At 39.6% G+C, this 72089-nt stretch overlaps 1 protein-coding gene and 2 non-coding genes across 3 annotated transcripts; 2 read left to right on the top strand and 1 right to left on the bottom strand.

Moving 5' to 3' along the window:
- Positions 1-29968: 29968 nt before the first annotated feature.
- Positions 29969-31123, top strand: LOC111025302 (uncharacterized). Its single transcript, XM_022303144.1, has 2 exons — positions 29969-30929; positions 30987-31123. Exons 1-2 carry the CDS (start codon positions 29969-29971, stop codon positions 31121-31123), a joined length of 1098 nt encoding a protein of 365 aa, XP_022158836.1.
- LOC148212275 (small nucleolar RNA R71) lies at positions 30464-30570 on the bottom strand. The gene has a single exon (XR_015790038.1). It is a non-coding gene; the product is annotated as a small nucleolar RNA R71 (small nucleolar RNA).
- Positions 31124-59451: 28328 nt separating the features above from the next.
- Positions 59452-59558, top strand: LOC148212274 (small nucleolar RNA R71). Its single transcript, XR_015790047.1, has one exon. It is a non-coding gene; the product is annotated as a small nucleolar RNA R71 (small nucleolar RNA).
- Positions 59559-72089: the final 12531 nt, after the last annotated feature.

Below are 72089 nucleotides of genomic sequence, written 5' to 3'. Positions count from 1 at the left end.
ACTCCTTTGACTGACCAAATCGTGCTCAAACTGATAGTGGAACACTTCTTCTACACGTATGCATCGGTTGGAACCACCAAAACGCATTGGAAGACGCGTTTCATTAAGGGCAAAGTTGGAAGAAAAACTGTTTTCTGCAGGCTTCCCAGGCGCCTGGCGCCTCCTGAGGTGTTTTTTCGTCTTTTCGCTTCTTTTGATTAATTTGCACTCCCAAATGGTCCTAAAATGTCATAAATACAACATAAGCCATCCACAAACCATAGTATATGAATTTTGCATGAATTGGAACTCAAACGATCGAGAAAAAGTTCGAAACAAAGCTGAAACATAGTAAAAACAGCATCTAAAACCTTCTTTTTACGCATGTAAACAAGCGTAATCACATGTCCGTCGGTGATAATAGTGGAAATTTTGTATTGTTGAGTTGCTGAGATCTGATGTGGAATGATGTATGTTGCATGGAATGCTCGTTAAAGTGGACTTATTGTGGAGATGTTGTTGTCTGAATTTTGCATAAGATGTTTGGCGTGTCTGATGTGTTTATTTATGTCTAGCAATGCTTATTGAATACTGATGTTGGATGATTTCTTCGAATGTTGGATATTAAATGTTTGGATGAATTGTGTTGGGCGTGTTCTTAAAAGTTTTCTGAACCGCTATGTGAAATGTATGTTATGTGAAGCATGCCATAGGGTTATTTGTTGAAGCTTTTGTGTGCTCTATGTTGTGATCAGGTTGGTTGCTGTCAAACTTTGTGTTTTTGAGATCTGTGATGCATTGAAATCATACTAGTGGTTGTGTCGTGATGGGCGTTGTGGTGGTTGCTGACTGGGCGTTTATGCTGAACGCACGCGCTAAGCGTGGTAACAATTATATAGATGCAAGCGCACACCTGTCAGAGTAATATAAAATGGATGGAGTATCCAAGTATCGATCCTCAAGGACTTCTAAACAATTTCCAAACTCTAAAGCTTTAAAGAATAGTGAATGTTGGAATGAGTGATTCTTGTAAAATGGGAAGTGGTCACAAATAATGGTTTGGATTTGGGATTTGGACTTAGAATGATAAAACCTAGCCCGATTTACTTCAAGTTAGCCAACAAAGAATCAAGGACATGCTAAGGATAATATGCATTTTACTTTAGAAACTAACGACTACGCTTCTCACTTTACTTATGTCTAAGCAAGTTCAAAGTCCTAAGACATTCCCTAATATGTCTATTATGAGATATATCTTAGTTTTAGGATGGAAATAGTCGCAACCTCGGGTTAAGGTCCTATGTCTAGGCTACTTAAGCGGAACCCTTATGTCTAAGGCGCTCCTCTTCTCGGTTTAACCACTCAACAATGCAAATAAGCAACCTTTTCAGTATTGACTTGTTAAGACTTACAGTGGCCTTCTCTAAATCCTAACTTTTTGGGAAAACATGTTGAGCAATGAATGGAAAGTAAAAACACTACTTCTTAGCAACCCTTTTTAGACATAAAAGGCTAACTATCCATAACCGGGCTAGAGACGGGAATTTAGAAAGACATATTGAAGAAAATACAGCAAGTAAAACGGTTGAATGTGGAATGCATGTGTGAAAAACAAAAGTTAACTAATGGAGAGTTTTTATCGGGATTGAGAGCTTCGCCCTTCTCTTTCAAGCAAGGGAGAGTGTCACGTGCTCTTTCCTCCAAAAATACAACTCTCTTAACTAAAAATAAAGTAAGGCAAAGAGAAGATAAGCAAAGTGCTAGATTTTTATATATTTGAATAAGTAGAAAATAACTAAGTACAAATGGAAACAAAACAAAGCCCAATAAAAGAATGTAAAGTACTCGGGATTTAAAAACCAAAAGCAACTAATGAAAGCAACTCAAAAGTACTTAGAAAGCAACAAAGAAACACTAAAAATGATCAAGAGAAGGAAGCAAGGCTTGATGATTTTGGTGGAGAAGTTGCTGGAATTTATAGCTGTGCATAATTGGTTAGGTAGGTCCTAAAACGATGGTGAATCACCCATTTCCAACTCTTTTGACTGACCAAATCGTGCTCAAACTGATAGTGGAACACTTCTTCTACACGTATGCATCGGTTGGAACCACCAAAACGCATTGGAAGACGCGTTTCATTAAGGGCAAAGTTGGAAGAAAAACTGTTTTTCTGCAGGCACCCCAGGCGCCTGGCGCCTCCCATGTAAGTTTTTCCGTCTTTTTGCTTCTTTTGAATAATTTGCACTCCCAAATGGTCCTAAAATGTCATAAATACAATATAAGCCAACCACAAACCATAATATATGAATTTTGCATGAATTGGAACTCAAACGACCGAGAAAAATCCGAAACAAAGCTGAAACATTGTAAAAACAGCATCTAATACCTTCTTTTTACGCATGTAAACAAGCGTAATCAGTTGCTGTTATTAGGGAAGTAGTACTGAAATCTTGGTTGGAGGCTAGAAATGTTATGTGGAGTTATGAAAGTTATGAAGTGAATGGGTGAGTGTCAGGGCCTCGGGTATAAATGGTCGAGGGCTGATACGTCACTAATTGGGTATCGAGGCCTCGGGTATAAATGGTCGGGGGTCGATACGCCAATATTGGATAGAGATGAGCGTCGAGGCCTCGGGTATAAATGGTCGGGGGTCGATGCGAGGAGTCTTTTGAAAGGAGAACTATTGGGCTTGGGTATAAATGGTCAAGGGCCAATAGATTGTAAGACGTCGAGGCCTCGGGTATAAATGGTCGAGGGTCGATGCAGAGTTCAAGGCCTTGAGTATAAATGATCAAGGGCCAATCAAGGTGAAGTCATCGGGGCCTCGGGTATAAATGGTCGAGGGCCGATGGAGCAGTGTCGGGGCTCTGGGTATAAATGGTCAGGGGCCGACTCTGCTCGAAGGAGTTAACTGTGAAAGGCTAGAGTAGCTGTGATAAGCGTAGAGGTACTTGAACGTTAGGGAGACTAGAGGTTAGTATTGGAAGTTAATGTGTTCCTGGTTGTGGTTGTCACTGAATTTTATAGAATGTGTCTGTGTTTGAATGCATGATGTGATGAAAAGCATGACTGTGAATGTTTCATGATTTGGTTGAGCATAATGTGTGTGTGTTGATCCTGTAATAAGCATGACACGTTGTTCCTTGATAAGCATGCTGTTTGTGTGTGACCCTGCAGATAAGGGCTGCTTACTGAGTACTGTGGTTGTACTCATCCCTCTTTTCCCCTCCAGTTTGCAGGTATCGAGCTAGCTCTTGGGACGGTGATGGTGAGGAGGAGGCTTGATCGGAAGGACCATTAGCTATGCTGTGTACAATTAATTTTTTTTAGTTAGGATAGTTGTGGCCATTTAATGTTGTAGTTGAGTTGGTAGTGGATGGTTTATAGTTAGTAAGGTTTCCTTGAAGGGTTTGGTTAATGCGATGTCGGTATTAAATGGTTTATCTGTATAGCATTGAGTTTCTCTTAAAACTTTAGTGTTGTTATTCTAATTGTTCAAGCTCTCGTGAGTGTGGGAAATCAGAGTAGCGCAGCAGAAGCGTGGTAGTTTTATTGCTTAGTGTTGTTGTGAGGAAAATTCTCTTGTTTATGCGAAAATTTTAGGTAGGCTTAGTAACGGTCCCTGTTTGGAAATGGTGAAATTCCTGGGGCGTTACATAGCTCCTATTGCATAATCACTAGCATCATACATGAGCTCGAAAGGTAAATCCCAATTAGGTTCGATAATTATAAGGGCTGAACTTAAAGCAACTTTCAACATTTCAAATGATTTTAAACAGTCATCATAAAAAACAAATGGTCTATCATGTTCTAACAATTGACACAAGGGTTTAGAAATTTTAGCAAAGTCTTTTATAAAGCGGCGGTAAAATCCCCCATGCCCTAAAAAACTTCTAATCCCTTTAACATTCGTGGGAGGAGGTAGCTTTGAAATGATGTCTATCTTAGCGTGGTCTACCTCTATTCCTTGCTTGGAAATTTTGTGACCCAAAACAATACCCTCTTGTACCATGAAATGACACTTCTCCCAATTTAGGACTAGGTTTGTTTGTTCACATCTCTCCAATACTCTCTCCAAATTAACTAAACACGCGTCAAAAGAATTTCCAAAAACAGAAAAGTCATCCATAAAAACTTCTAGAATATTTTCTACCATGTCAGAGAAGATGGCAATCATACACCTCTGAAAAGTCGCGGGTCCATTGCATAATCCAAAGGGCATTCGCCTGAAAGCGAACATACCATACGGACACGTAAATGTTGTCTTCTCCTGGTCTTCTGGAGCAATAGTAATTTGATTATAACCCGAATATCCATCTAAAAAACAATAGAAATCCTTACCTGCCAGACGGTCGAGCATCTGGTCAATAAACGGTAGAGGAAAATGGTATTTCTTCGTTACCTTGTTGAGTTTGCGATAGTCAATGCAAAATCTCCACCCACTCACAGTTCGGGTTGAGATGAGCTCATTCTCCTTGTTGGCCACCACGATTATACCCCTTCCTTTGGTACACACTGTATTGGACTTACCCAGCTACTGTCGGATATCGGGTATATAACACCGGCGTCAAGCCATTTAAGAATTTCTTTCCTTACAACCTCTTTCATCTTCGGGTTCAACCGCCTTTGACTCTCAATAGAGTTGTTAGCATCTTCTTCCAATAAGATTTTGTGCATGCAAAAGGCCGGGCTTATCCCTCGGATATCTGCTATCGTCCATCCAATGGCCTTTTTGTGCTTCTCCAAAATCTGCAATAAAGAATATTCATTAGTAGGTGAAAAATTGGAAGCTATAATAACCGGTAAAGTGTCGTTATCCTTTAGATACGCATATTTCAAATGCGACGACAATGGCTTCTACTCCAAAGTGGGTGGTTCCACTATGGACGGAAGTAACGACTTGCATTCTTCTTTTTGTATTTTTTCAACAGGATTAGTCATATCTTCCGGTCCTTCTGCTATCTTATCAAGCTCTTATTCAATCTCTGTAACTAACAAGTCATAAAACTCATCAAACATAACAGGATTCAAGCTAGTTATAGCAGAGCACTCTTCAAAGTCTCCTGGTAATTTCATGGCGTCTAGAACGTTAAATTTAACTTCTTCATTATTTACCCTCATTGTAATTTCTCCCTTCCTCACATTAAAAACACTATCCCGAGTTGGTAGAAATGGTCTTCCTAAAATAATGGGAACGTCTAAGTCTACCTCGCAATCTAGAATGATAAAGTCTGCAGGGAAAATGAATTTGTCCACCTGGACTAAAACATCTTCTATCTTTCCGTCAGGTCTTATGATAGATCTATCTGCTAGTTGGAGGGTAACCGTAGTAGGTCTAGCTTCTCCTATGCCTAAAGATTTGAAAACTGATAATGGCATAAGATTAATGCTAGCGCCTAGATCACATAATGCCCTACCTAAGTTTTTCCCTCCTATGGAACATGGAATGGTAAAACTGCCAGGATCGTTACATTTCATGGGTAGCGGGCTGCCTACAGCTTCACTACTACATTTTGCCATGGCTACCAGTTCATGGTCTCCTATCTTTTTCTTCCTAGAAACTATATCATTCTAAAACTTAGCATAATTTGGCATCTGTTCTAGAGCATCTACTAATGGTATATTTGTATGCAATTGTTTTAAAATATCTAAAAATTTTCTAAACTGGGAATCATTATTTTTCTTAACTAATCTTTGTGGAAACGAGTGAGTATGGGTAAAAGAAGGTTGTACCTGTGGAGGAACACTCGGGGTGTCCTCATTACCTTTTCTAATATTTACTTTTTATGGTGTTGTTGGATTCTCTGGTATCTTTACAGTTGGTTCAGTGGACGGAATCTGTACATCTGTTGTTGGCATTGTTGGTTCATCATATGCCAGTCCACTCCTAAGGGTGACAGCTTTGCACTATTCTTTCCCTTCTCGTTTTGGTAATTCAGTATGGCCTGGAAAAGAACCTTGTAGTCTATTCTTCAATTCATTGGCGAGCTGTCCCAATTGGGTCTCGAAATTCCTCATTGATGCCGCTTGGGATTGTATCACTGCGTCGGTTCGGGCCATGTACTCTTTCATCCTATTCTCAAGATTTGAGTTGTTATTTTGAACTGGTGGAGTCTGTGTTCTCTGATTGTACTGTTGTTGCAGTGGCAGGATGTATTGTTGTGTAGGTGGAACATAGGGTTGCTTGTTCTGCTGGCTCTGCCCTTGATTATAACCGCTCGAACCTCCTTGACCTTTCCATGAGAAATTAGGGTGGTGCCTCCAACCTGGGTTGTAGGTGTTCGAATATGGGTTAAAGTTCCTATTGTTCCCATGTCCTACATAAAAAGCGAAAGCAGGGTTATGTGGACAATTATCATAAATATGGTTTTCACTGTAAAATGAACAAATGAGATCGTTGACTTGGCAAACAGGGGCGGGAGTGCAATAATCCGACTGCAGAGGTTGTATCGGCGTGACTAATGGATTTTTTATTCCCAACGCCATCTCTTTCAGCCTCTGGTTCATTGTAACCATCTCTTTTTGCATCGAGGTCGCAATGTCCATAGCCAAAACTCCAGCTGGATCTTGCTTCTTTGGTGCTGCCCTAGATCTTTGCGAACACCATAGTTCGTTGTGTGAAGCTAACTCATTTAGGATGTCGACTATCTCGTTGAATGTCTTATTTGTATAGGCTCCGTTGGCAGCATTGTTTAGCATCATCTTAGTAGGATGATCTAAACCTCTAAAGAAATGTTCTATCTGGATGCATGCCAGCAAGCCATGGTTCGGACATTTCCTAATTAGTTCTTTAAATCTTTCCCACGCCTCGTGAACAGGTTCACGATCATACTGTCTAAAAGAGATGATCTCCTCTCAGATATCAGCGTGGCGAGTAGGTGGGAAGAATTTTGTTAAGAACTTCTCCACTAACGACCCCCATGTGGTGATGGATCCCGGTAATCGAAAATGGAAAAAGTGTTAGTCTAAGAGCATCGTCTGTTATACCAGGTAATCGAAATGCATTTGCAATTTGAATGAATGATTTCAGATGATCATGTGGATCCTCATGTTCCTGCCCTCCAAAATGTCCAATTGTCTGCAACATTTGGAACATCATTGGTTTAAGCTCAAAGTTTGAGTGGGCTGGAATAGGGTTGACTATCCCTGAATCAAAGTTCTGAAAAGCCGTGGCGGCATATTCTCGCATTGCCACGTCGCTGTTGTCCGCCATCTGAATATCGTTGAATTCATTATTTTTTGCGTGATCCCTCGTATTACCGTTAACAGCAGGTGGATCAATCGGATCACGAGGTAGAATATCTGCCATTGATGTGCTCGTACACTTTACCTCACTTTCAGGACTGATTTCACCTTCTCTTTCTTTTTGCTTTTCTAGTTGTTTTCGAAGTCTTTGCTCCTTTCGAGTTTTTCGAAGGGTCCGCTCAATCTCAGGGTCAAGAGGTAGAAGAAAAGATCTTGTGCTCATGCACTTTAACTTAGCCTTGTGAGATAAACGACCAAAAATATAGAACAAAAACGATGGATGGAAATTACACGCAACAACAATTCACAAAAATAAAAACTAAAGTCCCCGGCGACGGCGCCAAAAACATGACTGAGGTTATGCTGAATGCACGCACTAAGCGTGGTAACAATTCTATAGATGCAAGCGCACACCTGTCAGAGTAATATAAAATGGATGGAGTATCCAAGTATCGATCCTCAAGGACTTCTAAATAATTTCCAAACTCTAAAGTTTTAATGAATAGTGAACGTTGAAATGAGTGATTCTTGTAAAATGGGAAGTGGTCACAAATAATGGTTTTGGATTTGGGATTTGGTCTTATAATGGTAAAACCTAGCCCGAATTACTTCAAGTTAGCCAACAAAGAATCAAGGATACGCTAAGGACGATGTGCATTTTACTTTAGGAACCAACGACTACGCTTTTCACTTGACTTATGTCTAAGCAAGTTCAAAGTCCTAAGACATTCCCTAATATGTTTATTATGAGAGATATCTTAGTTTTAGGATGGAAATAGTCGCAACCTCGGGTTAAGGTCCTATGTCTAGGCTACTTAACCGGAACCCTTATGTCTAAGGCGCTCCTCTCCTCGGTTTAACCACTCAACAATGTAAATAAGCAACCTTTTCAGTATTGACTTGTTAAGACTTACAGTGGCCTTCTCTAAATCCTAACTTTTTGGGAAAACATGTTGAGCAATGAGTGGAAAGGAAAAACACTACTTCTTAGCAACCCTTTTTAGAAATAAAAAGCTAACTATCCATAACCGGGCTAGAGACAGGAATTTAGAAAGACATATTGAAGAAAATACAGCATGTAAAATGGTTGAAATTGAAATGCATGTGTGAAAAACAAAAGTTAACTAACGGAGAGTTTTGCTCGGGATTGAGAGCTTCGCCCTTCTCTTTCAAGCAAGGGAGAGTGTCACGTGCTCTTTCCTCCAAAAACACAATTCTCTTAACTAAAAGTAAAGTAAAGGCAAAGTAAAGATAAGCTAAGTGCTGGATTTTTATAAATTTGAATAGGTAGAAAATAACTAAGTAACAACGGAAACAAAACAAAGCTCAATAAAGGAATGTAAAGTGCTCGGGATTTAAAAACTAAAAGCAACTAAAGAAAGCAACTCAAAAGTACTTAGAAAGCAACAAAGAAACACTAAGAATGATCAAGAGAAGGAAGCAAGTCTTGATGAATTTGGTGGAGAAGCTGCTAGAATTTATAGTTGTGCAAAATTGGTTAGGTAGGTCCTAAAATGCTGGTGGATCACCCATTTCCAACTCCTTTGACTGACCAAATCATGCTCAAACTGATAGTGGAACACTTCTTCTACACGTATGCATCGGTTGGAACCACCAAAACGCATTGGAAGACGCGTTTCATTAAGGCAAAAGTTGGAAGAAAAACTGTTTTCTGCAGCCTTCCAGGGCGCCTGGCGCCTCCTACGTAGGTATTTTCGATTTTTTGCTTCTTTTGATTAATTTGCACTCCCAAATGGTCCTAAAATGTCATAAATACAATATAAGCCAACCACAAACCATAATATATGAATTTTGCATGAATTGGAACTCAAACGACCGAGAAAAAGTCCGAAACAAAGTTAAAACATAGTAAAAACAGCATCTAAAACCTTCTTTTTACGTATGTAAACAAGCGTAACCACCTGCTCTACCACATTTAGACGGTTCACAGAAAGAGAACAATTACATGTTTTCCCACTTCAGACAATTCACAACCAACCTCTTCAACTCATCGAATGAGCGGTTCACTTTCGTTCACAACCCAAATTGTCTTCCAACATATTTTTCAGTATACAAAAGGAAAGTAACTCACAATTCTAAACTAATTCGTACACGTCTCCTAACTCAATAATTATCAGAGCAGGCGAGTACATGCATCGAAGGTTCCAAATAAACTATATTTCACTCAACTTAAATACTTCCAACCATAATCAGCAATTTCCCATGGTTACAAACAACAGTCATGGATACAAGTCATGTACATATCTCAAATAAACACAAAAAATAAGAACGGCAATATCTCGTGGCGGCATCGTCCTTACAACTGTGTCCAACAATTAAAATAGTAAGATAATACATTTATAAGAAAGAAGGTAGAGGGAATAATATCTATCAGCACACATCAACACACACACACGCGCTTGGTACTACTTACACACTGCTACGCTCCTAACCTCGCGTCGACTCAACATCAATGTAACAAAAGACTAAAAACCAGCCATCAAAGCAAATCTCCAGCAATCGAAAATGGTTAAAAAGGGAAATAGGAAATATATTACCGCGAAATCGACCTTGTTTAGATGTGGGTTACTTGGGTTAAGTTCGAGTGGTCTGGATTTGCCTCAATTGGATTTCAAACGGTTAAGGGTAGGTGTTAATGCTGCAAGGCAAGTTGCTGCAAGCGTTTCCGTAAGGAAGAGAACACACGTATTGATCTTGATGCGGCTGTGAGGCGTTTAGAAGCTGCACCCTAGGTCGCCGACCTCCACGAACGCCGAACAAGGATGCTGCGCCGCCGGAAAGCACCCCGCGTCGCCGCTACCGCCACGAACCATGTCGCACATGTCTGCTGTTGTCGCCGGACAAGGGGTCGCACCAGTCGTCGGGTAAGAGAAGTCGTGGCTGGGCGGCGGGAGGAAGGAGGAGCGTGGGCGGTGGCTCACGATTGGAGAGGAAATGGGTTGCTAGGGTTCCCTTGTCTTATTTTCTTGTTGTTCTTTTTTTTTTCTTTTTGTTTTACCTCTAAAAAGAAAAAACCCATTTACCCAACCCTTGACAAATAGAGCTCATGGGTAAAAGAATTGAAATTTCTATTTTTTTTTTCCGTAGCGACACCCGTTAACTAAAGAATAAAACTCACCACCATAACGAAATTAAAAACTCACCAATAAAACTCCCTAGAGCCCATGGTTGTCTTTCCATAACGAAATTAAACGTACAAGCCCAACGACCTAGAAGAAAAAAAACAAAAAAACCAAAAACAATTACTTCGTTAACTAAGGAATAAAACTCACCACCACCACCATACCAATTATAATAAAGTAATACACTTTGAATACTTCAAAATAATTTTTCGACTAAAAAACTCGTGGCTAGAGGTTAATCTTACCTCAGTAATGTGCGGCATTACAGACTTCCCTCCTTAAAAAACTTTCGTCCTCGAAAGTTCACTGAGCAAACAACTCTGGATATTTGGCTGAGACCTCAGCTTCCCTCTCCCAGGTAGTCTCCTACACTTGGTGATTTCTCCACAAGACTTTTACTTCCTCATAGCACAAGGTCTCATCTAACTGTAATGGTTCGGGGTCTAGTACGTGAGAAGGGTCATGTACATACTTTCTTAACATGGACACATGGAACACGTATGCACTGCAACCAGAGATGGAGGCAAAGCCAACCGGTAAGCAACTGGGCCAATGCGTTCCAAGATATCAAAAGGGCCAATGTACCTCGGACGGAGCACCCCTTCTTACCCAAACGTAAGACTTCTTACACTGGTGCCACGCGAAAAAAAACGTGGTCGCCGACACTAAACTCCAGCTCTTTTCGTCTATTATCGGCGTAACTTTTCTGCCTGCTTTGGGCCGTCTGCATCCTCGCTCTAATCCTTCGGATAGCCCCATTAGTCTCTTGCACCCGCTTTGGTCCCAACAGGACTCTCTCTCCAACCTCATCTCAGTGAACTGGAGATCTGCACTTTCTCCCATACAGGGCTTCGTATGGGGCCATCCCAATTGTTGCCTGATAACTGTTGTTATAAGCAAACTCTATTAAAAACAAATGCTTGTCCCAAGAACCCCCGAAGTCTATTATACATGCTCTCAACATGTCTTCCATAATCTGATTCAAACGCTCCGTCTGACCGTTTGTGTGGGGATGGAATGCTGTACTAAAGTCAAGTTGGGTTCCAAGTGCTTTATGTAAACTTCGCCAAAACATTGACGTGAAACGAGGATCTCGATCTGACACTATGGATACTAGTAGGCCATGTAGTCTCACTATCTCCTGCAAATAAAGCTCTGCCCACCTCTCCACAGAATAAGTGGCCTTGCCTGGTAAGAAATGGGCAGACTTTTTCAACCAATCCACAATCACCCAAATCACTGTGTACCCTTTGACTGTTCTCGGTAACCCTGTAATGAAGTCCATGGCCACGCTGTCCCATTGAAGGGATGTGATTCCCGGAGCGGAAGCGGATCTTCGTTGCTGATTTTCGGGATACAAAATTGAATTTCAAAGTAGGAAAATGCAGGGGAAACCAAATACCTTTGAAGAAATTTTCTTCTACGGTTTCCCACGAACACCACCACTACGTCTTCATCGCTATCCTCTTGGGTCCTGGGATCGTGCTTGTGGTAGCACCTTGATCGAAGAGAGGGAGAGATTGAGAGAATTTTGAGAGAAAATGATGGGAGTTTTTTTTTTCTGTTCTGTAACCCCTTCACTTCCCACTCTCCAACACTTGAAGAAGAAGAAGAAGGGTGAACGTCACAAAACCTCCCACTCCCCTGCAATATTGCAGGGGAGTTAATATTCTTAATAATAATAATAATAAATAATGTATATATAAATATATATATATAATTAATTTATTAATCAAATTAATTAGTAAATATAATTAATTAGTAATCCAATTAATAATTAATAAATATATATATACATAAATAATTAACACTTAATTATTTATTATAAAATTTGAATCATATTCTAAAACATTTCTCTCGTATAACATATAGTTTTAATGTACATCTTATGCACATTATTTTTAACTTATAGTTTTAATATGAATCTTATTCATATTAATTTTATTTGAATCTTATTCAAATAATATCTCTCATAATATATAGTTATAATTTACAATTAACTATATATATATTATAATGTATCAATATACATATAATCCCTTAAGTAATTTGAAAAATTCAAATTCTTCCAAAAAATTGATCATCGTTTTACCCATTATGAGCTAGCAAGGGGACCTTATGGACCTACCGATTCGAAGCTCCAACGATGCAAGTTTAATCGGTCAAACTCATTGACCGAGTTAATCTAGATTCATTAACTACGGGTCATTCCACTAAAGACCCGCAGTTGCACTCTTCTCAAGTTGGGTCAAGTTGGGTCAAATTACCGTTTTACCCCTGAGTTACATCTTACTCCTTATACACTACTACTCCTCTAATGAACAACCCGGTTTTGGTCCAACCAATAACCGAAAGTCCCTCTCCGCCAATGACAGGGTGGGGCCCCTTGTTCAAGTCCCGGAGTCAGCATTTAAGGGAAAACTCATCACTCCCCTAAAGTCGGGGAGGAGTTAATTCCATCTTGTGAAGTTATGTTCACAGCTCCCCACTCGATCTCGTCCCCAAAATGGTAGGAATGTTTAGTTGGCGACTCGGGCCACTCTCACCCATACAGATCAAAGGACGAGCCCTCACGGGCAGGAGTCCATAACTCACTCAGGATTGAGAATGAGTTGCCTAGTCATCCTAAGAAATAGCAATCTATTAGTTAACGGTGTTACATCTAAAGATTGCCTATTTCGTGGTCCGATCTTATACAAACTCATTGTATAGGATACCCCCACTCGCATGTCTCCACACGAACGACCTGGATCGAGTCGTCTGTAACCTTTACAGAGTGGGCCGTATCCATAGTGTTGCCAGGATAAGGTACCCAGCTCTATCCATATACTATAGACCCTTTAGGTTATTCACGGGACATTATCCATTCGTATATCAGGGGTATATCAAATATGTACCTCGTATATTAACTATATACCCAGTATATATACTATCCCGATTACATCACAAATAACCTTGGATGTTTAGTTTATTGGATTTTGGATAATGCAAAGCTATGATGTAACAACAAATTTATTGAATAAGACTTTATTAAATAGACATTTGTTTTAACAAAATACAACCTACGAGTTTAGGGCAACACACCCAACAAACTCCCACTTGAACTAAACTCGAGTGGGGTGTACATTATCATAAAGTAAAGGGAAAAACAATAAACTAGGGCATACACTATACCCAATTACATTTCTTCCACTTGCCCTAGACTAACTGTACAACGCTCGTAAACCTAGACTTTCAAGATGGCCCTCAAACACTTTAGCCGTGAGTGCCTTTGTAAAAGGATCAGCAATATTGTGCTTTGTAGCGATCTTCGTGACAATCACAACTCCTCGCTGCACTATCTCCCGTATAAGGTGGTACTTCATTTCGATGTGTTTGCCTCTCTTATGGCTTCGAGGTTCTTTAGAATTTGCCACAACACCACTGTTATCACAATAAAGTGTGATGGGCAAGTTCATGTTTGGAACGACGTCCAAATCTGTCAAGAACTTTCTAAGCCAAACCGCCTCTTTTGCTGCTTCACAAACTGCAACATACTCAGCCTCCATCGTGGAGTCTGCGATGCATCCTTGTTTGATGCTTCGCCAAACTACCGTTCCTCCGTTAAGAGTGAATACTGACCCCGACGTGGATTTCCTTGAATCCTTGTCTGTTTGGAAGTCAGAGTCAGTGTATCCTGTAAGGATCAAATCCTTAGCACCATACACGAGCTTGTAATCCCTTGTTCTCCGTAGATACTTGAGGATTCCTTTAACAGCAATCCAGTGATCATATCCTGGGTTGGATTGGTACATACTGACTATGCCTACTGCATAGAAAATGTCAGGCCTAGTGCACAGCATAGCGTACATCAGGCTGCCCATTGCTGAAGCATAGGGTATACGTCTCATATTCTCAACTTCTTGAGGTGTCTTAGGACACTGTTCCTTAGACAGATGAATTCCATGCCTGAAGGGTAATAAACCTTTCTTGGAATTCTGCATCGAATATCGAGCAAGCATCTTGTCGATATAAGTTGCTTGAGACAGGGCTAACGTTCTGTTCTTCCGATCCCTTAGAATTTGGATGCCAAGAACATACTGAGCTTCTCCCAAATGCTTCATTTCGAACTCAGTCGCTAGCCACTTTTTTATGTTAGTAAGGTATTCTACATCATTCCGAATGAGTAGAATATCATCCACATACAACACTAAGAAGGCTACGGTGTTGTTGATGATCTTCTTGTATACACAAGGCTCATCAACGTTTTGGTCAAAACCATAAGATTTGATCGCAATATCGAACCTTATGTTTCAAGATCGAGATGCTTGTTTTAGTCCGTATATGGACCGTTTAAGCTTGCAAACCTTTTGCTCTTGACTTTGTTCTATGAAACCTTCGGGTTGAGACATATAAATACTTTCTTGAAGATTACCTTCTTCTAAGAAAGTAGCATTTGTCGATACAAACACTCTGTTTTCTTTATGATCGAAGAAGAGACCACCTCTCGTCTCTTTAGAGTAACCTACGAATAGGCATACTTTTGAACGAGGTTCTAGTTTCTTCGGGTTAGTCATGAGCACGTGTGCTGGGCATCCCCAAATGTGAAAGTGATGTAAACTAGGTTTACGACCCTTCCATAACTCAAAGGGTGTTTTAGAAACACTCTTTGATGGAACTACGTTCAAAATATAAACTGAAGTCTCCACTGCATAACCCCAAAACGAGTTAGGCAACTAGGCATAGCTCATCATTGATCGAACCATGTCCAACAGGGTTCTGTTTCTTCTTTCTGATACACCATTTTGTTGAGGTGTACCAGGGGCTGAGAGTTGGGACGTGATTCCATGTTCTATCATCTAGTGCTGGAATCTCAAGTCCATATACTCTTCACCCCGATCTGATCGAAGTGTTTTAATGGTTTTACCTAATTGATTTTCAACTTCAGTCTTGTATTCTTTGAACTTTTCAAGGGCTTCAGAATTATGTTGCACTAGGTATAAATAACCATACCTTGAATAACCATCGATAAAAGAGATGAAGTATTCATACCCTCCTCGAGCTCTAACATTCATCGGACCACAAAGGTCTGAATGTATAAGTTCTAAGGGCTCTTTGGCTCTATAACCCTTTCCAGTAAAAGGTCTTTTAGTCATCTTGTCTTCAAGACAAAACTCACATGGTGGTAAAGAATCGTCTTCTAACTCACTTAGAATGCCATTCTTAACCAACCTCTCAATCCTATTGAGATTAATGTGACCTAATCTTAAGTGCCAAAGATAGGTATCATCTTTTTGAGAAACTTTTTGCCTTTTATTTTGAGTTCTAGCATTTTTAATCAACTCGGTATTTAAAACTGCTTTAGTTATGGTTGGTCTTAGCACATACAAGTTGTTTTCAAGCAAAGCATAACAAATATTAACACCTTTTCTCGAAATGAACGCTTCATTCATATGAAAAGAAATTGAATACATATGTTCTAACAAACAAGAAATTGAAATTAAGTTCCTTTTAATTTTAGGAACAACGTACACATTATCTAATAATATATACATATTCTTGTTTGTAAACAACTTGAGCTCCCCTACCGCCACAGCTGAGACGACCTCTCCCGTTCCGACCTTGAGAGTCATCTCTCCGGTGTCAAGCTGCCTCCAGGAACTAATTTCCTGAAATTAAGAACAAACGTGATTAGTGGCTCCTGAATCCAGTATCCAGGCGGAGTCATCATTCTCCACTAAACATGTTTCCAATACAAGTAAATCATATTTACCTTTGTTGGCTTTCTTCTTTTCAGCCAACTACTTTGGGCAGTTGCGCTTCCAATGCCCGTCCATATTGTAATGGAAACACTTTCCTTTCTCTGCAACCTTAACCTTGCCTTTCTGGGCAGCAGCAGCTGAGTTAGGTTTAGACCCCTTACCAGCAGCCGTCTTCTTCTTAAAAGTCTTACTTCCAGAAGAAGAGGGTGCAGACCTGGATCCAGAGGACGATCCTCTGTTGAACCTCTTTGAGGTGGTAACATTTGCCTCCCCTTCTTGTCCCTTACATTTCATAAGAGACTGGTAGGTCTGCTGACTGGGCGTTTATGCTGAACGCACGCACTAAGCGTGGTAACAATTATATAGATGCAAGCGCACACCTGTCAGAGTAATATAAGATGGATGGAGTATCCAAGTATCGATCCTCAAGGACTTCTAAACAATTTCCAAACTCTAAAGTTTTAAAGAATAGTGAATGTTGGAATGAGTGATTCTTGTAAAATGGGAAGTGGTCACAAATAATGGTTTGGATTTGGGATTTGGACTTATAATAATAAAACCTAGCCCGAATTACTTCAAGTTAGCCAACAAAGACTCAAGGACATGCTAAGGACAATATGCTTTTTACTTTAGAAACCAACGACTACGCTTCTCACTTGACTTATGTCTAAGCAAGTTCAAAGTCCTAAGACATTCCCTAATATGTCTATTATGAGATATATCTTAGTTTTAGGATGGAAATAGTCGCAACCTCGGGTTAAGGTCCTATATCTAGGCTACTTAAGCGGAACCCTTATGTCTAAGGCGCTCCTCTCCTCGGTTTAACCACTCAACAATGCAAATAAGCAACCTTTTCAGTATTGACTTGTTAAGACTTACAGTGGCCTTCTCTAAATCCTAACCTTTTTGGGAAAACATGTTGAGCAATGAATGGAAAGCAAAAACACTACTTCTTAGCAACCCTTTTTTAGATATAAAAGGCTAACTATCCATAACCGGGCTAGAGACGGGAATTTAGAAAGTGATATTGAAGAAAATACAGCAAGTAAAATGGTTGAATGTGGAATGCATGTGTGAAAAACAAAAGTTAACTAACGGAGAGTTTTTATCGGGATTGAGAGCTTCGCCCTTCTCTTTCAAGCAAGGGAGAGTGTCACGTGCTCTTTTCCTCCAAAAACACAACTCTCTTAACTAAAAATAAAGTAAAGGCAAAGGGAAGATAAGCAAAGTGCTAGATTTTTATATATTTGAATAAGTAGAAAATAACTAAGTACAAATGGAAACAAAACAAAGCTCAATAAAAGAATGTAAAGTGCTCGGGATTTAAAAACCAAAAGTAACTAATGAAAGCAACTCAAAAGTACTTAGAAAGCAACAAAGAAACACTAAAAATGATCAAGAGAAGGAAGCAAGGCTTGATGATTTTGGTGGAGAAGTTGCTGGAATTTATAGCTGTGCAGAATTGGTTAGGTAGGTCCTAAAACGATGGTGAATCACCCATTTCCAACTCTTTTGACTGACCAAATCGTGCTCAAACTGATAGTGGAACACTTCTTCTACACGTATGCATCGGTTGGAACCACCAAAACGCATTGGAAGACGCGTTTCATTAAGGGCAAAGTTGGAAGAAAAACTGTTTTTCTGCAGGCACCCCAGGCGCCTGGCGCCTCCCATGATACTTTTTCGTCTTTTTGCTTCTTTTGATTAATTTGCACTCCCAAATGGTCCTAAAATGTCATAAATACAATATAAGCCAACCACAAACCATAATATATGAATTTTGCATGAATTGGAACTCAAACGATCGAGAAAAATCCGAAACAAAGCTGAAACATAGTAAAAACAGCATCTAAAACCTTCTTTTTACGCATGTAAACAAGCGTAATCATCTGCAGCTCGTTTAGGAGCGTGGTAAGAGTGTACTCCAGCTTATTCATAACCGCATTGCTGCGGAATGGAAGGAAACTCTTCGGAAGAGATTCCACAATAAAGCTGACCTGACTCTGCTCGTCCATGACGGCCCCGTTCGACTCAGCCATGTTGAAATGGACCATCAGGTTGAGAACGTGTTCGCACTGAGGAACCCTCCTTCATACAGGAGTTGTAAAGGAACTTAAGGGCTTCATGTCGAGCCTGTGAGGACAGTTGTCCAAACATGCTCTGCAGCGAGTCCATGATCTCCTTAGTGTGGTGACCGTTTCCTCGTGCTTCTTGGCAAGCACATCAGATATGCTCGCCAAGATGTAGACGTTGGCCTTGTCATTGGCCTTGATCCACTTGTCATAGGCGTTGCGCACCGCTACAGTGGCGTTAGGCGCAAGAGCTTGAGGACAATCCTCTTGTAAGACGAACCTAAGATCATCTATCACGAGAATAGTGTTTAGGTTTGGCTTCCATTGTTTGTAATTTTCGCCATTAAGTCTTTGCGCGTCCAAGAGTGCAATAATAGAAGTAGACATGCTGAAAGTAAAAACAAATCTATATTAGTTTCATGCATTAGCCTTTTAAACTCAATCAAAAATTTAGCAAAAGTAATTAAACACCCTAACAAAATTGTTTTGCAACGACGCTTCAGTGATTTAGAGCAATAGCCACCGTAGCGCGGACAAATACTCCTTCACTGAATTGAGACATTCTCAACTAAATTTTACACCAGAATAACTCTTATTCCTATAAATTTTAGTCATCGTTTATTTGGTCAGGACCCAACATTTTCTGACCTCAGAGGTCCACCCCAATAATCTTGCCGTAGGGAAGGAAAATATTGGAGCAAAACCTAAGAGACTCCTATCCATTTCTGGAGTTTGCCTTCGTTTTGATTTCCATACAATGAACCCTCCGTAGGGATGGTCGGTCCAGGACGACAGGCAGGTCATGTATGAAACCTCACGGTGCAAACCAATGGCGGAGACCGCAGGATGTGTTGTCACACGTCCTTCTCCCACTTACTATGAACACTATCTCCATTCACCTTGATATTCAACCATGTAAAAACCTTCCGTAGGGAGGCCGCGCCCAGGGCGACACAAGGCCGAGCATGGAACTCACAGCTTGAATTTAAAGGAGAACGCGAGAGAGAGAGTAAAGTATGTTATATATACTTTGTATATCAAATATATACGATGTATATTACATATTCTCTTTTGCTCCCATTTAGTATTCTAAGACTAGGGTAAATTACTTAGATAAATCCCGGCTAAGTGAAATTAACTAAGTGAATTTTTAGTCGGCCCAATATAACTATTATATCCGAAGTTGTACAATAATGTTTTAGTTCGTTAAACACTTTAATAAACCAATGACATTATTGCTTGTATATAAAATATTGACTAATTCAACCCCCAGGTCGGTTCCCAGGTAGAGGTGTTTCCTTACGGTCAGCTTAAATACCTCAACCTAGACAGAACCTTCCTTAGACAGGGTTCCCTTATAGACAACATTTTATATTTAGTCTTTTATTATTTCATTTTAAACCTAGTTAAAATAAAATAAAAGACTACCCCCTAATCACATTAGAAGATATAACCTAAGGTCTAATTAATTTTAAACCCCTTCAAAATTAATTAACTTAAACCTTATGTTTGCATGCAACTCTTTATTATAGATTTTAATTTCTATCTACCACATTTTATAACTCTTATAAAATTTAACAAAATAGAACTATAAACATGCATTGAAAGCATACATTAATATAACAATTATATTATCCAAAATAATGTCATGTTCAATGCAACTTTATTTTCATCTAATTAATACAACACTTATATTAATTATGAAATTAAAACATGCATACATACATTATAATATTTACAACTATATGATGCATGACCATTGACTGAGGTTATGTTGAACGCACGCACTAAGCGTGGTAACAATTCTATAGATGCAAGCGCACACCTGTCAGAGTAATATAAAATGGATGGAGTATCCAAGTATCGATCCTCAAGGACTTCTATATAAACAAGCGTAATCAACCATACATACATACTATATATCAAACATACATATTATGCATGTAACCTATGGTGGGATTTTAAAACTATATGCATAAAATAATTAAATAATTAAATAGCAAAGTTGGAACGGTTTTTGGCAACCTAAGAAAATGAAATAATACAAAATAAGAAAACCGACTGCATCCGCCCTCGAACCACGAACCGGAGCCTCGGAACCGCGTCGAAAGACAACCGGCAAAGCGCCGCAGCGCCCTGGCATGGCGTCATTGCGCTGCACAGCGCCGTGGCGCTGTATGCTGTCCCCGCAGCGCCATGGCGCTGTCTGCACAGTCTACTTCGTCTTCTTCGCTGTTTTCTGCAACTTTTTGCCCAATCCGATGCCATAAACGACTTTCAAGCGACCCGGACTTACAGAAACAAAGCAGAAACATATTGCCCAAAACACCGGGCCCTTACATGATCGATTCACGAAGAAAAACGCTATCTAACTGCCAAAAACCGGAAATTTTCCAACCCGCAAACCCATATTTCGAAAATATGAAATCACCCACCAAACACAGCGATTTTGATCCCAAAAAATCAGAACTGCAACCTGGCTCTGATACCAATTGAAGGGATGTGATTCCCGGAGCGGAAGCGGATCTTCGTTGCTTATTTTCGGGATACAAAATTGAATTTCAAAGTAGGAAAATGCAGGGGAAACCAAATACCTTTGAATAACTTTTCTTTTACGATTTCCCACGAACACTACCACTAAGACTTCCTCGCTATCCTCTTGGGTCTCGAGATCGTGCTTGTGGTAGTACCTTGATCGAAGAGAGGGAGACATTGAGAGAATTTTGAGAGAAAATGATGGGAGTTTTTTTTTCTGTTCTGTAACCTCTCTATAAGCGCCAAGGTTGCTCGGGTTTACAAAGCTAGAGGTCCTTCTAGGATCCTTTCAAACATTCACAAAAACGACTAACTTACCGAATGATTCCAACCAAGAGTAAGGTTAGAAGATGAATCACTCTTAGATCGGACTTAGAATCTACGATGGTCACTCCTACATCCTCAGACGACTCACTCCAGAATTAGCTTGATCGAGACTAATCCAATGAATCGGTTTAACATCAAACCTAAAGCAATATTTGAAAAAAGCAACACCAAATGTGTTAAGGAACAAAAGTTCTTGAATTCCAATATGTTTAATCTGCCAAAACAAGGTGATTACAAGCCTTTAAATAGGCCAAAGGGTCGTTCAACACGAGGAACACCAAAAGTCTTTCAAATCCTATTTAATGCAAATTGTAGAAAATAAGACATGCAAATTAAAACATGATTGCACATCAAACTAGACAACTAAATGTGAATCCAAAAACGTAGAATTGCTTTAAATTGTCTTGGGAATCACATGTAGGAGGCACTTTACGTTTGGATGAGATTTGACAAGCTTTGACATCACAAACTCCCAAGAGGTGCAATCTGCAAAGGCACCTGTTCACCAATCTGCACACTTTTATTGTCCTCCGTGCCATCTCTCAAAATAGACAACTTTTCCCGTGCCATCTTTGCTCCATTCTCTTCTTGACTCATTAAATTAACATTGTAAAGAAATTTGGCCTCATAAATCTTTGTCTCCTCGTGTGCATTAGCTAGCCTTTGAAGATGTATTATGAAAACCTCTTGAATTTTCTTTGCTTTGCTTCTTGTAAATGGTCCCTCGGGTACATTCAATGGATCCATGGTTGGATTTGCATCATCTCCCCTTTCTTTAAAAGGATTTGTCCCCAAATCAAGGTCTTCATTTCATACATCAAAAGGAGTCAAATCAGCCACATTAAAAGTAGAACTTACATTATACTCACCTCGAAGATCCAGTTTGTACGCATTGTCATTGATCAGTTCAAGCACTTGAAAAGGACCATCTCCTCATGGTTTAAGTTTTGACTTCCTCTTATTTGGAAACTGTTCCTTTCGTAGATGAACCCAAACCCAATCACCTGGGTTAAAAATAACTTTCTTTCTCCCTTGGTTCTTGCGACTTACTAGCTTTTGATTCTTATTCTCAATCCGTTCCTTGATCTCTTTGTGTAATGTTTTGATGTATTCGGCTTTAGACAAAGCTGCATCACTTGTAAACATATTAGGTGGCAAAAGTGTTAAATATAAAGGAGTTAGAGGACTAAAGCCATAAACAACCTCAAATGGTGAACAATGGGTGGTGCTATGTACAACTCTATTATATGCAAACTCCACAAAAGGTAGAGTCTCTTCCCAAGACTTAAGATTTTTAGAAATGAGTGACCTAAGCAAGGCCCCTAATGTTCTATTAACCACCTCAGTTTGACCATCGGTTTGTGGGTGACAAGTTGTTGAAAACAAAAGCTTGGTACCCAATTTGCCCCATAAAACTTTCCAAAAATGACTTAAAAACTTAGCATCTCGATCACTAACAATGGTTTTAGGAATGTCATGTAGTCTAACCACTTCCCTAAAGAAAAGATTAGCTATATTAGTAGCATCATCTGTTTTGTTGCATGGAATGAAATGTGCCATTTTACTAAACCTATCAACCACCACAAATGCTATCATGATGTCTTCTAGTTTTTGGTAACCCTAAAACAAAATCCATGCTAATGTCAACCCACGGTTCACTAGAAACTTCTAAAGGTGTGTAAAGACCATGTGGTTGAGTCTTAGACTTAGCCACCTTACATTTCAAACATTGCTTGCTCACTTTGTTCACATCTTTCCTCATTTTTAACCAATAAAAGTGTTCACACAACATGCTATATGTTTTAAATTCTCCAAAATGTCCCATAAGTCCTCCCCCATGAGCCTCCTTTACAAGCAACTCCCGAATGGAACACTTAGGAATACAAAGCTTACCTTTCCTAAAAAGCATACCATCAAACACAAGATAATCATGTATATTTTTCCCTTTCAAACATTGCACATACACATCATAAAATTCCGATTTCTCAACTTTGTACAACTCAATCATATGCTTAAAACCAAGAATTTTTGCACTAAGTGAATAAAATAGAGCATACCTCCTTGACAATGCATCGGCCACTACATTGTCCTTACCTTTTTTGTATTGAATGACATAAGGAAATGTCTCGATGAACTCCACTCATTTAGCATGCCTCCGATTTAACTTTGTTTGCTTTTGAGGTGCTTCAAACTTTCATGATCGGTATGGATAACAAACTCTTTTGGCCATAAGTAATGTTGCCAAACTTGTAAAGCCCTCACAAGTGCATGGAGTTCCTTGTCATAAGTTGGGTAGTTAAGCTGTGCTCCATTCAGCTTCTCACTAAAGAACATGATCGGCCTTTTTTCTTGCATCAAAACAGCTCCTATACCTATCCCACTTGCATCACATTCAATCTCAAAAGATTTGTCAATGTTAGGAAAAACAAGACAAGGTGCATTGGTCAATTTATCTTTCAATTCATTGAATGCATTTTCTTGCTTTTCTTTCCACTCAAATTTAGCATGCTTCTTAACAAGTTCATTTAATGGTGAGGCTATGCTACTGAAATCTTTAATAAACCTCCTATAAAAACTAGCCAACCCATGAAAAGACCTTACCTCGGTTGCATTGGTGGGTGTTGGCCACTCTCGAATAGCCTTTACCTTTTCCTGGTCAACTTTCACCCCATCCTTTCCAACAATGAACCCTAAGAAGTTGACTTGGTCTTGACAAAAACTACACTTTTTGAAGTTAGCATAAAGCTTTTCTTCTCTAAGTTTTAGTAAAATTGTCTTGACATGCAAAATATGATCATTCAAGCTTTTTGAGTAAACAAGAATATCATCAAAGTATACAACAACAAATTTTCCAATGTATTCTCTCAAAACATGATTCATTAGCCTCATAAAAGTACTTGGTGCATTAGTAAGGCCAAATGGCATAACAAGCCATTCATACTACCCAAACTTTGTTTTGAAAGCTGTTTTCCACTCATCTCTCACATGCATTCGAATTTGATGGTAACCACTTTTAAGATATATTTTTGAAAATAGATTAGCACCATGTAATTCATCTAACATGTCATCCAATCTAGGAATAGGATGTCGATAATTTACCGTGATTTTGTTGATGTCTCGACAATCAACACACATCCTCCATGTGCCATCTTTCTTGGGTACTAAAATTACCGGAACCGAGCAAGGACTCATACTTTCTCTAACATAACCTTTCTCCATGAGTTCTTCCACTTGCCTTTGAAACTCCTTGGTTTCGGTGGGATTGGTCCTATAGGCAGCTATGTTTGGGAGAGTTACACTGGGTATAAAGTAAATTTGATGTTCAATCCCTCTAACAGGAGGTAAACCCGTAGGTGCATCTTCATGGGGAAACATGTCATTAAATTCCTGCAAAAGAGACTTAAATGCACTTGGCAAAACATCATGAGATTTTGGTTCAATTGCTAAACACATAGCTTTGCACATAAGCACAAAATGTGGCTCTTGGGTTAACAACACATTTCTCAATTCACTCTTTCTTACAAAAAACTCACATTCTTTCTTTTCAACTCATATTTTTTTTTTCTTCTTGGTTTTTACTCTCATTTTGCCTTTCAATCTTCTCTTTTTTTTTCACTAGTCTCACTTTTGCTCTCTTCTCTCCTCTTTTTTTTCTTCAAATTATTTTCTTTTCTTCTCTAATTTAATGTGGTCACATTGTACTTCAAATGGAGACAACGGAAGTAAAGTAAATTTCTTTCCGTTCAAAGTAAAACTATACTTGTTCAACAGCCCATCATATGTGACCTCTCTATCATATTGCCATGGTCGGCCCAACAGTATATCCCCCGCATGCATAGGGACAACATCGGACAACATCACAAAGGACTTCATCTTTGTATCTTCCCAATGTAAAAGGAATAAGAGCTTGGGAGTTTACCTTTAGTTCTCCTTTGTTTGTCAACCATTGAAGTTTGTATTGTTTTGGATGTGGACGTGTAGCAAGTTGAAGTCTCTTAACAAGAAAACTACTTACCACATTTGTGCAACTTCCACTATCAATCACCAAGCTACACGGATTTCCTTCAATTAAGCATCTTGTGTGAAACAAGTTTTCCCTTTGATCTTCAACTTTCTCTTCCTTGATTTGTACACTAAGTACCCTTCTTGTTATCAAGGATATGAAGTTACCTTCTTCAATATACTCTTCATCACGTTCTTCAAATTATTCATCATGTTCCTCACAATCATCATCCGAGTCAACTACGCCATTTCTTATCACCATAACTCTTTTATTGACACAATCTTTACTCATGTGTCCAAACCCTTTGCACTTCCAACATTGAATAGAACTAGTGTTTTCCCTTACCTCCTTTGGAGCTTCATTCTTTTTAGTATTGGAACTTTCTCCCTCCATTCTTTTGGCAGCTACGAACTTTCCTTTTGGTTGCATTGATTCATTCCTATTCACAAAACCAGCCTTCTTCCAAGCATTAGAATTGGAATATGTATTAGCTTTATATGTGTACCTTTTTGAATACTCCTTTTCTTCCTTCGATTGATCTTCAATTTTGACAGCATAATGGTACATATCTTCTAGGTAAGAAGGTGGATTTCTATCAACAGCATGAGCAATTTCTCGATTCAAACCTCCAAGGAATCTAGACATGGTGTCTTCCTCTTCTTCTCGGATTTGGGTTTTTTAGCATTAAGGTCTCCATCTCTTGATAATACTCAGCAACATTTTTCGTTCGCTGCCTCAAAGCTTGCAGTTTAGTTTTCAAACCTCTTTCATAGTGTTTTGGAACGTACCTCCTTCTCATGGCTTCTTTGAGTTCTTCCCAAGTGTCTAATGGATCCTCCTCCTTCCTTCTTCTTTCTAATTTGAGATTTTGATACCATTCACCGGCACGATTGGTGAATTCAGCAATGGCGAGTCTCATCTTCGTATTCTCACTATATGTATAGCAATCAAACACATGTTATATCTTCCTTTCCCATTGGAAGTAAGCATCAGGGTCCGCCGTTCCACTAAAGGGTGGAATTTTGAGTTTAACTCCGCCATCCCTATTTTCATTTAATCCTTCCAATCTTCTAGGTTGCATAATGTTGGCAAAGTTATTTCGTCCTCTTCCTCTCCCATTTCTTCTTCCTCCAACTTGTCTTTCTTGTTCAGCAAGGTCAAACGCATCATCTTCTTGTAAGGCTCGTTCTTCTCTTTGTTGTTGCGCTCTCCTTTCTTGTCTATCTTCCATCATCATTTCCATCATTCCTTGAATTGCTTGAAGAATCACCGTGTTAGGATCTTGCGGTACTTGTGGTACTCCATCCTGTGCCATTTTGTTAGAAACGATAATAATGATAATAAGGACCTTACCACTCTTCTCACCAAGATTTCACTCAAGGACACTCGTGTTTGTCACTCAAGGGTAGGCTTTTGGTACTAGGTCAAAGATGTAACGGTTGGCTTAAATTTTGGTGCAATCTTGCTTAAAGCTTGATATAACTAATTCAATGATCAACTCTTACAAACTAAGGCTACGACAACTCAATCTTAGGATAAACAACTTGATAATTTAAATAAAACACAACATAATGAAAAGAACTTTTCGTGCACCTCGGATCTTCGAATGCTTTTTTTTTCTACGGTTTTCTTTCTTTTTGCTATTGTTTTTCTTTCTTTTTGCTACTGTTTTTTTTCTTTCTTTTGCTTCTGTTTTTTTTTTCCTTTTTTTTTTCTTTTGCTTCTAATTTTTTTTTCTTTGCTAATGATCCGAGAGCAAAATAAAGGAATTTCAATACAAGTTATGTCTTGTTACACTTTGTAAGAAACTACTTTCGAAGAAGGAAAATAACAGAAAAATAAAATTACATAAAGTAAAGATATTTCACCTCTACAGCCGGCCAAAGGATGTCGACCAATGCTTTGATACCAAATGATAAACGCCAAGGTTGCTCGGGTTTACAAAGCTAGAGGTCGTTCTAGGATCCTTGCAAACATTTACAAAAACGACTAACTTACCGAATGATTTCAACCAAAAGTAAGGTTAGAAGATGAATCACTCTTAGATCGGACTTAGAATCAATGATGGTCACTCCTAGATCCTAAGACGACTCACTCCAGAATTAGCTTGATCGAGACTAATCCAATGAATCGGTTTAACATCAAACCTAAAGCAAGATTTGGAAAAAGCAACACCAAATGTGTTAAGGAACAAAAGTTCTTGAATTCCAATATGTTTAATCTGCCAAAACAAGGTGATTACAAGCCTTTAAATAGGCCAAAGGGTCGTTCAACACGAGGAACACCAAAAGTCTTTCAAATCCTATTTAATGCAAATTGTAGAAAATAAGACATGCAAATTAAAACATGATTGCACATCAAACTAGACAACTAAATGTGAATCCAAAAACGTAGAATTGCTTTAAATTGTCTTGGGAATCACATGTAGGAGGCACTTTACGTTTGGATGAGATTTGACAAGCTTTGACATCACAAACTCCCAAGAGGTGCAATCTGCAAAGGCACCTGTTCACCAATCTGCACACTTTTATTGTCCTCCGTGCCATCTCTCAAAATAGACAACTTTTCCCGTGCCATCTTTGCTCCATTCTCTTCTTGACTCATTAAATTAACATTGTAAAGAAATTTGGCCTCATAAATCTTTGTCTCCTCGTGTGCATTAGCTAGCCTTTGAAGATGTATTATGAAAACCTCTTGAATTTTCTTTGCTTTGCTTCTTGTAAATGGTCCCTCGGGTACATTCAATGGATCCATGGTTGGATTTGCATCACCCCTTCACTTCTCATTCTTCAACACTTGAAGAATAAGAAGGGTGACGTGGGGTAACTACCCACGTCACAAAACCTCCCACTCCCCTACAATATTGGAGGGAGTTAATATTATTATTATTATTATTATTATTATTATTATTATTATTATTATTATTAATAAATATATATATAATCATTAATATATATATAATTAATTAATTAATCAAATTAATTAATAAATATAATTAATTATTAATCCAATTAATAATTAATAAATATATATATACATAAATAATTAACGCTTAATTATTTATTATAAAATTAGAATCATATTCGCATTTCGTGAACTTTGCATACAAACTGTTTCTCCTCAAAGCGGTCAAAACATGTCTCAGGCGCTCTTCGTGCTGCGCTGTTTGTTAGGGTTGACTTTTTACTGTAGAAACATGTGTCGGTAGCCCTGTTTGACCACGTTTTTTACCCTTTTCCCATTATTATTTGCCAAAAAGGACCACATATTCTTAAAGTAGAACATACATAGATTATTTATGCATAAATGTCAAACTATGGTACTTTAGGAAAAATATGAGATAAATGCGGTCAAAGTTGGAAGAAAATAACAGAATTCTGTCTTTTGCAGAATTGGGCCTGGCGCATTTTTGGAGGGAAATTTGTCAAAACGCACGTTTTGATTGATGAAGGGCAAAGAGAACATTTCCCACATGTTCAAAACCGTGAGTCCAAGTCCAAGTGAGGTGGTTAGGTGAATCTCAACCTCTTTCCACCTAAAATGGAGGGGAGTTTCAACCAACCTATGGTGCTATAAAAGGAAGCCATAGTTGTTCATTCCCTCAGCAAATCATCCCTTCTAAGCTTCATTTCATCTTCTTTTAGATGCTCTCTAGTTGTAGAACACGTTTTTTGGGTTTATGTTAATGTTCTAGTTGTTCATTTCTTTGTTTTTCACGCTTTTACCTTTCGTAGTGCTTCTAATTCGAGTTCTTATTTTCGTTCTTTGTTCATTATGCTCTTTTAAAGTTCTTTAGCAAGTTTCAACTCCCCTCACGCTCGAGAGAGAAGAGGGTTAAGATAGAACTCCTTGTACGGCTCGTTTATTCATTTAAATTCAATAAAAAATACTTTCTTTATGTTTTCGTGCATTTACTTTCATTTAATTATGTTCTAAATTAGTTATCAACCTCCTTGTGGAATGCCTTAGTGAAATGATTTAATTTTCAACACGCTCGAGATTTTGGCCAGATTGCGCCTGACACTTTTTTGGGTTGGTTTCTAAAAACTTCTCTTTACGTCTTTTTTCCATTCGGCCGGTGGGAACTTGATTTATACACCAAAGCCCAACCTTGGGAAAGGTGAGATAGGTAAAATGATAGGAAACCAATATGGGATGTGACTTAGGAATAAGCGCATAAAATATGGTCCTAGGCATAAGCCCTCTGACCCATGATGCAAATGAGTTGGTAGATATTCTCTAGGATTGTAATCACACATAGGAATATGATTGTAGGTTACCCTAGCCTCTACAACAACCAAAAGCAGTAGTGAAAGAGTAGAACTCAAATCCCAAGAAAAGTCAGGAATTGCGCCTGGTGCATTTTCTCAACATAGTGTGTTTTCCATGTTTTGCATCAAAACTAAGGTAGGAGACAAGGATGTTGAGTTTCATTAAATTGCTTGATAGTTAAAGCCCCAAACAACAACATTTCACCATTATTTTCTTCCTAAATCACAATTGCATATTTGAACTATTTCTCTGCATTACTTGATTTTGAAAAGCAACAAGTCCCTAAGGATTCGACCTTGGATTACTTCTAAGTATTACTTCTGACCGTGTGCGCTTGCATGAGTCTCTAATCTTTTTAAAGGTAGAGAAAATCCCAACAAGTTTTTGGCGCCGTTGCCGGGCACTTAAGTTTTCAAATCATATTCTTTTCAAGTGAATTGTTTCATTGTGTGATTGTTGCATACCTCTGTCATTGGAATTAATTGTTATATCTAACCTTTAAGGGAGTTGTGTATGAGCACAGGGTCTGGTTGGTTGACCTTTGATCCAGAGATTGAAAGAACCCTTAAGAGGAGAAGGCGTGAGGAGAGGTTGAGAAAAGAGAAAGAAAGTAAAAAAAAGAAAGAAGGTGAAAAAGAAGAGACCATCGAGATGAATAGAAATGCACAAGATCCTCCACCGCCACAAAATCCACCTGTGAATGGAGATATGGCAGGTGAAGAAGCAGCAAACCGAGTAGGAGAAATTCCTAATCTGATCCTTCTAGCAGATAATCGAGATGTAGCCATGCGGAATTATGTCACTCATGCGTTCCACAACCTAAATTCAGGGATAAATAATCCTTTACCCCAAGCCGCACAGTTCGAGCTCAAGCCAGTCATGTTCCAGATCTTACAGACGATGGGCCAGTTCGGAGGATTGACTAATGAAGATCCTTACTCCCATCTCAAATCCTTTATTGAAATAGCTAATGCATTTCAACTTCCGGGTAATTCTGAGGATGCACTAAGATTAAAAATGTTTCCTTTTTCTCTCAGGGATGGTGCAAGGACTTGGATTAACGCATTAGAACCAAATTCTATCAACACATGGGCAGAACTGACGGATAAATTTTTGGCAAAGTACCACACTTTGACCAAGAACGCAGACCTCCGAGAGGACATTGTGTCTTTTAGACAGAAGGAGAACGAAGCAGTTCAAGAAGCTTGGGAGCGTTTTAAGGAGTTACTTAGAAGATGCCCGAGCCATGGATTGCCCTCATGTGTGCAGATTGAACAATTCTATAGAGGATTGGATCGTTCATCAAAGATGATGTTGAATACCCTAGCCAATGGCTCGTTGTTAGAGAAGTCGGTAAATGAGATTGTTGATGTCTTGAATAAGATGACAGACATTAATGACCAAGGCGAAATGGGAAGGTCATTACCAAAGAAGCAAGTATCAACTGGAATCTTTGAGTTAGACACAGTAGCTTCAATGCAAGCCCAAATGGCAGCTATGAACCAAATGTTAAAGCAGTTGACAATGGAGAAGGAAACCAAAACCGTCACTTCGGCGATACCTGAACACTCTCCTATTTTGCAAATTTCAGATATATCTTGTGTCTATTGTGGTGATAACCACTTGTATGAGAACTGTCCAGCTAATCCATCGTCTATTTTTTATGTAGGTCAAGGTGCCCAGCGGAATTTCAACCCGTATTCAAACACTTACAACCCTGGATGGAGGCACCATCCAAACTTTTCCTGGAGTAACCAAGGAGTAGCTAGTAGCAGTGCACAAGCACCCGCTCAACAATACAAGTAAAAGATAAGAAGGCGGATAAAGGTAAGCAAGTAGTGCCCAACACTACTGATTACGCTTGTTTACATGCGTAAAAAGAAGGTTTTAGATGCTGTTTTTACTATGTTTCAGCTTTGTTCCGGATTTTTCTCGGTCGTTTGAGTTCCAATTCATGCAAAATTCATATATTATGGTTTGTGGTTGGCTTACATTGTATTTATGACATTTTAGGACCATTTGGGAGTGCAAATTAATCAAAAGAAGCAAAAATCGAAAATACCTACGTAGGAGGCGCCAAGCGCCTGGGAAGGCTGCAGAAAACAGTTTTTCTTCCAACTTTGGCCTTAATGAAACGCGTCTTCCAATGCGTTTTGGTGGTTCCAACCGATGCATACGTGTAGAAGAAGTGTTCCACTATCAGTTTGAGCACGATTTGGTCAGTCAAAAGAGTTGGAAATGGGTGATTCACCATCGTTTTAGGACCTACCTAACCAAGTCTGCACAGCTATAAATTCCAGCAACTTCTCCACCAAATTCATCAAGCCTTGCTTCCTTCTCTTGATCACTTTTAGTGTTTCTTTGTTACTTTCTAAGTACTTTTTAGTTGCTTTCATTAGTTGCTTTTGGTTTTTAAATCCCGAGCACTTTACATTCCTTTATTGAACTTTGTTTTGTTTCCATTTGTACTTAGTTATTTTCTACTTATTCAAATATATAAAAATCCAGCACTTTGCTTATCTTCCCTTTGCATTTACTTTATTTTTAGTTAAGAGAGTTGTGTTTTTGGAGGAAAGAGCACGTGACACTCCCCCTTGCTTGAAAGAGAAGGGCGAAGCTCTCAATCCAGAGAAAAACTCTCCGTTAGTTAACTTTTGTTTTTCACACATGCATTCCACATTCAACCATTTTACTTGTTGTATTTTCTTCAATATGTCTTTCTAAATTCCCGTCTCTAGCCCGGTTATGGATAGTTAGCCTTTTATTTCTAAAAAGGGTTGCTAAGAAGTAGTGTTTCTGCTTTCCATTCATTGCTCAACATGTTTTCTCAACAAGTTAGGATTTAGAGAAGGCCACTGTAAGTCTTAACAAGTCAATACTGAAAAGGTTGCTTATTTGCATTGTTGAGTGGTTAAAGCGAGGAGATGAGCGCCTTAGACATAAGAGTTCCGCTTAAGTAGCCTAGACATAGGACCTTAACCCGAGGTTGCGACTATTACCATCCTAAAACTAAGATATCTCTCATAATAGACATATTAGGGAATGTCTTAGGACTTTGAACTTGCTTAGACATAAGTCAAGTGAGAAGCGTAGTCGTTGGTTTCTAAAGTAAAATGCATATTGTCCTTAGCATGTCCTTGATTCTTTGTTGGCTAACTTGAAGTAATTCGGGCTAGGTTTTACCATTATAAGTCCAAATCCCAAATCCAAAACCATTATTTGTGACCACTTCCCATTTTACAAGAATCACTCATTTCAACATTCACTATTCTTTAAAACTTTAGAGTTTGGAAATTATTTAGAAGTCCTTGAGGATCGATACTTGGATACTCCATCCATTTTATATTACTCTGACAGGTGTGCGCTTGCATCTATATAATTGTTACCACGCTTAGTGCGTGCGTTCAGCATAACTACCAGTCACCAGAAAAACTTTAGAATTTTTAAAGATGATCAGAAAAAGGTATATGGCAGAGTCAAATGCAATTGTAGACGATGCTCTCGTCTGTGTTGAAAGCAACACATAAACAGGAAACCAATCATCGGAGTGGGTAATAGACAGCACAGCTTCAGTACACATATCTTCAAATAGAAGATTATTCACATCATTCAGAAGAGGCAATCGCGGCCACGTGAAGATGGGGAATGGAAGAATTTCCAAAACTAAAGGGATCGGAAATTTACGATTGAAGACCAATAGTGGGACTGAGTTATTACTACGAGATGTCGGGTATGTACCTAGTATCAGAATAAACCTTATCTCTACAGGTATGGTGGACGATGATGGTTATCAGAGTGAGTTTGGTGGGAACCAGTGGAAGCTCACCAAAGGATCTAAGTTGGTGGCAATTGGCCATGGAAGATCTACATTTTACACGTCGCAGTTGAGTGTTGCCAGAAGATCATTGAAACAATGGATGCAAGTTGCAGATGGTGTCCAAAGAGGTAGGATTGGACCAGCAACAAAGACAACCAAAACAGATCAAGAAGATCTGCCATAAATTCAGGAACAACAATTGGGAAGTCAAAAAACGAGAACAGGTTTTTTAGGTTGTCAAGGATTATCCCCAATTTTCAGCCGGATGTGTGAATTGATGAAGTCGTGTCAGTGAACAGTTGCATCAGAGAAGATTAACCCAGTAGGTGTTAAGGTAAATAATGAAGTTTCAATTCTAGCAGCAGGCTTGAATACAGTTGTCAAGTCATCAGTGGGAAGTTCTTTCTTCAAGAATCAGTGTTTGAGAACGAAAAAGGAAGCTTCAGACCACGTAGATTGGTAGCACGTGGCTGTGTCTCTTGTGTCTGGGAGACAAGATCACATAGTTTGCCCGACCTCAAGGCAAAGACAAATGAGACCAATGATTTCTGATATTTTGTTTTACAAGTTTTTAAACTTGGAGGAGAAGCCTTGAATATTTTTTGAAGAAAATCAGAAGTTGTTGTAGAAGAAGCCCTAGAGTTTTCCAAGATTATTAGATACTGTTGTTGCAGTGGGAGGCAAGATCAATGTTTTGTCTCCAAGTGGGAGATTGTTAGGATAATGGAGCCAAAATAGATGACTCGTTTCATACGAGGAAATGATTTTTCAACACTACTACCAATCACTACAAGAAGTAGGACATTATTGTCTTATAAGGATTACAATATTGTTTTCCTATAAATATTAAGATATTTGACCTCTTATAAATAGAACTCTTTTGTTAAGGTTTCATTTGTACATAATCCAAATAAGAGAGACTTGAGTGGTTGTGAGCAGTGTGTGAAAAAGGAGTTTGTATCTCGTGGGTTTAGTGAGGGTATTTCCAATTGTGTAATTCTAAGTAGTCATTGTTAGGGTACTTAGAAGCAAGATAGTAATAACTTGAGTGAGATCTCCATTGTAATATTCCCAACTATAGTTGAACCTGTTTTTTCGCAGAAGACTGGATATAGTCCCAAGATAGGGGCGAACCAGTATAATCTCGGTGGTGTTAAGCTTTTCTATCCCTATCTTTTATTCATTTGGTATTGTTACTTACTTATCTGCTTTTAGCCTATGGAAGGGGAAAATCAAATAATTCATGTTTTAAGAACTTACAGGAGGATCGATTTATCTATTTTTTTTCCCAACAATTGGTATCAGGGCATTTGGTTAAGAGATCATGGGATTAGTAGAGAAGTCAGGTTTTGAAGGAATCATGAAGTTTGATGGGGCTAATTTCGGATATTGGAAGATGCAGATTAAGGATTACTTGAAATGCAAGAAGTTGAATAAAGCTTTAAAGGAAGGACAAGGAAGGATGAAAGATGAAGATTGGGTATAAACGAATGTACAGGCAGTTGCCTTTATCATATTGTGTTTGTCGATGAATGTGGCAAGTCTCGTAGCAAATGAAACGACAGCAATAGATCTGATGAACGCACTGGGTAATTGGTACGAGAAATCTTCAGCTAATAATAAGGTATATCTCGTGATGAGATTCTTTAACATTCAAATGGAAGAGAAAATTTCTTTCAATTCACACATAAATGAAGTCACAAAAGTAATCAATGAATTGGAATTAGTTAAGATTACTTGTAGTGACGAAGTGAATGCTATTCAGTTGCTAACACCTTTACATGAATGTTGGGAAATGATGAAGACAACAGTGTCCAATTCGTTAGGAGACAAATCTTCGAAATTTCAGAAATTTGTGATGCGGCAATTACTGAGGAAATTCGCAGAAAAGGGAGTGGAAAAGAATCTACTTCCAAACAAGACTCAGCATTGACTGTCGAAAAAGGTAAAGAGAATGTTGCGTCTGATAACAGGCAGCAGAAGCATAGTAGGAGGGATTGGAAGAGAGATGTTGAATGTTTTCACTGCCTAAAAAAAAGGCCACATCCAAAAAAACTTTAGAATTTTAAAAGATGATCAGAAAAAGGTATATGGCAGAGTCAAATGCAATTGTAGACGATGCTCTCGTCTGTATTGAAAGCAACACATAAACAGGAAACCAATCATCGGAGTGGGTAATAGATAGCACAGCTTCAGTACACATATCTTCAAATAGAAGATTATTCACATCATTCACAAGAGGCAATCGCGGCCACGTGAAGATGGGGAATGGAAGAATTTCCAAAACTAAAGGGATCGAAAATTTACGATTGACGATCAATAGTGGGACTGAGTTATTACTACGAGATGTCGGGTATGTACCTAGTATCAGAATAAACCTTATCTCTACAGGTATGTTGGACGCTGATAGTTATCAGAGTGAGTTTGGTGGGAACCAGTGGAAACTCACCAAACGATCCAAGTTGGTGGTAGTTGGCCATAGAAGATCTACATTTTACACGTCGCAATTGAGTGTTGCCAGAAGATCATTGAAACAATGGATGTAAGTTGCAGATGGTGTCCAAAGAGGTAGGATTGGACCAGCAACAAAGACAACCAAAACAAATCAAGAAGATCTGCCATAAGTTCAGGAACAACAATTGGGAAGTCAAAAAACAAGAACAGGTTTTTTAGGTTTTCAAGGATTATCCCCAATTTTCAGCCGGATGTGTGAATTGATGAAGTCGTGTCAGTGAACAGTTGCATCAGAGAAGATTAACCCAGTAGGTGTTAAGGTAAATAGTGAAGTTTCAATTCTAGCAGCAGGCTTGAATACAGTTGTCAAGTCATCAGTGGGAAGTTCTTTCTTCAAGAATCAGTGTTTGAGAACGAAAAAGGAAGCTTCAGACCACGTAGATTGGTAGCACGTGGCTGTGTCTCTTGTGTCTGGGAGACAAGATCACATAGTTTGCCCGACCTCAGGGCAAAGACAAATGAGACCAATGATTTCTGATATTTTGTTTTACAAGTTTTTAAACTTGGAGGAGAAGCCTTGAATATTTTTTGAAGAAAATCAGAAGTTGTTGTAGAAGAAGCCCTAGAGTTTTCCAAGATTATTAGATACTGTTGTTGCAGTGGGAGGCAAGATCAATGTTTTGTCTCCAAGTGGGAGATTGTTAGGATAATGGAGCCAAAATAGATGACTCGTTTCATACGAGGAAATGATTTTTCAACACTACTACCAATCACTACAAGAAGTAGGACATTATTGTCTTATAAGGATTACAATATTGTTTTCCTATAAATATTAAGATATTTGACCTCTTATAAATAGAACTCTTTTGTTAAGGTTTCATTTGTACAGAATCCAAATAAGAGAGACTTGAGTGGTTGTGAGCAGTGTGTGAAAAAGGAATTTGTATCTCGTGGGTTTAGTGAGGGTATTTCCAATTGTGTAATTCTAAGTAGTCATTGTTAGGGTACTTAGAAGCAAGATAGTAATAACTTGAGTGAGATCTCCATTGTAATATTCCCAACTATAGTTGAACCTGTTTTTTCGCAGAAGACTGGATATAGTCCCAAGATAGGGGCGAACCAGTATAATCTCGGTGGTGTTAAGCTTTTCTATCCCTATCTTTTATTCATTTGGTATTGTTACTTACTTATCTGCTTTTAGCCTATGGAAGGGGAAAATCAAATAATTCATGTTTTAAGAACTTATATGATGATCGATTTATCTTTTTTTTTCCAACAAGAACACCACCACTTAGTAACCTCGCTAAGTCTCAAGGAACAAAAATGGATTTTGGGATCCTCCTTGGAAAGAAAATAAAAGGGAATTGCTTGATTTGCAAGATTATGAGAGAGAGAGATCTAAAATGCAGTATGGTTTTTTCCAGGGGAAAATCAACCAACCAAAAACACAGAGATTTCTCTATGTTTTAAAAGCATGAGGGAAGAGAGAACCTCCCACTCTCCACCTCACCATTGCCGAGCAAAAATGCTTGGAAGTGGTGGTTTGTTAATTATGGTAAAAACCATAATTTATATATATATATATATTTAATTATGTTTAATTTATTAAGTAAAAATTAAATAATTAATTAAATTAAAACCTATTTTAATTTAATTAATAATTAATTAATTAAACATAATTTAATTAAATCACATTTAATGAAATTAATTAATATTTGAATCATATTCAAATATACTTATCCTCATAACCTATAGTATTTATTATGTGAAATGATCGAATCCCTAGAGGAAAGGGTTGATCGCTTGTGATTCAATTCAATTTAGAAAAGCACTAATCACAAGTAAAACAAATCAACACCCATAAGCCCTTCCGGGTCAATATCGGAGCTAGCATACACGAAACAGCGGCCAATAGTAATGCGAAGAATTGAGAAATAAATCCCGATTTGCTTAAAAATAAATGTAGCATGCTAGAGATTCAGTCTCAAGTCAGTTACAGCGCGTGAACCTCCCCCGAAATGGGGTTTAGCTCATAATGGGTGAAGAAAATAAAATGGAAGAAGAAGAAATACAACCCGTAGTAGAAAATTTGCTAATTGACAAAGAAGAATAGTAGTCAGCGCAAAGCAGCAGACGAGCTTCCCTTTTCTGGCGTCAGCTCCCCTCCCTTGGTCTTTTCAACTCTTAATTTTGTCTCCCCTAGGATCTGCGTGTCCGTCGGCTACGGCAACCTTTCCTTTAAATATCGGGTCCCCTTTTTAGGGCACCCGACTGGGGATCGTACGGACATAAGTGAATCCCGAGTTTTTGAATTAACTATACGGACACTCATGCCCTGATATCACTATGCTCCAGCTTTTATATGCTCCGACTTGACAATGCTTTGGCTTTTCCTCTCTGGTTCCGCACTTCTTTCTCTTCTCGGCTTCTCCTTAAAAACATGTGCAAAAGAACCACAAATACGAGAGTTTATGCTGTTTTTGGCCAAAGTTCTCAAGACTAAGTATGTTTAGCTATGAGTTTGCAATTAAACACTATTTATGCTAATTATGACCAAAAACCGACACATTTTGACATTTTAATGCACATGTTCACCCAAATAAACACCAGAATAACTCTCTTTTGGAGAGTTATCAGGGGGCTGCTACACAAGAGGGAGAAGGGAGGAAGATGAAGAAGGGGGCTAGAGTTTTGTTTGATTTCTTTTTCCCTTTTCTTTTCCTTTTCTTTTCCTTTTTCCCTTTTTTCCTAACAAAATAAATCCAAATAAACAAAAATAAATGGTTAAATACCTAAAATAAGAGGAATAGATTCTAATCCTTTTTGTTAAAAGAAATCTCGTTCTTAAAAGGATTTGGGAAGAATAAGTTAATTTTTAAACCCAAGAATAAAATACAAGAGTAAAGAAAATTAAATTACCAAAAACCTTGGATTTAAGATTTAACTAAAAATCTCGTCCGAAATTCGACAACTTAATTTATCCTAATCTAACGAAATTGAACCAAATTTTAATTTACCCAAAATTAGAACCCCAACTTAGAAATTTAAAAATTTAATTACCAGCCTAGGGGAAAAATCCAAAGGCCGAATTTAAATCTTAAGATAAAACTAACTCGAAAACTTGGGGCGTTCCACCTTGAATAATCATCTATAAAACAGATAAAATTTTCATACCCTCCTCGAGCTTTAACATTAATCGGACCACAAAAGTCTAAATGTATAAGTTCTAAGGGCTCTTTGGCTCTCTAACCTTTTCCAGTAAAAGGTCTTTTCGTTATCTTGTCTTCACATGGTGGTAAAGAGTCGTCTTCTAACTCACTTATAAGGTCATTCTTAACCAATTTCCCAATCCTATTGAGATTAATCTGACCCAATCTTGAGTGACAAAGATAAATATTTTCTTTGGGAGAAACTTTTTGCCTTTTAGTTTAGGTTTAAGCATTTTTAAACAACTCTGTATTAAAACTACTACCTTAGTTATGATTGGTCTTAGCATATACAAGTTGTTTTCTAACTTGACAGAACAAATCTTAACACCCTTTCTGAAAATAAACACTTCGTTCAAATAAAATGGAACAGAGTAAAATTGTTCTAATAGACAAGAAATAGAAATCAAGTTTCTCTTAATTTTAGGAACAACATATACATTATATAATAAAATATATAATTTCTTGTCTAAAAACAACTAAAGTTGTCCTACTACCACAGTTGAGACGACCTCTCCTGTTCTGACCTTGAGAGTCATCTCTCTAGCTTCAAGCTGCCTCCAGGAACTAATTCCCTAAAATGAAGAACAAACATGGTTAGTGGCTCCTGAATCAAGTATCCAGGCAAAGTAATCATTCTCCACTAAACAAGTTTCCAAAACAAGTAAATCATATTTACCTTTGTTGGCTTTCTTCTTCTCGGCCAGGCATTTCGAACAATTGCGCTACCAATGCCCGTCCACATTGTAGTGGAAATATTTTCCTTTGTCTGCAACATTGGTCTTGCCTTTCTTGGCAATGGCAGTAGCAGAATCAGATTTAGGCCCTTTACCAGCAACCTTCTTCTTGAAAGTCTTACTTCTAGAAGAAAATGGTGAAAACTGAAGGGATGTGAATCCCGGAGCGGAAGCGGATTTTCGTTGCTGATTTTCAGGATACAAAATCGGATTTCAAAGAAGCAAAATACAGGGGAAACATTACCTTTGAAGAACGTTTCTTCAACGAGTTTCCCTCGAACACCACCACTATGTCTTCCTCACTATCCTTTTGGGTCTCAAGAACCGTGCTTGTGGGAGCGTTTTGTTTGGAATGTCAGTGAGAGTTGAGGGAGAGCGCTTGATCGAGAGAAAACTGGGATTTCTAGTTCTGTGTTTTATATTCTGTATTTTTGCAGAACTACAAAAAAACAAAAACAGTGACGTGGGGTAACTCCCTACGTCACACTAACCTCCCACTCCCCTACAATTTTGCAGGGGAGTTTAATATTATTAATATTAATAATATTAATAATACATATATATATATATATATTTATATAAATTAATATATATATCATATATATATAATAATTAAAATATAAAATTAATTTATTAATTAATCATATTAATTAATAATTAATTATTAATTATTAATCCAATTAATAATTAATATATATATATAAATCAAATAAATAATTAGCACTTAATTATTTATCATAACAATAGAATCATATTCTATAACATTTCTCTCGTATAACCTATAGTTCTAATGTACATCTTATGCACATTATTTTTAACCTATAGTTTTAACATAAATCTTATTCATATTAATTTTATTTGAATCTCATTCAAATAAATTCTCTCACAATATATAGTTTTAACTTATAATTAACTATATATATTATAATGTATTAATATACATATAATCCCTTAAATAATTTGAACATTTCAAATTCTTCCAAAACCTTGATCCTCGTTGTACCCGTTATGAGCTAGCAAGGCGACCTAATGGACCTACAGATCAGAAGCTTCAACGATGCGAGATTAATCGGTCAAACTCATTGACCGAGTTAATCAAGATTCATTAACTACGGGTCATTCCACTAAAGACCCGCAGTTGCACTCTTCTCACTGCAGAATGTTTTCGTGTCCATGGATATACGACCATTAATGACGAGTCAATCCTTCACGAGTGCTCGTAACTCAAGTTAGGTCAAATTACCCTTTTACCCCTGAGTTACATCTTACTCCTTAAACACCACTGCTCCTCTAATGAACAACCGGGTTATGGTCCAACCAATAACCGGAAGTCCCTCTCGGCCAATGAGAGGGTGGGGCCCCTTGTTCAAGTCCCGGAGTCAGCATTTAAGGGAACACTCATCTACTCCCCTAAAGTCGGGGAGGAGTGAATTCCATCTTGTGAAGTTATGTTCCCAGCTCCCCACTCGGTCTCGTCCCCAAAATGGTAGGAATATTGAGTCGGCGACTCGGGCCACTCTCACCCATATAGATTAAAGAACGAGCCCTCACGGGCAGGAGTCCATAACTCACTCAGGATTGAGAATGAGTTGCCTGGTCATCCTAAGAAATGACAATCTATTAGTTAACGGTGTTACATCTAAAGATTGCCTATTTCGCGGTCCGGTCTTATACAAACTCATTGTATAGGATACCCCCACTCGCATGTCTCCACACGAACGACCTGGATCGAGTCGTCTGTAACCTTTACAGAGCGGGTCGTATCCATAGTGTTGCCAGGATAAGGTACCCAGCCTTATCCATATACTATAGACCCTTTAGGTTATTCACGGGACATTATCCATTCATATATCAGGGGTATATCAAATATATACCCCGTATATCAACTATATACCCCATATATCAACTCTATACCCAGTATATATACTGTCCCGATTACATCATAAATAACCTTGGATGTTTAGTTTATTGGATTTTGGACAATGTAAAGCTATGATTCAACAACAAAATTTATTGAATAAAACTTTATTAAATAGACATTTGTTTTTGAAAAATACAAACTACGAGTTTAGGGCAACACACCCAAAAGAAACTTGGTTCCAGAGGTAAAACTTCGGTGGAATCGTTTCCAGGTGGCAATGTTTGCCTCCCCTTCCTATCTTTTATTTTTCATAAGTGAATGGTAGGCCTGCAGCTCGTTTAAGAGCGTGGTAAGAGTGTACTCCAGCTTATTCATGACTGCATTGCTGCAGAATTGCAGGAAACTCTTCGGAAGAGATTCCACAATGAAGCTGACCTGACTCTACTCATCTATGACGGCTCTGTTCTTCTCCGTCACATTGAAGTGGACCATGAAGGGATGTGAATCCCGGAGCGGAAGCGGATCTTCGTTGCTAATTTTCGGGAAACAAAACCGAAGTTGAAAGAAGGAAAATACAGAGGAAACTCAATAACTTTGAAGAACGTTTCTTCAACAAATTTCCGACGAACACCACCACCGAGCCTTCCTCGCTATCCTCTGGGTACGAGATCGTTCTTGTGGGAGAATTTCTTTGGAATGAGAGGGAGAGATTGAGACAACTCTTTGATTGAGAGAAAACGGTTTTGGGTGTTCTTCTTCTGTGTTCTGAATTTTGTAGAACTGCAAAAAACAAAACAGAAGCAATGACGTGGGGTAACTCCCCACGTCACACTAACCTCCCACTCCCCTGCAATTTTGCAGGGGAGTTCAATATTATTAATATTAATAATATTAATAACATATATTTATATTTATATATAAATAATTAATATATACAATATATATATAATAATTAAAATATAAAAATTAATTTATTGATTAATCATATTAATTAATAAATAATTATTAATTATTAATCCAATTAATATATATATATATATATATATATTCATCAAATAAATAATTAACACTTAATTATTTATCACAAAAAATAGAATCATATTCTATAACATTTCTCTCGTATAACCTATAGTTCTAATGTATATCTTATGCACATTACTTTTAACCTATAATTTTAATATGAATCTTATTCATATTAATTTTATTTGAATCTCATTCAAATAATTTCTCTCATAATATATAGTTTTAATTTATAATTAACTATATATTATAATGTATCAATATACATATAATCCCTTAAGTAATTTGAACAATTCAAATTCTTCTAAAAACTTGATCCTCGTTTTACCCGTTATGAGCTAGCAAGGGGACCTAATGGACGTACAGATCCGAAGCTCTAACGATGTAGGATTAATCGGTCAAACTCATTGACCGAGTTAATCTAGATTCGTTAACTACGGGTCATTCCACTAAAGACCCGCAGTTGCACTCTTCTCACTGCAGAATGTTTTCGTGTCCATGGCTATACGACCATTAATGACGAGTCAACCCTTCACGAGTGCTCGTAACTCAAGTTGGGTCAAATTACCGTTTTACCCCTGAGTTACATCTTACTCCTTAAACACCACTGCTCCTCTAATGAACAACCTGGTTATGGTCCAACCAATAACCGGAAGTCCCTCTCGGCCAATGAGAGGGTGGGGCCCCTTGTTCAAGTCCCAGAGTCAGCATTTAAGGGAACACTCATCTACTCCCCTAAAGTCGGGCAGGAGTGAATTCCATCTTGTGAAGTTATGTTCCCAGCTCCCCACTCGGTCTCGTCCCCAAAATGGTAGGAATGTTGAGTCGGCGACTCGGGCCACTCTCACCCATACAGATCAAAGGAGAGCCCTCACGGGCAGGAGTCCATAACTCACTCAGGATTGAGAATGAGTTGCCTGGTCATCCTAAGAAATAGCAACCTATTAGTTAACGGTGTTACATCTAAAGATTGCCTATTTCGTGGTCCGGTCTTATACAAACTCATTGTATAGGATACCCCCACTCGCATGTGTCCACACGAACGACTTGGATCGAGTCGTCTGTAAACTTTCAGAGTGGGCCGTATCCATAGTGTTGCCAGGATAAGGTACCCAGCCTTATCCATATACTATAGACCCTTTAGGTTATTCACAGGGACATTATCCATTCATATATCAGGGGTATATCAAATATATACCCCGTATATCAACTATATACCCAGTATATATACTGTCCCGATTACATCAAAATAACCTTGGATATTTAGTTTATTGGATTTGGACAATGCAATGCTATGCTTCAACAACAAATTTATTGAATAAAACTTTATTGAATATACATTTGTTTTTACATAATACAAACTACGAGTTTAGAGCAACACACCCAACAGACCATTAGGCTGAGAACGTGTCCTTGCACTGATGAGCCCTCCATCATGTAAGAGTTGTAGATGAAGTTAAGGGCTTCATGTCGAGCCTGTGAAGACGGCTGTCCAAACATGTTCTGGAATGAGTCTAGGATCTCCTTGGTGGTGACCATGTTCTCGTGCTTCTTAGCAAGCACATCAGGTATGTTTGTTAAGATGTAGACTTTGGCCTTATCATTGGTCTTGATCCACCGGTCATAGGCGTTGTGCACCGCCACAGTGGCAGTAGGCGCAGGAGTTTGAGGACAACTCTCTTGCAAGACGAACCTAAGATCATCTATCACTAGTATAGTGTTTAGGTTCGATTTCCATTGTTTGTAGTTCTCTCTATTAAGTTTTTCCGTGGCTAAGAGTACAATTATAGAAGTAGACATGCTGAAAATAAAAACAAACCTATATTAGTTTCATGGATTATCCTTTAAACACAATCAAATTTTAGCAAAAGTAATTAAGCATCCTAACAAAATTGTTTTGCAACGATACTTCCGTGATTTAGAGCAACAGCCACTGTAAGGCAAACAGCTACTCCTTTACTGAATTGAGACGTTCTCAACTAAATCTTACACTAGAATAACTCTTATTCCTATAATCTTTAGTCATCGTTTATTTGGTCAGGACATTGCTAACTAGCTTAACAACTCTCTGAAAGTGTGACCCACCATTTTCAGACCCTTGAGGATCATTCCAATAATCCTGCCGTAGGGAAAGAAAATATTTGAGCAAAACCTAAGAAACCCTTATCCATTTATGGAGCTTGCCTTGGTTTTAATTCCATACAATGGACCCTTCGTAAGGATGATCACTCTAGGACAACACGCAGGTCATGTATGAAATCTCACGGTGCAAACTAATGGTGGAGATCGTAGGATGCGTTGTCACACGTCCTCTCCCACTTACTATGAATAATATCTCCATTCACCTCGATATTGAACCATGCAAATACCTTCCGTATGGAGAGGAACTCACAGTGTGAACATTAAGTAGAAACGTGAAAGAAATAAAAGTATGTTATATATACCTTATATATCAAAAATATACACGGCATAATCTTTTGCTCCCACTTAGTATTCTAAGACTAGTTTATATTACTTGGGTAAATTCCGGCTAAGTGGAATTAACTAAGTGAATTTATAGTTGGCCCAATATAACTATTTATGTTGGAAGTTGTACATTAATGTTTTAGTTTATCAAACGTTTTAATAAACTAATGATATTATTGCATGTATATAACATATTGACTAATTCAACCCTCAGGTTGGTTCCGAGGTAGAGATGTTCCTTTACGGTCAGCTTAAATACTTCAACCTAGACAGAACCTTCCTTAAACAGTATTTTCTTATAGGCAATATTTTATATTTAGTCTTTTATTATTTCATTTTAAACCTAGTTACAACAAAATAAAGGATTACCCCCTAACCATATTAGAAGATATAATGTAAGGTCTAATTAATTTTAAACCCTTTTAAAACTAATTAACTTAAACCCTATGTTTGCACGTAATTCTTTATTATATATTTTAATTTTTATCTACCAAAATTTTATAACTCTTATAAAATTCAAGAAATTAAACATATAATCATGCATTTACAACATACATTAACATAACAATTATCACTACAATAAATAATGCTTTCAGCGACGAAATAAATATGCGACGAAGATAGAATGGGTCACATTTTATGCGACGAAAATGGGTAGCGTCGCATTTCCAAGCGACGAATCATATTTTAGTCGCATATTGTCGCATATTATGCGACGAAACCATCTTTCATGCGACGAAAATGGGTAGCGTCACATTTCTAAGCGACGAATCATATTTCGTCGTAGATATATGCGATGAAACCATCTTTCATTAAATCAATTTTCGTCGCATATATCTTTGACGAAACCTATTTCGTCGCATACCCCTTTGTTTATGCAAGGATATGCACAACAGTGTGTTCCAGATTGTAGCTCGAACTCGGCCTCCGGACTAACCTGAACACTTGGGCGGACCTGCACAAAAAGGTGAGCACTCCGACGATCAAGTCAGTATAGGTCGGATTCCCAGTTTAGTTCGAAGCCAGAAATCATGATACCTGATCGTGGAGTGAGGTCCTTTACTTATGGGTGGTAGTCCTGCTAATCTCGCGACGGTTACACCCGGTAATCTCGGGACCGTCGGTCACACTCGGTAATTACGCCGCAGACAGTTGCTCACATCGGCCCCTACCGAGCTCCCCGGTAGGTCAGACCTGGGCCAGGTTCACCTCGGCCCTCATACTTAGCATTTGTCGACGTTAGTGGCGGCCATCTCGGCTATCCGAGCTGGGCATGACTCATGAGCCATCTTGGAGAACCAATAGGGGTCCTCCACGTGTCCAGGGTATTCCCTTCCCCAAACATTGGCCCTCTCTCTGTCTGGTCCGATCTCGACCTGGCAGAGAAGTTCATTCGACTTGCTTTGACACGTGGCGACTTCCTATTCGTGGGAAAATACAACCGTCGCGGAAGATTTATCGTCGGAATATTCAAATATTCCGACGCTTCGGATCTCAGGGAGGATCCTAGCCGCTCGTTGATTACACGTGTACGGTGGGGAAATTCTTCCGACGGGCTATAAATGCCCCCAATCCTTCAGGTCATACCTTACGTTCCCTGAATTCTTGGAGTTCGATCTGAAGGCAGCTCGAACCCTTGGTAGGTCAGTCTCTTCCCTCTCTCTTTCGAACGTAGTTGCCATGTCGTCCTCTTTTAGCAGCAACTTAGGATCCGATTTAGTTCGTAGGTTAGAGTCCGAGCTCGAGGGGATAGAAAACTTTAGATTCTCCGATGACGGGGAGGATAGAGACGCCTCCACTTCAGGTCAGGGTTTGGAATACCCCTCTAGGATACCTGAGCACTACCTCGGATCCCTTCGTAGGGGGTTCGCTATCCCTGAGAACATCCTCCTCAGGCTTCCGGAGGAGGGGGAGAGAGCTGACAATCCTCTAGAGGGATGGGTCACTCTCTACTTCAAAATGTTTGAGTACGGCCTCAGACTTCCCCTTCACCCTTTTGTCCAAGAATTTCTCTTCCGGACTGGGTTGGCTCCGGCTCAAGTGGCCCCCAATGGGTGGGGCGTCATTTTCGCTTTGGCCATCCTTTTTTGGCTACGAGTTCGGGATAGTGAGGAGGTCGAGCTGTTAGACGTAGACCAGCTCCTCGCGTGCTTCGAAGCGAAAAGGATAGCTAAGAAGCCTGGTCGGTTCTATATGTGCGCAAGGAAAGGCGCAGGCGGTATAGTTAAGGGGCCGACCTCCATCAAGGGATGGGTGAGGAAGTGGTTCGACGCTTCCGGGGAATGGCTCGCAAAGGACGAGTCAGGTCGTTCCTTCTTTGACGTCCCCACTAGGTTTGGGAACCTAGGTACGGAGTAGTTCTTGCTTTTCGTAATTTTCTTTTCTGTCATTCAGGTCTAACTCGGATTTTGTCTTCGTGTAGTTTCAATCCGACCAGTCCCCGAGCTTACGCAAGCCTCCTTCGACACGCTGAAATACTACAAGAAGCGCTTTCCGAGGGGTAGGAAGGTCGGGACCCTGGTGACCACGAGCTGCTGCTTGAGTCCGGGCTGCTAGATTACAACCCTGCAGTTCGTCCCATTGAATCCTCCAGGCCGAACTCTGAACTTGGTATGCCGAGCTTGCCTCCCCCGTTTTTCCTCTAACCTTGTGTTGACCCCTGTTTTTATTTCGCAGCCATGGTTTGCGGATTTGCAAGCAGCGTGAAGCGCAAGTCCAAGGGCCGAGCCCATGCTTTTGAGGCCGCCCAGAGTTCGAAACCTGCCACCCCTGTCGTGGCAGAGCCTGCCTCGGAAGATCCAGCCCCAGTGATCGAGCTGGAGTCTTCTGGGGGTCCCTCGAGGGAGAAGCGCCCCAGGGATCAGACCGAGGCGGTGGACGCCCCGCCTTTGGGCGAGGAGGTGAGGGAGGAACCCCCTCTGAAGCGAAGAAGGAAGAAAAAGAAGGCGATCTCCCCCTCGGAGGTCGGAGCTTGCAGGGTCTTGCCTGCAAGTTTCGCAGATCGGGTGGACGATCCTGCGGCCAGGATGGGCGGGACGTCCGACGTGACGGCACGGTTCAGAGTTGAGCCGTCAAGTTCCGGGGTGAGGGACCAGGTGTCCCGCATCTCAGCTGCAAGTTTGGACCGCTGCCTAAGGAGGGCGTCCAAATTCGTGAGCAACCCTGGGTCCGTTCTGCAGAGGACCATCGATTACGCCGCCGAGGTAAGACTAGTGTCCCCATTTTTGCTTAATTTCGCCCAACAGGTAGTTCGGTCTAACTTTATCCTTGTACCGTTTCTCAGGCGTTCGTTGCTTCCATTCAATCGGCTCTGGCTGTAAAGGCCGAGCTGGATGGGAGGGAAGTTCTGGCAGCGAGGGAGAAAGAGGAGTTCTCTGCTGCCTTGGAGGCTGCTTTCTCCACCATGAAGAATGAGCTGCTGAAGGCTCACTCTGAGGTGGAGATTTTGAAGGTCGAGGTGGAGTCCCAGGCCGTGCTGCAGAAGAAGGAAGAGGACAGGCGCAAGGCCCAACTCCGAGCTGCCCACGCTATCACCAAGGGCTTGGAGAATGAGAAGTTCCAGCTCCTGAAGGAGAAGGACGACATGCTTCAGGCGCTTGAAGCGAAGGATAAGGAGCTGGAGCATGCGACTGCCGAGCTGGAGACGGCGAAGGAGCGCCTCAGCAATGGAGTCCTATTGGAGGAATCGTTTAGGCAACATCCTGACTTCGATGAATTTGCCAAAGACTTTTCTGACGCGGGCTTCAAGTTCCTCATGAAGGGCATTGCTTCTGATATGCCCGACCTTCAGATCGATCTCAGCGGTCTGAAAAGGAGGTATGCCGAGAAGTGGGCGTCTGGGCCTGGCGGCACCCCTGGCCCCTAAACGTTGGTGGATCAGTATGTCAGAGATCTGGACTCTGACTACTCCGATCCCGAAGAGGACCAGGTCGGCTCCACTCAAGAGGGCGCTCCTCAAGCAGGCTCTTAGGCGACCACCCTTCACGAGGCTTTTCGCTGTTCTTCCTCCCTTTTTCTTTTTTGTTTGTAAGTGTTAGGGCAGAGCTGCAAGGCCTATAAGCCTTGGCTCTGCTCTTCATTCAATAAAGAGGCTCCCATTTGTTTCTACTTTGTTGTTGGCAACCTCTTTTCTATGCTTTTTCCTTGAACTGCAGCCAATGTCACCTCGCACCTCTTACCTTTGAGGTCGCGCCTTCGGTTAAAATAGTTGTAAGCTTGAGTTTGAATCTCTTAATGTTCAATATATTGCACCAACTCTGGATTTTAACATGTCACCCTTAACTTAAAAAAGGTTAAAAGGCTAAAATCCTAAGTCCGTAGCTATTCTTCATATCGTTCCTCGTACCCCCAAGTTCGGAGGCTTGATCATTTTGAACTTTTCATATCGCCCCTTTGCCTTGAAGGTTTGAATTTTAAGTTCGTCAGTGGTTTTGGCATCGCACCTCGTACCCTTAGGTTTTGGAGGATTGGATTTGAACCAACTGCTGGAATGTGATCGCGTGGGAGTCCGTGGCCCCCATTTAATTTCTGGTCGAACTCGGAAGCATGAAATTAAATCATCACATTTATTCCGATCATAATTCTTTTGGAACAGTCGTTACAGATTCATTGAAAACCCTTTTGGCGTTTCAAGGATAATGACGCTTCAGGTGTTCCGCGTTCCACGGGTGCGCGAGGACATCTCCTTTCAGATCGGCCAATATGTACGTCCCAGGTCGGACTATACCCTTGATCTCAAATGGGCCCTCCCAGGCCGGATCAAGGGCACCCACATGCGTTTGGACACTCCTTAAGACCAGATGTCCGACCTGAAAGGCCCGAGGTCGAACGCGGGCATTGTAATGTCTGGCCATTCTGCCTTGATATTCCGCCAGGCGTAGCTGGGCCATTGCTCTTCTTTCTTCCAACAAGTCGAGGTTGAGGAGCAGCTCTTCCTCATTTGTCGTAGGCTCGTAATGCTCTACTCTGTCAGATGGCATGCCGATCTCAACCGGGACTACAGCCTCGGAGCCGAAGGCCAGGGAGAACGGGGTCTCACCCGTCGACTCTCGTTGGGTGGTCCGGTACGACCATAGAACCTCTGGTAGCTCCTCGGCCCACCTGCCTTTCTTGGAGTCCAGTTTAAGTTTGATGCCTCGTTTGATGATCTTGTTGACTGCCTCCACCTGCCCATTTGCTTGCGGATGTGCGGGGGACGAGCTAAGATGACTTATGCCAAGTTTGCTGCAAAAGTCTTTGAACTTGGCGTTGTCAAACTGCTTCCCATTGTCTGCCACTATGGCCTGCGGTATACCAAAGCGACATATGATATTCGTCCATACGAAGGACGTGACCCTGGATGCCGTTATGTGGGAGAGCGCTTCGGCCTCGGCCCACTTGGTGAAGTAATCCACAGCAACCACAGCGAACTTGGTCTGGCCCTTGCCCAAAGGGAAAGGACCAATGATATCTACCCCCCACTGCGCGAATGGCCACGGGGCCGAGATGGGGGTGAGCAGCTCGGGAGGTTGGTGGATTATGGTTCCGTAGCGTTGGCAATTATCGCAAGTTCTAAGGAACTTCTTGGCGTCCTGGCTGAGGGTCGGCGAATAGTATCCTTGTCGGATCACTTTGGCTGACAGCGACCGGACGCCTAAGTGATTGTCGTACACTCCTTCGTGGATCTCTCTGAGGACGTACAGGCCCTCTTCAGGGGTTAGGCATCTCAATAGAGGTAGGGAAAAGCCACGTCGGTACAATGCCCCATCTCGGACCATGAACCGAGCTGCCCGCCTTGCCAACTTTCTGCGCTCCTTAGGGTCTTGTGGTGAGTTGCCTCTAATGAAGTCCACGATCGGGTCCATCCATGAAGATTCTGGAGCGCCGATCTCCATCAGATTTGGCTCTAAGATCGAGGGATTATCGAGGATCTCGACGGGGACCGACCTGGCCAGGTCGGTTTCGTACGCCGATGGTAACTTGGCCAAGGCGTCAGCATTAGAATTTTCTGCTCGCGGAATCCTGCTTACTTCGTAAGTTCGAAACTGGGCGAGGTGCGATCTGACCTTGCCCAAATACTTCTCCATTCGGGTGTCTTTGGCTTGGTACTCGTCCTTGATCTGGCTCACAACCAGCTGGGAGTCACTGAAGACCTTAACACAAGAGGCCCCCAATGCTCGAGCGATTCGCAGGCCGGCAATAAATGCTTCATACTCAGCCTCGTTGTTAGAAGTCCGGAAGCCGAATCGCAAGGCATACTCAAATCGCTCGCCCCCTGATCCGAGCAAGAGGACCCCGGCTCCGCACCCCTTCTCATTGGAGGATCCGTCGACATAGACTGTCCAAGGTAGGTCGGACTCAGCTCGGAAGGTGGTGTGAGCTCGGCTATGAAATCTGCCGCTGCTTGTCCTTTCAACGCAGTTCTGGGTTCGAACTGGATGTCGTACTCACTTAGCTTTATTGCCCACTTCATTAGGCGTCCAGAAGCTTCCGGCTTATGGAAGATGCTTTTTAGGGGCAAGTTAGTGAGCACCACCACCGTATGGGCTTGGAAGTATGGTCTGAGCCGTCGGGCCGAGGTGACCAAAGCGAGAGCCAACTTCTCCATCTGAGGGTACCTAGTCTCGGCTTCGGTCATAGCTTTGCTTGTGTAGTAGACCGGGTTTTGCCGCGCTTCCTGACTGGGCGTTTATGCTGAACGCACGCACTAAGCGTGGTAACAATTATATAGATGCAAGCGCACACCTGTCAGAGTAATATAAAATGGATGGAGTATCCAAGTATCGATCCTCAAGGACTTCTAAACAATTTCCAAACTCTAAAGTTTTAAAGAATAGTGAATGTTGGAATGAGTGATTCTTGTAAAATGGGAAGTGGTCACAAATAATGGTTTGGATTTGGGATTTGGACTTATAATAATAAAACCTAGCCCGAATTACTTCAAGTTAGCCAACAAAGACTCAAGGACATGCTAAGGACAATATGCTTTTTACTTTAGAAACCAACGACTACGCTTCTCACTTGACTTATGTCTAAGCAAGTTCAAAGTCCTAAGACATTCCCTAATATGTCTATTATGAGATATATCTTAGTTTTAGGATGGAAATAGTCGCAACCTCGGGTTAAGGTCCTATATCTAGGCTACTTAAGCGGAACCCTTATGTCTAAGGCGCTCCTCTCCTCGGTTTAACCACTCAACAATGCAAATAAGCAACCTTTTCAGTATTGACTTGTTAAGACTTACAGTGGCCTTCTCTAAATCCTAACCTTTTTGGGAAAACATGTTGAGCAATGAATGGAAAGCAAAAACACTACTTCTTAGCAACCCTTTTTTAGACATAAAAGGCTAACTATCCATAACCGGGCTAGAGACGGGAATTTAGAAAGTCATATTGAAGAAAATACAGCAAGTAAAATGGTTGAATGTGGAATGCATGTGTGAAAAACAAAAGTTAACTAACGGAGAGTTTTTATCAGGATTGAGAGCTTCGCCCTTCTCTTTCAAGCAAGGGAGAGTGTCACGTGCTCTTTTCCTCCAAAAACACAACTCTGTTAACTAAAAATAAAGTAAAGGCTCGGGATTTAAAAACCAAAAGCAACTAATGAAAGCAACTCAAAAGTACTTAGAAAGCAACAAAGAAACACTAAAAATGATCAAGAGAAGGAAGCAAGGCTTGATGATTTTGGTGGAGAAGTTGCTGGAATTTATAGCTGTGCAGAATTGGTTAGGTAGGTCCTAAAACGATGGTGAATCACCCATTTCCAACTCTTTTGACTGACCAAATCGTGCTCAAACTGATAGTGGAACACTTCTTCTACACGTATGCATCGGTTGGAACCACCAAAACGCATTGGAAGACGCGTTTCATTAAGGGCAAAGTTGGAAGAAAAACTGTTTTTCTGCAGGCACCCCAGGCGCCTGGCGCCTCCCATGTAAGTTTTTCCGTCTTTTTGCTTCTTTTGATTAATTTGCACTCCCAAATGGTCCTAAAATGTCATAAATACAATATAAGCCGACCACAAACCATAATATATGAATTTTGCATGAATTGGAACTCAAACGACCGAGAAAAATCCGAAACAAAGCTGAAACATTATAAAAACAGCATCTAAAACCTTCTTTTTACGCATGTAAACAAGCGTAATCACACCCCCAAACTTAACTTTTTTGCTTGTCCTCAAGCAAAACTTAGCAACTTTAATCAGCTTTCTAACACATGGACAAGGAAAAGCAAAAGCAACCGAGATGTTCAATCATAAATTGTCTCAGGGAAAAGATGTCAGAGCCTACCATTCTATTGCCTTTGTAAACTTAGTCACTATAAACCAAGTTTGAAATGATAAAAACTTTCTCTTTCAAAATCCTTTTTCCTTTCAAAAACAAAAAACGTTTTCAAATACCCCTAAGGAATCTGCACACTCCCTTTTTACACTAAGACTTTTACATCTGAAAGACCGGCTACTAGCCCCTGAGGTTTTCACACACTAACATCGGTTTCAACCACAGCTACTCGTAGAAAGACTCTGAACTAACAGCTAGGTCATAAAACGACGACAATGAGAAACACGAAGTCACTTATCACCATCTTTACTGCTATTTTCAAAGTCAACACCCAACCTAAAACTAAATGGGTGTCTACAGTAGGACTCGGGAATCATAAATACATTTTCTTTAACTCTCATTGTTTTTACCGCTCTTTTCTTTCTAACACAAGTCTTTTCCCCACTCTTATTTTCTCTCAACAAGACTCTTTTTACTCTTTTGCAACTTTTTTTTTTCTTTCTTTCTTTCGTTTTTTTTTTTTTTTTTTAAGCAAAGTGCTTTTTCAACATTTTCTTTCTTTCCAACTGACTCTTTTTCAAAAGAAAATAGCATGATTTTTTAAATATAAATAACACCTTATCTTTCTGAAACAACGACTGACACAACGACTGTCCCCCCCAAACTTAAGAGAGACAGTGTCCTCACTGGGAAAAGACTTTTGCATCGGATGAAAAAGGCTTAACAGTAAAAAGGACAAGGACTTTCTATATAGGGGCAAAGAAAAAGCTTAAAGTCTGTAAAGATCAAAAAGACATAAAAGAAAATGAGTTTATCACATAAACAAAGGAAATAGCTCAAAGCTTAGTCAGGCATAGAACAGAAAACTCAACAATCTCTTATAATCATCATCGACATGAAATCACATGCACAGCACAGATGCTTCAAAATAGGCATGTGAAAAGCTAAACTAAGGTTAAGTGAAGGCATATTTTAAGTGATCAGAAGATAAACGATACTAATTTATTCATGCTTCAACTGAGCTCGAAACATAATCAATACAAAAAAAAACATGCGTAGTAATGCTAGAATATGCTAACTACGTCATTAACAAAAGGAAGAAAACACAAAAAATAGCAAAGAAGGAACCTCCCCTTCATGAAGTCGGAGATTGTGGACTAGGATCAGTGTCAGTACTGGGAGATGGATGACCAAGGATAGCAGCTAGCGCTGGAGGCCATGAAGGTAAAACCGCAAAATCCAATGAAGCCCTTAAGTTGTAGATATGTTGCATGACTTCTCGAACCTGAGAGTTTTCGAAATGCTGGAAAAACAGGGCAGGCGCCAGGCGCCTGCGTAATTCTTTTTTTTTTTTTTTTCAACATTCTTTTTTCTTTCTCTTTTGTTTCTTTTTTTTTCAACGTTTTCAAAAACATTCTCTTAATAAGAAAAACTTTATAATGAAACAAAGAGAAAATACAAGATACAAAGACTTCCTTCCTTTACTTTTGTTCTTTCAAAAACGGATAAGAAGGAAAAAACATTTTTCGCAAAAATTTATTGACCTGAAAGTTGAATAGAGGTTTTTCCTCTATCCACTGGTTCTCCAAAATACGGCTTAAGTCTCTGCCCATTTACTTTAAAAACATTTCCCTTAGAGTCAACTAGATCCACTGCCCCATATGGGTAGACTTTAAAAATTTGAAAGGGACCAGACCATCTAGACTTAAGTTTTCCAGGGAAAAGTTTCAACCTAGAGTTGAATAACAGAACCAGATCACCTTCTTGAAGATTGTTCGGCCGAAGACGCCTATCATGCCACTGTTTAGTTTTTTCCTTAAACAACTTAGCATTCTCATAAGAAAAGTGCCTGTGTTCTTCTAATTCCAACAATTGTAACTTCCTCGCTTCACCTGCAGCCAACAAATCAAAATTTAATTTCTTAGTAGCCCAAAATGCTTTATATTCTAGCTCAAGAGGCAAATGACATGCTTTTCCAAAAACTAGCCTATAGGGGGACATGCCGAGGGGAGTCTTAAATGCTGTCCTATATGCCCAAAGTGAATCATCAAGCTTAAAAGACCAATCCCTACGGTTAAGATTTACAGTTTTTTCTAAAATGTTTTTTATCTCCCTATTAGATATTTCGGCTAACTCATTCGACTGAGGATGATATGCTGTTGCAACCCTATGACGCACATTGTATTTAGTCAGCAACTTTTGCATAGACCTATTCACAAAATGAGCCCCCCCATCGCTTATCAGACAACGCGGGGTTCCATAACGCGTAAAAATGTGCTTTTGCAAAAAATGAATTACAACTTTGGAATCATTGGTAGCAGTTGCAATGGCTTCTATCCATTTTGAAACATAATCTACTGCTAACAATATATAAAGCTTACCATTGGAAGATGGAAATGGACCCATAAAATCTATACCCCACACATCAAATATTTCAATCTCCAGGATCGGGGTTTGAGGCATTTCGTGGCGTTTAGATATATTACCTGTCCGTTGGCATTTGTCACAAACCTGGGCAAACTTATGTGCATCTTTGAACAGAGTGGGCCAAAAGAACCCACTTTGCAAAACTTTGGCTGCGGTTTTGTGTCCTGCAAAATGTCCTCCATATGGAGACATATGACAAGCGTCTAATATCGCCTCGTGCTCTTCTTCTGCGACACACCTGCGTAAGATATTGTCAGGTCCTAGCTTATATAAAAAAGGCTCATCCCAACGATAACATCGAACTTCATTTAAAAATTTCTTTACCTGTTGCTTATTGAACTCATAAGGAACTATTCGACTTACCAAATAATTTGCTATATCGGCATACCACGGAACTGAATCAACTCGCAAGAGTTGCTCGTCAATAAACTGTTCACATATAACAGTTCCATCATCACAGAGCGGGGATTCCAATCTAGACAGGTGATCAGCAACTTGGTTTTCAGTACCCTTCCTGTCCCTAACTTCAATATCAAACTCTTGAAGTAACAAAATCCACCGTATCAAACGTGGTTTAGCATCTTTTTTAGCAAATAAATATTTTAAAGCAGAATGGTCAGTAAAAACAATGACTTTTGTGCCTATCAAGTAAGACCTAAACTTATCAAAGGCGAACACAACTGCTAACAGTTCCTTTTCAGTAGTAGTGTAATTGAGTTGTGCACCGGTCAGAGTCTTACTAGCATAATACACAGGATGCAAGATCTTGTTTTTACGTTGTCCTAACATAGCTCCTATTGCATAATCACTGGCATCACACATGAGCTCAAAAGGTAAATCCCAATTAGGTTCGATAATTATAGGAGCTGAACTTAGAGCAACTTTCAACATTTCAAATGATTTTAAACAGTCATCATCAAAAACAAATGGTCTATCATGTTCTAACAATTGACACAAGGGTTTAGAAATTTTAGCAAAGTCTTTTATAAAGCGGCGGTAAAATCCCCCATGCCCTAAAAAACTTCTAATCCCTTTGACATTTGTAGGATGAGGTAGCTTTGAAATGATGTCTATCTTAGCGTGGTCTACCTCTATTCCTTGCTTGGAAATTTTGTGACCCAAAACAATACCCTCTTGTACCATGAAATGACACTTCTCCCAATTTAGGACTAGGTTTGTTTGTTCACATCTCTCCAATACTCTCTCCAAATTAACTAAACAAGCGTCGAAAGAATTTCCAAAAACAGAAAAGTCATCCATAAAAACTTCTAGAATATTTTCTACCATGTCAGAGAAGATGGCCATCATACACCTCTGAAAAGTCGCGGGTGCATTGCATAGTCCAAAGGGCATTCGCCTAAAAGCGAACGTACCATACGGACACGTAAATGTTGTCTTCTCTTGGTCTTCTGGAGCAATAGTAATTTGATTATAACCCGAATATCCATCTAAAAAACAATAGAAATCCTTACCTGCCAGACGGTCGAGCATCTGGTCAATAAACGGGAGAGGAAAATGGTCTTTCTTTGTTACCTTGTTGAGTTTGCGATAATCAATGCAAACTCTCCACCCACTCACAGTTCGGGTTGAGATGAGCTCATTCTCCTCGTTGGCCACCACGGTAATACCCCCTTTCTTTGGTACACACTGTACTGGGCTTACCCAGCTGCTGTCGGATATTGGGTATATAACACCGGCGTCAAGCCATTTAAGAATTTCTTTCCTTACAACCTCTTTCATCTTCGGGTTTAACCGCCTTTGACTCTCAATAGAGTTCTTAGCATCTTCTTCCAATAGAATTTTGTGCATGCAAAAGGCCGGGCTTATCCCTCGGATATCTGCTATCGTCCATCCAATGGCCTTTTTGTGCTTCTCCAAAATCTGCAATAAAGAATATTCATTAGTAGGTGATAAATTGGAAGCTATAATAACTGGTAAAGTGTCGTTATCCCCTAGATACGCATATTTCAAATGCGACGGCAATGGCTTCTGCTCCAACGTGGGTGGTTCCACTATGGACGGAAGTAACGACTTGCATTCTTCTTTTTGTATTTTTTCAATCGGATTAGCCATATCTTCTGGTCCTTCTGCTATCTTATCAAGCTCTTCTTCAATCTCTGTAACTAATAAGTCATAAAACTCATCAAACATAATAGGATTCAAGCTATTTATAGCAGAGCACTCTTCAAAGTCTCCTGGTAATTTCATGGCGTCTAGAACGTTAAATTTAACTTCTTCATTATTTACCCTCATTGTAATTTCTCCCTTCCTCACATTAAAAACTGTATCCCCAGTGGCTAGAAATGGTCTTCCCAAAATAATGGGAACGTCTAAGTCTGCCTCGCAATCTAGAATGATAAAGTCCGCAGGGAAAATGAATTTGTCAACCTGGACTAAAACATCTTCTATCTTTCCCTCAGGTCTTATGATAGATCTATCTGCTAGTTGGAGGGTAACCGTAGTAGGTCTAGCTTCTCCTATGCCTAAAGATTTGAAAACTGATAATGGCATAAGATTAATGCTAGCGCCTAGATCACATAATGCCCTACCTAAGTTTTTTCCTCCTATGGAATATGGAATGGTAAAACTGCCAGGATCATTACATTTCATGGGTAGCGGGCCTACAGCTTCACTACTACATTTTGTCATGGCTACCAGTTCATGCTCTCCTATTTTTTTCTTCCTAGAAACTATATCTTTAAAAAACTTAGCATAATTTGGCATCCGTTCTAGAGCATCTACTAATGGTATATTTATATGCAGTTGTTTTAAAATATCTAAAAATTTTCTAAACTGGGAATCATTATTTTTCTTTACTAATCTTTGTGGAAACGGGGGAGTAGGGGTAAAAGAAGGCTGTACCTGTGGAGGAACACTCGGGGTGTCCTCATTACCTTTTCTAATATTTTCTTTTTCTGGTGTTGTTGGATTTTCTGGTATCTTTACAATTGGTTCAGTGGACGGAATCTGTACATCTGTTGTTGGCATTGTTGGTCCATCATATGCCAGTCCACTCCTGAGGGTGACAGCTTTGCACTGTTCTTTCCCTTCTCGTTTTGGTAATTCAGTATGGCCTGGAAAAGAACCTTGTGGTCTATTCTTCAATTCATTGGCGAGCTGTCCCAATTGGGTCTCGAAATTCCTCATTGATGCCGCTTGGGATTGTATCACTGCGTCGGTTCGGGCCATGTACTCCTTCATCATATTCTCAAGATTTGAGTTGTTATTTTGAACTGGTGGAGTCTGTGTTCTCTGATTATACTGCTGTTGCGGTGGTGGGATGTATTGCTGTGTAGATGGAACATAGGGCTGCTTGTTCTGCTGGCTCTGCCCTTGATTAAAACCGCTCGAACCTCCTTGTCCTCCCCATGAGAAATTAGGGTGGTGCCTCCAACCTGGGTTGTAGGTGTTCGAATATGGGTTAAAGTTCCTATTGATCCCATGTCCTACATAAAAAACAGAAGCAGGGTTATGTGGACAATTATCATAAATATGGTTTTCACTGCAAAATGAACAAATGAGATCGTTGACTTGGCAAACAGGGGCAGGAGTGCAATAATCCGACTGCACAGGTTGTATCGGCGTGGCTAATGGATTTTTTATTCCCAATGCCATCTCTTTCAGCCTCTGGTTCATTGTAACCATCTCTTTTTGCATCGAGGTCGCAATGTCCAGAGCCAAAACTCCAGCTGGATCTTGCTTCTTTGGTGCTGCCCTAGATCTTTGCGAACACCATAGTTCGTTATGTGAAGCTAAGTCATTTAGGATGTCAACTATCTCGTTGAATGTCTTCTTTGTAAAGGCTCCGTTGGCAGCATTGTTTAGCATCATCTTAGTAGGATGATCTAAGCCTCTAAAGAAATGTTCTATCTGGATGCATGCCGGCAAGCCATGGTTCGGACATTTCCTGATTAGTTCTTTAAATCTCTCCCACGCCTCGTGAACAGGTTCACGATCATACTGTCTAAAGGAGATGATCTCCTCTCTGATATCAGCGTGGCGAGTAGGTGGAAAGAATTTTGTTAAGAACTTCTCCACTAACGACCCCCATGTGGTGATGGATCCCGGTGGAAATGCATTGAGCCATGCTCTAGCTTGGTCCTTCAAAGAAAATGGAAAAAGTGTTAGTCTCAGAGCATCGTCTGTTATACCAGGTAATCGAAATGCATTTGCAATTTGAATGAATGATTTCAGATGATCATGTGGATCCTTATGTTCCTGCCCTCCAAAATGTCCAATTGTCTGCAACATTTGGAACATCATTGGTTTAAGCTCAAAGTTTGCGTGGGTTGGAATAGGGTTGACTATCCCTGAATCAAAGTTCTGAAAAGCCGTGGCGGCATATTCTCGCATTGCCACGTCTCTGTTGTCCGCCATCTGGATATGGTTGAATTCATCATTTCTTGCATGATCCCTCAGATTACCGTTAACAGCAGGTGGATCAACCGGATCACGAGGTGGAATATCTGCCATTGATGTGCTCGTACTCTCTACCTCACTTTCAGGACTGATTTCACCTTCTCTCTCTTTTTGCTTTTCTAGTTGTTTTCGAAGTCTTTGCTCCTTTCGAGTTTTTCGAAGGGTCCGCTCAATCTCAGGGTCAAGGGGTAGAAGAAAAGATCTTGTGCTCATGCACTTTAACTTACCCTTGTGAGATAAACGACCAAAAATATAGAACAAAAACGGTGGATGGAAATTACACCCAACAACAATTCACAAAAATAAAAACTAAAAGAATTTGAAAATAATTTTAAAACTAAAGTCCCCGGCAACGGCGCCAAAAACTTGACTGGGCGTTTATGCTGAACGCACGCACTAAGCGTGGTAACAATTATATAGATGCAAGCGCACACCTGTCAGAGTAATATAAAATAGATGGAGTATCCAAGTATCGATCCTCAAGGACTTCTAAACAATTTCCAAACTCTAAAGTTTTAAAGAATAGTGAATGTTGGAATGAGTGATTCTTGTAAAAGGAGAAGTGGTCACAAATAATGGTTTGGATTTGGGATTTGGACTTATAATAATAAAACCTAGCCCGAATTACTTCAAGTTAGCCAACAAAGACTCAAGGACATGCTAAGGACGATATGCTTTTTACTTTAGAAACCAACGACTACGCTTCTCACTTGACTTATGTCTAAGCAAGTTCAAAGTCCTAAGACATTCCCTAATATGTCTATTATGAGATATATCTTAGTTTTAGGATGGAAATAGTCGCAACCTCGGGTTAAGGTCCTATGTCTAGGCTACTTAAGCGGAACCCTTATGTCTAAGGCGCTCCTCTCCTCGGTTTAACCACTCAACAATGCAAATAAGCAACCTTTTCAGTATTGACTTGTTAAGACTTACAGTGGCCTTCTCTAAATCCTAACTTTTTGGGAAAACATGTTGAGCAATGAATGGAAAGTAAAAACACTACTTCTTAGCAACCCTTTTTAGACATAAAAGGCTAACTATCCATAACCGGGCTAGAGACGGGAATTTAGAAAGACATATTGAAGAAAATACAGCAAGTAAAACGGTTGAATGTGGAATGCATGTGTGAAAAACAAAAGTTAACTAATGGAGAATTTTTATCGGGATTGAGAGCTTCGCCCTTCTCTTTCAAGCAAGGGAGAGTGTCACGTGCTCTTTCCTCCAAAAATACAACTCTCTTAACTAAAAATAAAGTAAGGCAAAGAGAAGATAAGCAAAGTGCTAGATTTTTATATATTTGAATAAGTACAAAATAACTAAGTACAAATGGAAACAAAACAAAGCTCAATAAAAGAATGTAAAGTACTCGGGCTTTAAAAACCAAAAGCAACTAATGAAAGCAACTCAAAAGTACTTAGAAAGCAACAAAGAAACACTAAAAATGATCAAGAGAAGGAAGCAAGGCTTGATGATTTTGGTGGAGAAGTTGCTGGAATTTATAGCTGTGCAGAATTGGTTAGGTAGGTCCTAAAACGATGGTGAATCACCCATTTCCAACTCTTTTGACTGACCAAATCGTGCTCAAACTGATAGTGGAACACTTCTTCTACACGTATGCATCGGTTGGAACCACCAAAACGCATTGGAAGACGCGTTTCATTAAGGGCAAAGTTGGAAGAAAAACTGTTTTTCTGCAGGCACCCCAGGCGCCTGGCGCCTCCCATGTAAGTTTTTCCGTCTTTTTGCTTCTTTTGATTAATTTGCACTCCCAAATGGTCCTAAAATGTCATAAATACAATATAAGCCAACCACAAACCATAATATATGAATTTTGCATGAATTGGAACTCAAACGACCGAGAAAAATCCGAAACAAAGCTGAAACATTGTAAAAACAGCATCTAAAACCTTCTTTTTACGCATGTAAACAAGCGTAATCACTTCCTCTTGCCTGATTAGGACCGAGCTGACGGCACTGTCAGACACTGCTAAGTACAATTGGAGCTTGTCCCCCGGCATGGGCTTGGCGAGCAAAGGTGCCAAACAGAGGTAGCTCTTCAATTGCTGAAACGCTTGTTCGCACTCCGCTGTCCATTCAAACGGCCCTTTTTTTCGTAGGATTTTGAAGAAAGGAAGGCACTTATCTGTCGCTCTTGAAACAAACCGGCTCAGGGCCGCAACCCTGCCATTGAGACACTGAAGTTGCTTCAGCGTCTTCGGTGCCTCCATCTCGGTCACGACTTTAATCTTTTCGGGGTTGGCCTCGATTCCCCGGTTATTCACCATGAAGCCGAGGAATTTTCCCGAGGAGACTCCAAAGGCACACTTTGCAGGGTTGAGCTTCATTTGATATGCCCTCAGAACCTCGAAGGCTTCGGCCAGGTCGGAGAGATGCGACTTAGACTGCTTGCTCTTGACAAGCATGTCGTCCACATACACTTCCATATTCCGGCCGATCTGCTTGGCGAACATTTTGTTCACCATTCTCTGGTAGGTCGCTCCTGCGTTCTTTAACCCGAAGGGCATGACCTTGTAGCAGTACAGACCTTGGTCTGTTATGAAAGCGGTATGACCTTCATCTGGGACATGCATCTTGATTTGGTTGTACCCAGAGTAGGCGTCCATGAAGGTGAGCAGTTCGTGCCCGGCTGTGGCGTCCACGAGCTGATCAATCCTCGGCAGTGGGAAGCAATCCTTCGGGCATGCCTTATTTAAGTTCGTAAAATCTACGCACATTCTCCACTTGCCGTTAGATTTTTGAACTAATACAACATTGGAGAGCCACTCGGGATACGAAATTTCTCTTATGTATTCAGCTTTCAAAAGTTTGTTAACTTCCTCAACAATTACATCACTCCTCTCCTTGTTTATAGGTCTTCTCTTTTGTTTCACAGGTCGGAATGATAGATCTATGCTGAGGCGATGCGTCATAATTCGCGGGTCAATGCCAGGCATGTCTTCATGGGACCACGCAAAGACGTCCGAGTTGGATCTGAGGAAGTGGATTAGCTCCTCTCTGTCGGTGGCCCCCAGCTTGGTTCCTATGCTTACCTGCTTCTCGGGACTAAGCAGAGGAACAAGCTCGAGCTCCTCAGTGGGTGCGGCAAACTCCTTCCTCGGCAGGTCGGCCTCGAACTCGAGCGTCTCATCCCTACCGGCGAGAGTTTCGAGGGCGCAGACCGATGAGCCTTTGAGTGCGGAGGCATAACACTCCCTCGAAGTGGTCTGTTCTCCTCGGACCGTGCCCACGCCATTGGGGGTGGGATACTTCAAAACTTGATGAAGTGTTGAGGGAATGGCCCGAAGTGAGTGGATAATGGGTCTCCCAAAGATGGCGTTATAGGCCGATCTACCGTCAATTACCACGAACTCGGCCATTTGAGTGACCCGAGTTCGGTCCTGCCCCAGCGTGACCGGCAAGTCGATGCAACCCTCTAGGATGACCGATTCTCCAGAGAACCCAACCAGCGGTGTCAGGCTTCTCTTCAACTGCGACCTCATCCATCCCAAGGCGAGGTAGGTCGGTAAGGACAGGATGTTAGCGGATGCGCCCCCGTCTACCAGCACTCTCCTGACCACGCGCGTCACTCGATTTTCAGATCGGGACCCTGCGCCTGCAGCTAGCATCATTTCGTTATACGTTTCCTCCATGGAGCGCATTGCCTCCATCTCTCTCTTGAGCGCATCAAAGTTCTTGCTTGTTGGAGCCGGGGCTGGACCCCGGGTGCCCTTCTTAGAGGTCCCACCTCGGCCACGGGTGGCCTTGGACGTCCTCGGGTGCGCAGGCGGTAGGGCAGGCGCGGTGATCCGTGCCGACCTGCGGAGGGGTTCCGTTGCTAGGCCGTCGTGACCTTGCCCCTCTACCGCTGCTGCTCCGACCTCCCTCTGGTGGGCATCGCTGGCAGCTAGAGTCCTTCGATCTGTCGTATTGGTCGAGTTCGCTGGTTGAACCATGTTCGCTCGCGTGTTGGTTTAAAATAATTGGGATGACTTAGATTGTCGTTCCCCACAGACGGCGCCAAATGTTTATGCAAGGATATGCACAACAGTGTGTTCCAGATTGTAGCTCGAACTCGGCCTCCGAACTGACCTGAACACTTGGGCGGACCTGCACAAAAAGGTGAGCACTCCGACGATCAAGTCAGTATAGGTCGGATTCCCAGTTTAGTTCGAGGCCAGAAATCATCATACCTGATCGTGGAGTGAGGTCCTCTACTTATGGGTGGTAGTCTCGCTAATCTCGCGACGGTTACACCCGGTAATCTCGGGACCGTCGGTCACACTCGGTAATCTCGGGACCGACGGTTACGCCCGATAATTACGCCGCAGATAGTTGCTCACATCGGCCCCTACCGAGCTCCCCGGTAGGTCAGACCTGGGCCAGGTTCACCTCGGCCCTCATACTTAGCATTTGTCGACGTTAGTGGCGGCCATCTCGGCTATCCGAGCTGGGCATGACTCATGAGCCATCTTGGAGAACCAATAGGGGTCTTCCACGTGTCCAGGGTATTCCCTTCCCCAAACACCCTTTATTCCAAACCCTAACTATTTTTTCTCGCTTCCTCTCCTTCCTTTCCAAATCGAAATTCTCTCTGCTCTCTCTTTGCATTGCCTCCGATCTGCTTGCCCCTTGCTTTTTCCTCGCCATCGTCCTCTAACTCGATCCCACATGGTTGCCGTTGGAGAGGACCAATTTTTAAAAAATGCAATTACAAGAGAATGAGGCAGAGATAGTAGGATTCCATTATCCCTATCCCCTCCTTAAAAAAAAAGTATTGGGTGTTTGTTTGTTGTGATGCAAGTACAAAATTAGAAGAATAAAGAAGAATGTATTATTTGATATTTGGTATTTTGGATCTATGGTTTCTAGCAGACAACTTCCAAACAGTTTTTGGTGAGTTCTTGAGATTGAGATCTAAGTTGATTAATTACTTCTCTTGAATAATCCAAATCTCTATATTATAGAATTTAATTTTGATGGTCCCATCATACGAGTCTTTGTTCGTTCCTTTAGAAATTAGTTGGAGGCAATGTAAAAAATTGATTATATATGTTTGCACAATTGTGGAACTGATACCCATAACCATTTTTACGTGCTATGAATATGACATTGAAACGAATGGGTAGAATAGGTTGCTTTATGAGATTTTATGATTGCATAGTTTGAGAATTACTTTTGTTTTATTCTGAAGGAGACATTTAGCATTAATTCTTCTAAGTCGCTCTTGGGAACTAACTGTTTGAAAGTATGTTTGTGAGTAGAAGAAATATTTGTTTGGAAATTATTTATCAGCCATGAATATTTTTTAATCATAATGTCATAAAAAATGAAGGTGATGAACCCATTGCTGGAATCACGCGAGGTCTTGGAGAAACACGTGGTGAATTCTTGAGAAGAGTCATCGAGCGTGCAATGGTAGTACAACTAGAGTTGATGCAATTCGATGTAACCATGATGGAAACATATTCTGTAACATTTGTTCGGAGGGAGATGAAGAATATTATTTGTAAATTTAGAAAGAAATTTAATTGTTTTTATTTTCATAAACTTGTAAATGTTTTGAATGACATATATTGTTTAATGAAATTTACATTATTATCCAAGCAATTTGGCTATTTGAACTTTTTAAATTTAACATTGAATGTTGAGGTTGATTCAAAGTTGGGTGGAAATTCTGGTTTGCAAATAAGAAAAATTAAAATGAAAAAGAAATTAAAAATTAAAACATTTAAAACAAAATAATTAAAATAAAAACAATAAAAATAATAAAAAAGCGACGAAATAACATTTTCGTCGCAAAGCCAAAAGGCGACGAAAATGCTATTTCGTCGCTAATAAAAATATGCGACGAAATCTGTTTTCGTCGCAACTTTTGCGACGAAAGTGTATTTCGTCGCAAAAATGCGACGAAACCGCACGGTTGTCACCAAAAGCCTTCAGCGACAAAATTTGCAACGAAAAGAGTTTCCTTGCCGATAACCTTCTGCAACGTATTTTTCTTTTCAGCAACGAAATTTTCTGCGGAGCCTCGAATACACGAACGGGATCTCGAAAAACACCAAGGACGGCGCTGCGGCGAGCATGAGACAGCGTCGTGGCATTGCTGTAGCACAGCATCGCGGTGTTTGTTGGAATTTTGCTGCAGCACCATGGCGCTGCTGTCGCGGGTCTGCTGCTTTGCTCTCTGTTCCAACACCGAAAAACCTCCAAAATGTTCAAAATCTTTCCTTTCTTTGCAGCAACTCTTTTTTACGAACGTCCTGGAATATACAGACTCGATTTACAACAAAATGCCCAAAACAACGGGCCGTTACATTCATCGAATCAACAAGAATTGTAAATCTAAATGCCAAAAACTGAAATCTGTTGGAATTAATTTAATAATTGATTCATATGTGGGTAACCATATGTGGGTAACAAATTAAAGAGCAATTATATTTGGGCTATTTAATGGGCATACAAGTGATCTTAATTATGGGCCCATGACTTCCCATTTAGTGGTGTGGCTTGCTTAGTAGAAACCAGCCCATTAATCCTAGGGGATTATGGGAAACCCTAGGATTAACCTATAAATATATGGTTATGGTCCCCAATACACTATGCTTCTTGAGCCTCCTGTTCCCCATCAAACAGAGAGTATTGCCCATATTTGGTCTGGGTTGCATAGTTGAGGAAGACCAACCACGACTTCTTGCAGATCATGATCAATCTATCAAATGGTTTTAGGTAATTCTAATCTATTTATAGATTTTGGTTTTCTTCCATGCTTAGATCCTTCGTCTTGATTGTTCTAGAATTTTATGGCTTTTATTTTAGAATAATCATGAATTAGGGTTTATTTAATTTTTCCAACAAGTGGTATCAGAGCAAGTTTTGCATGGATGATTACTGGATCTTTAAGAGTTAAGTTCATTGTTCTTTTAATAACTTATTTATTTAAACAAAAAGTTATTAAAATTATTTGGATTGATAAGATGTTTGAACAATTTTCACATGATTAAAATTCTTAATTGATTGAAAATTGTTCGAATTTATCCCTGACTAATTTGATAAAGTTTAATTTTTTTTATTAACAAATTAGTTCTGATGGTGAATCTTTAGTTTTCATTAAAAGAAATATTAAAGAAATTGCGGCACTCCAATAAGGTGTCGTTTGAATATAACGGCTGGTGCATGGAGATAGTGCCCTAGCACCATTTTTTTAAAAAATATTGCAGTGCGCAAACTTACAGATGTTTTTTTTTTCTGTGACTATTTATTTAATTTTTAATAATTATTTATTTAGTTATCAATTTATATTCTGTTTTGAATATTCTGGGTGAATTTAAATATGGAGGTTGATTTAATTTTCCTTTTATGATTGTGCTAATTAAAGATTTTTGATTATAGTGAATAAATTTAACAATTTAATCAATACTTTGCACAATTTTTAAATTTCTATGAATGTTTTGATTTAGAAATATTATTGTTAATTGTTGAAAATAACTTAGGTATTTTATTTTCATATGGAAACAATTAAGAATAATTAAGTAATAATTTTGTGAGATTTGAGTATTGTTGTTTATGCGAATCGTGATCGGCCCAAAGGAAGGTCACAATTTAGCCAAATAACAAATACACTGGAATTAATTATTGATATTAGATTATTGTGCTGCAATTAGTGCTCCATAGCCTATGTTGAATTGTTGATGAGTTATAATATCAATAATATTCCTTTTGGAAAAATCCAGTTTTTATTTTTTATTTCTGGATTTAATAAATTGTTTAGAGGACTTTTCTCATTATTAAATTATGCATATAAAGATATTATTATTAATTTTGAAAATAATTTTGGTAGTTTTATTTTCATAAAGATAAAATTAATAATAATTAAAGTTATATATGTTGCATAATTGTCAGATCCTTTTGGTTGGTGTTAATTTGATGAATCATGCTACCAAAGTAGCCTCTGATTTCTGATATTGATATCTTTCAAAATTATCAGATGTTTTTGGATCTGGTATTTATGCACTCTGTAGTCGGCCCAAAGGAAGACTTCAGTTTGGCCAAATAACAGGTCCACATATAGTTAGATGGTGATAAACATGGATAATATAAAGTTATGTCATGTGAGTGATTGCCGGCCCAAAGTGTAACGACCCAGAAATTTCCGCTCACCTCTAGGTCACGTTAACTACCCAACTAATCAAATTTAACCCCGGCTATAACCTGCCAACTTCTTATACACATAAACTTATAAAGTCAAGTCCCAATCCTCAGCAAAATAACGATAAACCAATCTCATGGAATAACATTCAACAACATTCATGAACCACTTCACAAGGCAAGTTATTATTCAATTTATGTGAATCTAAACAAATGGAATAAATCTCAAATAGGCACCTAACCCGAAGCAAATCTAACGACAAGGGAAAAATCTCTCGAATATTTAAATGCAAATAAACCGTTTATTGGCCACAACATAAGGCCCTAACCAATGAATTAAACTAAATAGGAAAAAACTAAGCAGCCTATGGTCCTCGTTTGTCAGGTCTCCTCCGTCCCATCACCCTGGTCACTCCCGAGTCCTTCACCTGAAACAATCATTGTAGAAAGGGGGATGAGTATATCAAATATACTCCGTAAGTAGCCCTCACCAAGCACACACAAACATCATGCTCATAACCATAAAGGAAACATGCATCGTCATGCTCTATCATATCAGTATGCGAACAACCATAGACATGCTTTACTGGTACATTATATGTTCATCCATAAACATGCTCTATAAGACCCAATGCTAACCACAATCATATAAAAACAAATACCGTCCACCTGGCTCTCCAACACCTCCAATACAACTATGTTCACCTCAGTTATTCGAGCTCCTCGAAACCATTCTTTTGGTAGTGTCGGCCCCTGACCATTTATACCCAGAGCCCCGACACTAGTGCATCGACCCTCGACCATTTATACCCGAGACCTCGATGTCTTACAATCTATTGGCCCTTGACCATTTATACCCAAGGCCCCAATAGTTCTCCTTCGGAAAGACTCCTCGCATCGACCCCCGACCATTTATACCCGAGGCCTCGACACTCATCTTTATCCAATATTGGCGTATCGACCCCCGACCATTTATACCCGAGGCCTCGATACCCAATTAGTGACGTATCAGCCCTCGACCATTTATACCCGAGGCCCTGACACTCACCCATTCACTTCATAATTTGCAAAACTCCACATATCGTTTCTCCAACCAAGATTCCAGTACTAACCCCTAATAACACCAACCACCACAACGCCCATCAACAACACCACCACCAGTATGATTTCAATGCATCTCACAACTCACCAACACATTTCAGCATGCTTCCACAACATAAATATCATTCTCATAGCAAAACAATAAATCAATCATGCTTTCACAACATATTAAATCTTAACAACAACGCCACAGTGAGTTTAGTCGTAACGGAGCTTGGTCAACAATTTTTAAACGACTGCAGTCCAACACAAATCACCCAAGCACTCATTATCCAACATCCGCAAACATTAAGCATTGCCAGAAATAATAAAAATTCATAAAACATGCCAAACACTTCATACAGATTTCAGACAACAAACATCCCCACCATAATATTTATTTTAACTAATATTCCCTGCAAATACACATCATTCCACGACAGATCTCGGCAGCTCAACAATACAAAGTTTCTACTATTATCACCAACGAACATTCAACACTACCTAGGCATACAAACCAACATAAACGAGAGTTACACCGCACGACGTCGTATCAGAACCATTTTCAAAACATCATAAATGGTACATCGACAAATAAATAATAAACACCAACACACGCACCCACCCCCGTGCTACTGTGTATTTAAGATCTGCTGCTTCACGTCGTCGATCGCTGCCTCTCGCCGCTCGTGGATCTGCCGCCGTCGATCGCCGCCTCTCGCCGCTCGTGGACCTGCCGCCGCCGAGTGCCGCTGTCCGTGGAGCCGATACGCCGCTGCCGCCGTCGGGGTTGCCGGAAAATGGGAATGGATCGGGAGATGGAGAAGAACCAAAGAGGGAAAACGGCTAGGGTTGAAGGGAAAGAAGAAGAAAGAAAAGGAGCTTGGGGCTAGGGTTTTCTTTTCCTTTTGTTTTGTTTTAAAACTCATTTACCCCAATGGAGGCCCAACGTGTTCAAGCCCAAGAGGAAAGAAGTCCATCCCCCTTAAAACAAGGCCCACCACACCGAGTCGGTAATTATTAACTTAAGTTGGAGTTTAGAGCCCGATAGTAAGGGTAACTTTAGTTAACGATCCATAAATTTAATTAACAATCAATTTAAAATTACTGAAAAAATCTCCCAATCCGGGACTAACTAACCTGAGGGACTCGGGGCATTACACAAAGGAAGCTAGCTTTCACTTGACATGATTGATTATCAATGTTTGATCACCACATGGAGAGTACCACTTGCAAGTTGATATTGTCGGCCCAAAGGAAGGCTATCAATGTTGTGTTAGGTATCTTGTTGTCCTCATTGAGTTTAATTATAAAGTATTTTTATAAATACTTAATGGTTAATTTCGAGCATGTTTTATTATTGAATTAATTATTGTTAAATATTATTTAATTGCCTTACTGTGTATTTAAGAATAATTTCTATTCAAGTTTGCATGAATTTTTGATAAAGAAAGGAAACACTTCAACTTTTGCAAATCAATATCCCTCTAAGGTTTAATTGGGATCTTGAAAAGTTGGAGTAACCTTAATTACATAAGTATTATGACGGTGTTTTGCAACATTCAAGGGAATTATGTTTAATGAGGAAATAATTAGGAAAGTTTCTTAAGGATTGTTTTGAAAAGTACAAAAGGAATAGACTTTAAATCTTTGTTGACTATTTCTTAATAAAGAATAAAGGAACACTAGTGAGTACACTAAAGGATCTAATGCACAAAATTTAAAATATTCAAGGATTTACTTGTGCATTTGATACCATTTGAGACATTATAAAGTAGGTATGTAGTGGGTTATGATACTTATAACTGATGTTTCAAAGAAAATGGGTTAAGTAAGAAAAGATAAAGTTGTACTCATTAATTGTTTATTTCCTTAAAGAAAGAAATTAAAGTTGGTACTAAGGTTTATTTGGAACATATGTTCGCCTAAACCACAAAAGAATCAAGCTTAGGACTTCTCTTGATATTTTTAGGAAATTTGAACATATATAAGAAAAAACCAAAAAAAATGTTCCAAATACATTGCCACATGAGGTATAAAGAAAATTTGGCTTCTCACTTAAGGTATTTAACAAGCTAGACTTGCATATGAAAACTTATATTATGTGTTGAAACAACAAACAACGATGATATTTTACATTTCGTTATATTGCTTTTAAAAGAAAATGTTAACAAATATAAGGCTCATCTAGTTGTTATGGTTTCAAATCTTAAGGCTGACATTAATTTTTTAGAGATCTTTTCTATGGCTTCTCGAAAAGTTATTTCAAGTAAATGAGAATACTTATAACTTTTTGAGTTTTGTCAGATGAATATAAAGATTGGTTTCTTAATTGTATAATTTATGAAATCAATAAATTTGTATATTTTGGAAACTTTTGATCTAGTAACACAAAGTTTCAAAAGGTCTATATTCATCTGTGATCTCAATGAAGAATTTTTTATCTGCAATTTCATAATTTTCATTACATATTGATATTATCATATGTAATATCGGAAGGTAATAGGAGTAATAATTATGAATTACAGGTTTAGTGGGAGTAAATTTATTTACCTAGTGTAATATGCCTGCGACATAATAAAGGTCTTGTTAGAGGATGAAAACTTGCATGAACATATCTCTTTTATATTGTGAAATGATATTGTAAGATCAATCTCAAGGAACATTGAGAATTCACAAAAGAACTATGTTGAAAGGTATTGCAAGTTCTCTAGCATAAAGATTTATGCACTAGGGGATAGTGAATCACTAGTGAAGATAAACTCACTATCAATAGAGGTCTCTTGAATAATAAAGTAAAATTAAAAAAAATTCATGCTTAAAGTCTATATGCTTCCATTGCAGTATTCATATCAAGAATGAAAGGCAATTTTTGATAAC

This window comes from Momordica charantia (assembly GCF_013281855.1).
Source record: "Momordica charantia cultivar OHB3-1 chromosome 3 unlocalized genomic scaffold, Mcharantia_2.0 BLBB01000003.1, whole genome shotgun sequence".
In the NCBI taxonomy this organism is placed as follows: Eukaryota; Viridiplantae; Streptophyta; class Magnoliopsida; order Cucurbitales; family Cucurbitaceae; genus Momordica; species Momordica charantia.
This window is presented reverse-complemented; position numbering and strand designations above follow the sequence as displayed.

Bases quoted from the DNA above. Each gene is read 5' to 3' on its own strand.
- LOC111025302 (XM_022303144.1), top strand. From the start codon at position 29,969: ATGAATAGAAATGCACAAGATCCTCCACCGCCACAAAATCCACCTGTG. The intron at 30,930-30,986 runs GTGATAACCACT...TTTTTTATGTAG, and splicing joins TATATCTTGTGTCTATTGTG to GTCAAGGTGCCCAGCGGAAT.